This window comes from Mobula birostris, chromosome 7, assembly GCF_030028105.1.
Source record: "Mobula birostris isolate sMobBir1 chromosome 7, sMobBir1.hap1, whole genome shotgun sequence".
Lineage (NCBI taxonomy): Eukaryota > Metazoa > Chordata > Chondrichthyes > Myliobatiformes > Myliobatidae > Mobula > Mobula birostris.
In genome coordinates, this window is record NC_092376.1 from 129772644 (window position 1) to 129844732 (window position 72089).

At 41.3% G+C, this 72089-nt stretch overlaps 1 protein-coding gene across 3 annotated transcripts; it reads right to left on the minus strand.

Moving 5' to 3' along the window:
• Positions 1-12965: 12965 nt before the first annotated feature.
• Positions 12966-41144, minus strand: slc26a2 (solute carrier family 26 member 2). 3 transcript variants are annotated; one of them, XM_072263739.1, is made up of 4 exons: positions 41015-41144; positions 32877-33511; positions 21213-21830; positions 12966-14669 (listed from the first exon to the last, which is right to left on the minus strand). In XM_072263739.1, the coding sequence occupies exons 3-4, from the start codon at positions 21816-21818 to the stop codon at positions 13158-13160; spliced, it is 2118 nt and encodes a 705-aa protein (XP_072119840.1). In that variant the 5' UTR covers positions 21819-21830; positions 32877-33511; positions 41015-41144; the 3' UTR covers positions 12966-13157. The 3 variants fall into 3 exon arrangements, with proteins under 3 accessions (XP_072119840.1, XP_072119839.1, XP_072119841.1); XM_072263738.1 differs by lacking the exon at positions 32877-33511; XM_072263740.1 differs by lacking the exons at positions 32877-33511; positions 41015-41144 and adding an exon at positions 22680-24304.
• Positions 41145-72089: the final 30945 nt, after the last annotated feature.

A 72089-nucleotide genomic window follows, 5' to 3' on the forward strand; every position in this document is an offset into this window, starting at 1 on the left:
ATCTGCCATTTCTCAGCCCATATCCGCAACAGATGTATAAAATGCTGTATTCTTTGTTAGTCTTCTACACTATCCACAACTCCGCCAATCTTGGTAACATCTGCAAGCTTACTAACCCAACCATCTACATTTTTCGTTCAGGTTATTTATATACATCACAAACAGCAGAAGTCTCAGCACAAAAACACTACTAGTTACAGACCTCTAGCATGAATAAGACCCTTCAACCCCTACCCTCTGTATTCTACACACAAGTCAGTTCTGAATCCAAACAGCCAATTTGCTGCAGACCCCATGCATCTTAATCTTCTGGATTAGCCTCTCATGAGGGACTTTGTCAAATGCCTTAGTAAAATTGTTGTAGACAACATCCACTGCCCTACTCTCATTAATCTCTCTCATCACCTTGTCAAAACACTCAAATTAAGTTGATAAGACATGACCTGCCCAGCACAAAGCTATGTTGGCTCTCCCTAATTAGGTCATGGGTTTCCAAATGGTCATATATCCTATCCCTAAGAAAGATTTCCAGCAATTACCCCACAAGTGATGTAAGACTCACCAGTCTATAGTTCCTAGTATTTTTCCTTGTTCTCTTCTTTGATAGAGGTATAGAGGTACAGTATTAGCCACTCACCAGTCCTCTGGGACCTCACCTGTGGCTAGAGAGGACAAGAAGATACCCAGCAATTTTATCACTTGCCCTGTTCAATAACCTGGGGTAAATCCCATCAACTCCTGGGGACTTATCCACCTTAATACTCCTTAGGAGGCCCAAAATTTCCTCCTCCTCCTTGACCTCTAAACACAGTAATGTATTTATTCACTCAGCAATGACCTCTTGCTCCTCCATATCCTTTTCCTTGGTAAATACTGAAGCAAAGTACTCATTAGGAACCTCATTCATATATCCAAATGTTGTTCTCCCCTTTATTCTTGAGTGGTCCCACCCATTCCCTTGTTATCCCCTTGCTCTTGATGTATGCATAGAATTCCTTGGGATTCACTTTAATCCTACTTGCCAAGGACTTTTCATCACCCCTTCTGGCTTTCCTAATTCTCTTTAGTTCTTTTCTGGGTACTTTGTCTCCTCATGCACTTCGTTTGATCCAAACTTCCAAAGCTTTGCATACTTTTCGTTTTTCTTCTTGACCAAGTTCATCAACTCTCTGGATATGCAAGGTTCTCTTACCTTTCCATCCCTGTCCTTCCTACTAACAGGAACATACCTTTCCTGTACTCTGTGCAATTGATCTTTCAATACCCGTCACGTGTCTAACATGGACTTGCCAGAAGAAAGCTGTTCCAAATGGCCCACTCCTGGATCTACTTCCTCTTCCTCTCAGAGTCCCTCACAATCAGATCCACCGACGTCACACCGGTGTTCTTCTCTGACCCCTGCCTTCTGCGAGCCACCTGTCACTGACAGGAGGACCGGGAGGCAGGCAGGGGGACATGGAAGCTGAACGTAAAGCTGCTGACCCCAGAGAACACCGAGGAACTAGAGAGGGAGTACACAGGTTGGAGAACCTTGAAAGCCTTCTTTGATTTCCCTGCTCACTGGTGGGAAGACACCAAGGAGAACATCAAGAGGTTCTTCATTCGCAAGGGGATCCAGAAAGCAAGGCAGGAGCAGAGGGAACTGCATACGCTCCAGAGAGAGTTGCAGCAACTTCTCCTTCTGCAGTCAAAGGGGGTGGATGTCATGGAGGAATTGCGAGAGGTGAAGCGCCGGCAAGCCCAGCACCTCACCACCGAATCCTCCAAGATCATCTGCCGATCAAGGGTCCAAACCGTGGAGCAGGACGAGACGTGCTCATGCTTTTTCTTCCAGAACGTGCACAGGGGGAGCTCTGTGATCCACAACCTTAAGGAAGAGGACGGCTCAGTCGCGTCCTTGCAGACTGACATACTGAGGATCTGCAAGTCCTTCTATGCCGGTCTGTACGGCGAAAAGGCCACAGAATCCACAGCCTCCCACAACTTCCTGTCGTCTATCACACAGGTCTTATACGACGGCAAGCGGGAGAGTCTGGATCAGCCACTGACCTTGGACGAGCTGACAGGCTCCATCCGTTCCTTTGAGTCGAGTAAGACTCCCAGAAGCAATGGCTTACTAGCTGAGTTGTACTCGGCTCTGTGGAACTGGATGGGCCCTGACCTGCTGGAAGTGTACAACGCTATGCTTCTGGCCGGCTGCATGTCAGAGTCCATGAGGAAGGGCATCATCACCTTCATCTACAAGTGGAAGGGGGAAAGGGAGGACATTAGGAATTGGAGGCCCATCTCTATCCTGAATGTGGATTACAAGATCCTGTCCAAGGCTATCGCTAACAGGGTCAAGTCTGCTCTAGGACAGGTGATCCACCCGGACCAAACCTGTGTTGTACCGGGCAGGAAGATCTCAGACAGCCTCGTGCTGCTGAGGGACACCATCGCCTACGTGCAGGACGGGGGGGTGAACGCCTGCCTGGTCAGCTTGGACCAGGAGAAAGCCTTCGACAGGATATTGCACACGTACATGGCAGACGTACTCTCCAAAATGGGAATTGGGGAGGGAATCCGGAATTGGATCAGACTGCTCTACACAGACATCCGTAGTGCAGTCCAGGTCAACGGGTGGGAAACAGACAGCTTCCCCATCAGGTCTGGAGTCAGGCAGGGCTGTCCCCTCCCCCGTCTTGTTTGTCTGCTGCATTGAACCCTTTGCCGAAGCCATCAGGAGGGATGAGGGCATAAGAGGGGTGACACTGCCAGGCAGCGGAGGGACCCAAGTGAAAACCTCCTTGTACATGGACGATGTCACCATCTTCTGCTCTGATCCGAGGTCAGTTCGCAGTTTGATTAGCATCCGCGAACAGTTCAAGCTAGCGTCGGGGGTCAGGGTCAACCACACGAAGAGCGAAGCCATGCTCTTCAGCGACTGGCCAGACCGATCCAGCGTCCCCTTCACCATCAGGTCTGACCACGTGAAGGTGTTGGGGATCTGGTTCAGAGGGGCTGAGGCGTGCAACAAGAACTGGCAGGAGCAGACTGCCGAGGTGAAACAGAAACTGGGACTGTGGGGAGGGCGCTCCCTATCAATAACAGGCAAGAACCTGGTCATCAGGTGTGAGGTGCTCTCAGGACTGCCGTACTTGGCGCAGGTGTGGCCCATCCCCCACTCCTACAGCTCGGAAATCACCCGAGCTGTCTTCAGATTCGTCTGGGGATCCAAGATGGAGCGGGTCAGACGGACCGTCATGCACAAGTCCCTGGACAATGGGGGCAAGAACATCCCCAATGTCGCCCTCACCTTGATGGCCAGCTTCGTGTGTGGCTGCATCAGGTTGTGTGTAGAACCCAGGTATGTGGGCACCAAATACCACTATGTGTCCAGGTTCTACCTGTCACCCTGGCTACGAAGGATGGGTCTGGCCCCACTCCCATGCAATGCCCCAGTCAGCTGGTCATTGCCGTCATACCTGTCCTTCGTAGAAAAGTTCTTCCAGGAGAACGCCTTTGACCACAGGGCCATCAGGCAGTGGTCGGCACGTAATGTCCTGCAGACACTGCAGGAGAAGGACGAGATGGACACAGTGGGGTGGTTCCTTGAGCAGACTGTCCAGTTCATCTGGCAAAATGCCTCATCGCCAGACCTCACCAACAGGCACCAGGACCTCGCCTGGCTGGCGGTGAGAGGGGCCCTCCCAGTCAGATCCCTCCTGTACACCCGGAACATCGTCTCCACACCCCACTGCCCATGGGCGGACTGCAGTGGGGAAGAGTCTGTGACCCACCTCTTTGCACACTGTCAGTTCGCAGAGAGGGTGTGGAGGATGATGGACGGGCTAGTGTGATGTTTCATCCCCAGCAGCTGCATAACAGAGGACTCTCTGATCTATGGGCTGTTCCCGGGGATGCACACGGAGACCAACATCCGGTGCTGCTGGCAGATCATCAACTCAGTGAAAGACGCTCTTTGGTTGGCCCAAAACTTGATGATCTACCAGCACATGGAGATGTCCGTGGGAGAATGCTGCCGACTGGCGCATTCTCGGCTGCAGGAGTACGTGCTGAGGGACGCACTCTAACTTGGTGCAGCCACCACAAGGGCTCGGTGGGGAAGGACCACAGTTTAGAGTTCTTCTCCCACGGGAGTAGGAGGGGTCGGGTGGCAGGGAGTATACCCCTCAACAATGGTGTGGTAAGCTGAACCAACGGAGTGCCACATGGGTGGCCAAAAATATGGATATGTAGAGACCATAAGGGATTGAGAGTCATTGAATGGTTTATTGTATATAATGTTATTTCTGAATAAAGTATATTTTGAAATAAAAAAAATTGAAACTCTCCTACAAGGACCATACCTACCCTTATCTATAGCTATTCTGAAAGTTAAGGATTTGAGATCACTGTTCCCTAACTGCTCACCCACTGAAAAGTCAGTCACCTGGCCAGGCTCATTATCCAACACAAGGTCCAGTACAGCCCTTCCTTTCATTGGACAGTCTGATATTGATTTAAGAAGCCCTCCTGGATACACTTAACAAATTTTCTCCCATCTAAACCCCTTGCACTAAGAAGGTCTCATTTTATATTAGGCAAGTTGAAATCTCCCTTGAAAAAGACCCTATTATTTTTTACACATTTCCTTAATCTGATTACTTATCTGTTCCTCAGTGTTCCAATGGCTATTGGGGTGGTCTGTAAACAATCCCATCCATGTGATTGCACTTTTCCTATTCCAGAGTTCGACCCAAATGGAATCAGTGTCTGAATCCTCCTGAGTGGAGCTGTGATATTGTCCCTCATTAGTTGTGCAACTACCCCCACCCCCCACTTTTTTCTAAAGCTTCAAAAACCTGGTATATTAATCACCCATTCCCTCCCCTCTCTCAACCAAGTTTCAGTAATGGCCACAACGTCCTAGTTCCATGTACTGATCAATGCTCTAAGTTTATTACCATTACCCATAATACTCCTAGCATTAAAATACACACTTCAAACTATCCAACCCATAATACCTATTATTTCCATTTTGCCTTTCAATATCTTCCCTGACATCTACCTTCTGGTCTGATCCTTCCCTTACTGACCTGGTGCTCTGGTTCCCAGCCCCCTCTAATTCAGGTGCAACCCGTCCCTCTCATACAGGGCACCCCTTCCCCATAAAAGGATCCAATGATCCAAGAACTTGAAACCCAGTCCCCTGCACCATCTCCTCAGCCACTCATTAATCAATGCTATCACCCTATTACTAACTGCACTAAACCATGGCACTGGGAGTAATCCAGAGATCACTACCTTGGAGGTCCTTCTCTTCAGCCTCTTTCCTAACTCTATATACATACTGTGTAGGACTTCTTCCCCTTTTCTGTCTATGTTATTGGTCCCAATAAGCACCACAACCCCTGGCAACTCACTCTCCCCCTTGAGAATATCCTGCAGCAGCTGCAGTACATCCTGGACCCTAGCATTCAGAAGGCAACACAAGATGAGTCAGACTAAGAAGGTAGTGGGAAGGGAGGAAGAAACACAAGGTGATAGGTGAAAATAGGAGGGGAAGAGGGTTGAAGAACTGGGGGTGTCTATTTTGCGGCCACAGATTCTCCTTTCTGTCCCCCTATCGAGTCTCCAACAACTACCCCACTGCCTGAATTTACCCTTCCCTGCTGAACCTCAGAGCCAGTTACAATGTCAACGGACTGGCTGCTGCTGCCATATCCCAATGGGTCATTCCTCCCTGCAGTATCCAAAGAGGTATTTGTCGCTGAGAGGAATGGCCATAGGGGAACCCTGAACTGGCTTCTTAATCCCCTTACCTCTCCTGGTGGTCACCATCTACTGTACTAACCCTGTAGTTTGGGAGTGATTACCTCTTCAAGAGTCTCATCTCTAATATCTTCGGCCTCTTGAATGATCCTGAGTACATCCAACTCCAGCTCCAAGTATTGGACCTGGTCAGTCAGGTGCTGAAATTGAGTGTACTTCCTGCAGATGTAGTCATCATGGAAACCATCAGATATCCTGAATTCCCACATCCGATGTGATTGTAACAAAGGTAATCCACCCCTTGTTATCCTTCTGAAGGTGTCTTTAATACAGTTGACCATAACACCCTCTTCAAATGCCTCTTTTCTTTGTTCAGCTAAGTTGGTCAGTATCTATTCAGTAAAAGCCAGTCTATAGCTTTTCCCCTCCCCTACATGGACCAATTTAATACTGCAATAACAGTCATGTTCTTAATAGTGATCAAATTTGTAACTAAAAGCAGAAAGTGGGCAAGACATTTCTGAATTCATTCCACCCTTGAACATTGCCATAGAAGATTTACTGGCAGATTTCAAACTTCACGTAAACACTTAATGACAAGCTGAGATTGTATTGTGGTGAATGCTAAAGTTCAAAACACTATCTGTCAGAGATCCAATAGGGTCTTTTAAGCCAAAATGTTAAGCAACTAGAACTTTGTACCTGGACAGCTGGTGGCTGGCAAAAATGTCATTGGATGTCAGTGAATGAAAATGCTTTACTTTTAATTGAATGTTCCATAAAATTTGAGAAACAAAACTCCAAGGTGATAAGGTAATCAGAATTGAACTGCTGAAAAATTACTTTAAAATAATGCAAATTAAAAGTTTGTAAATATCATTTAATTAGCTTTATAAGCTAACAACAGAACTACTCTGTACATTGAACATCAATTTTACAAAGTAAAAATTTTAAATCTTGTTTCTGAAATATGAAAAGTCAAGACTCATATGAAATAATAAGATTTAATAAAGAATGATACAACATTTCAGATTTGACACAATGCCTTAATTATACAAATCCTGCCCTCCAAGGTCAGTAAAAAAAATAGTTGCATTCAGAAAAAATTGAAACCTGTGGATGTCTGGATTTACATTTTGGCAGCTTTTCATTCATTGTTTTATCAGATATTCTATTAAATGACAAATGGTAAGCAAAGCAATTCATAAGTGGTGGAGGTATCTATAACTAGGTCAGTTTCATAATAAGGATTCACCATATCAAATGGAGATGAAGAAGGGTGTCTTATCTCAGAGGGGTGTAAATCTTTGAAATTCTTTACCCTATAGAGTTGTGTAGATGGAGTCACTGAATATAGTATATTCAAAGCAGTAAACAGCAGCCATTTAAAATACAAAAGAATAAAGGGGTATGGAGCGTGAGAGCGAGAGATAAAGCTTGGGGGTGGGGAGAGACTGGTGGCCAGCCCATTCCTGCTCCGTATGTTCTTTTATCTTCAGATGAATGAACACATTCAGTTGTACAACAAGGCCTAAATAGTTTAAAATGTTTGTCCCATTGTCAGCTAAAGATTGCTGCATCACTGTGCCATCAACTAATTAACTAAAATTAAAGAAACAATACCTTTGTAGAACTCTGAAACTGCTATAACAGGTTTGGTGCATTACTTAACAACATAAGCTATACATAAGGTAATGAAACCAAAGTGTTAGGGGAAAGAATCTTATATCAATAGAGGAGGCCATTTGGCCCACTGAGTCCATGATAACTGCAATGGAAGCAATCCATTAGTCCCATTACTCCCTCTCCCCTTTATCCTGCAAAATACTTACCCATCTACTCACCTTTGATTTCTCTTTTGGCATTGATGACACAAAAGGGATAATATACAGTGACCAATTAACCTACCAGCCATCTTCTGGGTGTGGGAGAAAACTACATGGCCAGGAAGAAACTCACAGTTACAGAGAGGATGAGCAGACTACACGAAGAGAGCTCAAGGTCAGGATTAAACCAGAGTTTCTGAAGTTACAAATCAATAGCATAAATTAGTTGATGGCACGATGCAGCAATCTTTAGCTGACGATGGGACAAACGTTTTAGATCAAATACACTTGATATAATGAAACAGCAAGAGGGAGAATAAAACTATCACACATTCCATAGGCTAACAACCTGATCTAACCAAAATCAAAACAAAAATTACTGACATTGAAAATTCTTATAAAGGATACATCAAAGGTGATAAATAATACTTCATAAAAACAATGCAAACATGAACTATTACTAACTTTAGTTATTTAGTTCAATTTTAGATTTGAAGAGATTCCATGGATTATCAAATTAAAATTAACCATATGAAGTTCAACATCAGTAGAAATATTTGTGACTCAGGCCCAGGAGAGATTTAATAGGTCACAACACAACACTGATAGCTGGGGAATTTCATAGTTAGAAGTATTTAGGTTAAGACTGCATTAGCCATTATCTTATTGAACAGCACAGAAGGTTCTATGGTAACAGTATGAACACGGTGTTCACATAGAATACAGTGTTTCTGTGCTCACAGGTGGCATGTTTCATCGCTGGTACCAAGGTCAACGATATCATAAGGCCGCAGAACATTTCTAAGGGAGGGTGAGTAGACAGTCCTTATCAGTATGAAGAGCAGATCTAGAGAAAAGGTTCTGTCCTGCAGGCTAAGTAAACAGACAAATAAACAGCACCTTAAAGAGGTAACTATCTCTGGATAACATCAAGCACCATTTATCAGATAGGATATGCAAATGAGTGGTGAGAGATGATGAGGAGGATGGGGGTGGGAAGAGGGTTTCTACATCGATAGTGTTGGGACCAATATCTTCTCAGGCAGATTTACTAGTGTTTTTTTTAAAAAGTGGGACAGGAATATCGATTACATATTCTTGATTACAGGTTCTCAGGTGAGATAAGGAGATGAGAGATCTGGTTTAAAAAAAGATTAGTGCCACAATTACAGCTGTGAGAAAGAGTGATAACGTTAGCCTTCAATGAATAGTCCTGCAAAGGTCAAAAACAGCCATGCTGCCACTGAACAAGCACTAAACTGCACCAAAGTGTGAGGATATAGAAGTGCAAATTTGTGGGATAACTTCAGTTACTGTAATACAAATGGAATATTATCATCAAAAGATGTTGACAATGCAGAGCTCCTGAAGTGTACTTCATAGCACTTTCATAGCTAGACTGAAGCAAGCACAAGAGCAAGGGCTAATAATAGATGTAGGCTCTTTTCAATTCATGCCTGTACATTGTCTTGGTTTTGTTTAAATTGCCAAGGAATTGAACATTGCTCAAGTATCAGTAAATGTCTCTACTTCTGGCCTTACAATGGCAGGAAGGCCAGTACTGAAGGAGGGGAAGTAGCTTTTCTTGCTCTTAAGACAATGCCTGAGGGACTCCTGTAGGTATATCCTGGGGATGTGATTTTAACAACTATCCTGTTTCTCTTTTAAGAGAAATTAATTTTGGTTTTACCAGGAGTTCCTTAACTCTACATTTGGTCAAAGTTGCTTTGCTGTCAAGGGCAGTTACGCTCGCTGTACCTCTGGCATTAAACTCTTTCAGCCATATTTGTATGGAGAATGAGATCTCAGGACCCAAATGGGACACTGGTGAGTAAGCTAATGGCGACAAGGGGAATTCTGCAGATGCTGGAAATTCAAGCAACACACTTTATCAAAGTTACTGGTGAACGCAGCAGGCTAGGCAGCATCTCTATGAAGAGGTACAGTCGACGTTTCAGGCCGAGACCCTTCATCAGACCCTGACGAAGGGTCTCAGCCTGAAACGTCGACTGTACCTCTTCCTAGAGATGCTGCCTGGCCTGCTGCGTTCACCAGCAACTTTGATAAACTTAATGGTGAGTTGCCCAGTTCAACAGCTCTGTTGACACCTTCCATTACTTTGTCAATGACTGAAAGTAGATTGATTGGGCAAACACAAAGGGCTTTCAGTAAGGAAAATGACCTTTTTGGGAATCATAAAGTTAATCTGTATAGGGAGCATGTGATATAGTTAAAAATTTTAACAAACCCTGTATTAGAGTAAGCCCACTAGCTGGACACAAGCTTGCACACTATATACAATTCTGTGTCAACATTATAGGAAAAATGTGACTGCACAGAGAGAGTGCACAAATGATTTATTCTACTAGGAAAAGTTCTCAGGCCAATCCCATTTTCTCTGGAATGTCAGACTAGGGAAAGCAGTTAAAGTGTATAAAATTATGAAGTGACTAAATAGAGTTTACCCTGCAGGCAGTTTAGAAACTTTGAGCTATAAATTTAATGCAATTGGTAGAAGCATTAATAAGTAAGATGATAAAAAACTTAACTTCACTCAGATAGTGATAAGGGTCAGGAAACTGCTGCCTAAATATAGGTGGTACAGGCAGTATAATTCACCATATTTGAAAAGTCATTGGATGTGTACATGAAGCATCATGAACTACAGAGGGCTACAGATATAGCACTGAAAAGGATTAAGAGGGGTAGCACACTCCCACCACCCACATATTGCTGCTGTTATGATAGGCCAAATGGCCTCTTCTGAAATATATAATTTGCTAACTTACAAAAAGGTGCAGCAGAATTTTATAAGTTTGAAACTGTAAGTTTTCATAAAGTACCCCGGAGCTGTAACATGGAAAGTTGAAACCAGAATTTGTATCCTGAAGCTGAATGGTAAATTTGTTAAAATGGTTATAAACCTTTTTGTAATTGCACCAACCTGTTTGCCAATATAAAAATATCATGTTGCATATTTAAAATTTCATCATCACAATATATCGTCTTATGGTCTTATATAATTTCAATTGTTTAGATCTTCCCTTCAAAAGAAAGTTACAATAGACCGATTAAGGCTGAAGAAGCAACGTTTTCTGCTTTGCTTTAATTTGTGAAGTTTTCTTCTGTAGTTAATACGTATGGATAGGCATTCTGAAAGTACCAACAAATACTTTCAATTTGTCAGTACTTTAAAATTTGGCATTTACTTTTAATTGCTTACATAAATTTTCATGTTTCTCTTTGTGCATTTACACATAAACAGAACAATTCCAAAGACACTTCCATTAAGTAATAATATTTTCAACTGTTGAAAAATTTATCAAAGTATATTTCATTACTGTACTCTTTAAATTCTCTTGGATAATGATCTTATTTTCATAATTGGCAGTACAACATAATTTTCAGCGGCTCCACAGTGGAGAGAGTGGAAAACATCAAGTTCCTTGGGGTGCAGATCTCGGACAATCTCACCTGGTCCAGGAACACCACTGGGATTGTGAAATGGGCCCAGCAGAGATTGCACTTTCTGAGGAAGCTTATACAAGCATCACTCCCCACTAACATCTGAACTACATTCTAGAGGCGTGGTTGAGAGTGTGCTGACCTTTTGCATCACAACCTGGTACTCCAGCTGCAGTGCTGTCGACAAAAAAGCCTTGCAGAGGGTGGTTAGGGGAGCAGAGAAGGTTATTGGGATCTCCCTACCTTCTGTCCAAGACCTCTTTCAGAGTCGATGCCTCCAGAAGACATGGTACATCATTAAAGACCCCTCACACCCTCTCGATTAACTGTTTGTTCTTCTGCCATCAGGCAAACGTCACAGGAGCATCAAAACTAAAACCACAAGGCTAATAAACAGCTTCCTCCCACAGGCAGTCAGACTGCTAAATAGCTGCTCCATCTGATTCTGCTTTGGACACTTTTAACTTGCACTGGACACTTATAACTTGATTTTAACTGACGTGGCTGTTGTGTTTTACTATTTATTGTTATATTTATTATTTAGTGTTGCGTTTGTTATGTTATGATTGCACTGCTCCTGGGAAATAATTGGACTGAGTAAACAGATATTTTTGATTTAAACTTGAGGGAAATATTGGTTTGTATTAAGGGAAAACACTTTCTAATGATAGATATAAATGAAGTTGTGCCACCATATTTAAATTTAAGTTTCCCTTGGAGAAAAAAAATACAACTTAATACTTTTGGCAAATACCACTACTATTGCAATAACCTGCCAGCATATCTTAGTGCAACTACTAGTAAATTGAAATGCCCTTGTGTGCAAGCGCACGCACGCGCGCACACACACACAATCAAATTTACTAGCAAAACTTTGCCATCTATTTCCTGACTACTTCCTTGCTGGACTCTTCATTTAAAGCAATATGTATAGGACCGTGGGGAATAATAAGCTCAGTTACTTAATTAAAACTACAGTTGCTTTATCAGTAGTTTGACAGCTTTGGTTGATTTTTAATTTGTAAATAACAATTGTTTTTATAAACAAAAAAATAATTTTGAAGTCTGTAAAATGTCATTAGCTTCAGAGCTGTGTTGCCTATGAAAATACATCAGAAGAATTTCATGGATAGGACTACTTTACTAAATCATCATGCTGTCAGAGTAATTCAGGATCACATTAAGCAAGTTTGGGAGAGGGATGATTTACAAATAATATCTGGGCCTTTTTGGGAATTAAGCAAGTTAGGTGGTCTAGTAGTTTAGTTTTGTTATTTTCTGCATAACTCAGAAATAAACTTAGTTTTAAGTGGTTTGTCAGTCAGCTAAGCCAAGGTCCTTTCTATATGTTCAAAGGCATTTTCCAGCGCATTTTTTGGGGTATCTTTTTCGGAAAATCCCCATCCCAAAGGTTTTATCTGAGCAAGACCCAGCTGCCAGAGAAAGTCTAAACATGAGAACAGCAATTGGCACTTAGTTACAAGTTGATAATTGTGGAAAAGCAAAAAGTAGGCTCAAGCTTACCATGCAGATTACCAGCAACGTAAGTGGCTCATCACTGGCAAATTTTGGTTAGTTTTAGATTTACAATCCAGAATTTACTGATTTAATAAAACCCAAATATCATTAATCCAATTTTTCTATTCACAAATAAAAGACACCATTTTAACAGGCAAAATACTAAATTAAGTTCTCTAGTTGTACCTGGTCAAAAAGACAGTTCAGTAAAATCTACTGAAGCATTTTTGATGAAACATCTTTTATAAAATCTACTCGAACCAATATCCTACAAAGAAAATATTTCTAAAAATACTAAACTTTTGATATTAGGTGTTTAAAAGTCATGAGTATCATTCATCAGCCGACAATAACACCCAAATTATGGTTAATTTGAACACAATCCTAGTAACGTTGCTGATATATCTTCACAATTTTTAATTCCACTTTTAAAAAAGATATCCATGATTAAGAATGTACAAATACTCATATAAAAACATTCTATGAATTTACAAAAACTTATCTGATAAAATACAGAATAGTTTCAGATTGTTTCTCAAGCCACTAATATTGTGCTGTTTTCTTATATTTTAATCAAAGGAACATAAGTAAATATTAACATAAAGTGTTTACCTCATGGTCACCATTTTTCTGGTGTACATTTGAAGCAAACTTGACAGCATCGTGAATGTTGTAAAAAAACAACCCATTGATGTAACCTTTATCAAAACACTCCACATTGCAAAGACTATCAATGACAGAAGCATTACAGTTTGAGAGAAGAACCAAGATTCCAATCTCCTTGTAATCTTTAAAAACCTCCTTTATTGTAGCTATCCCTGCAGTATCCAAGAATTGAATAACTGAGCAATCAATGATAATGGTATGGATATCAAACTCCTGGTAGGACAGTCGCAGTGTAACCTCAGACCTAGCTGTCGGTTGTTGTTCCAATTCCTGATTGGTTTTCTTTTCAGCTTTTTTCCTGGCTAATATTACCAACGTAGGATTAATTCCTGTCTGTTTATATAGGGACCTCTTGAAAAATTCCTTGTTTGCATAGTATAGTGGAGCTTCAAATCTAAAAATCTTGATACCTGGTAAATTTTGCAGATTTTTATACTTCCTCAAGTCTTCATATATTTCTGTCCCCTTCAAATTTCCAAGTACAATGGCTCTTGGCACCTGGGTTCGTGCAATTACGCAAATCACAGAGAAACAAACCCCAAACAACAGACCCAACTCTGTGCTGATAAGGGCTGTCGCTAGCATTGTAACAAACCACACGATGGTATCTACCTTGCTCACCTTCCACATTTTAGGCAAGTCAATAAATTTTCTTAAAGCACCCCTTAGATTTACAATGATTATGACAGCCAACACACATTTCTGAAGGGAGTAGAAAAGTGGAGCAATCACAAGCAGCACAAGGAGAAGTACCAGTGCAGTGATTACACTTGATAATTGAGTCTTGCAACCTGTGGACTCTTTAACAAGAGATTTTGCCAGGGCTGCACTTGACGTAAAGCAATGAAAGAAGGCAGGGATTACATTACAGGCACCAATAGCAAACATTTCTTGATTTGCTTTCACAGTGTATCCATGTTTCTTGGCAAACATTTCTGACAGAGTAACAGTGATTGCAAAGCCAATGATAGCAATTGGAATGGCATCGATAGCAACTCGAGGTACAAGACTCCAGTCTGGAGGGCTGGGAACCATGAATCCAGTGGGTATGTGTCCAGCAACAGTAGAATTAAACTTTGCATTCAATTGGCCATAATGCGAGATCAAGGTAGCAACAACTACTACCAGAAGTTCACCTGGAATTGGTGCTTTTAACTTTGATTTATAGCATTCGTTTATCTCCTTCATCGGCACCAAAACCAGAAGACACAATATGCTGGTTACAAGATCACAAATATTAGTCTCACGGATATTTTTAAAAATGGATACCCAAGTTTTCACAAGGCCACCAGGAGCATTGGCACGAGGAATACGGATCCCAAGGAGGTACTTAATTTGTGAGGTGATTATGGTGAATGAGGCTCCGGTGGCAAATCCACTAAGCAAGGAATCAGACAGATACACTGATATGAATCCGACTTGCAAGATGCCCATGGCCACCTGGAAATAGTTTAAAAAAAACACAAAAGTCAGAGGTAGGGAAAAGTGTGGTCTCTTTCTTCTGCATGATTAATGTTTAAATCCTTTTAATGTGCAACATTGCATCTTCCAATTCTAGTCTGAAAACTATCAATTTTTTACATTCAATATTTGGTCAAGTGCCAAAAGCAATACTTGCTTTTCAGATAAAGGGCAATAAAAATCAAAAAATGCAAATGAAGTGAAGACAGAAAATACTGCTTAGCATGCAGTAAACGTCCATATTTTTCAGAAAAGGACCTTTCACCAGTAATTAATGAAACCTGCTGCTTTTCCTGTTGTGACAAATGGATATTGCTTAGTGCTTAGTTTTTCCAAGAACATGAAAATCATTAGGTCATCTTCTAAACCTGTATCCAACCTGTATCTAAACCTGTAAATACCCATTTATTTCCCATGCAGCATTTAATTCCATCCAGCATACTGATTCTTTTAATAACATAAAAGCAAAGCTTTTGGGTGATGGAAAAGTAAAAGAAGAATGCAGAAAATCAGCCAGCTCTTGTTGAGGAAGTAACAGATTTAATGTTTCAACGCCAATGGCCTTTTAACTAAAAACAACTGGAAAGTGATGCACAATTTCAAGATGCAGTGAAAGTAGGGAGAGGGGGAGTAAACAAAAGTCTAAGGTAGGGGTGAAGACAGTTAAATTAAAAAAAAAATAAAGTGGCAGATATCAATGCCAAGCAATTATCTGAAGTTACCAAACTGAAGAGAATGCTGGAAATCCAGAGTGAAAATGTAAATATGCTCATTATCTGATGGAGGATCCCAACTCAAAATGACAGTTTAAACGCAAACAACAGGAATTCTGCAGATGCTGGAAATTCAAGCAACACACATCAAAGTTGCTGGTGAACGCAGCAGGCCAGGCAGCATCTGTAGGAAGAGGTGCAGTCGACGTTTCAGGCCGAGACCTTTCGTCAGGACTAACTGAAGGAAGAGTGAGTAAGGGATTTGAAAGTTGGAGGGGGAGGGGGAGATCCAAAATGATAGGAGAAGACAGGAGGGGGAGGGATAGAGCCAAGAGCTGGACAGGTGATATTATAATTTTAATTCCACATCCCATTCCCATTCTGACATGTCTATCCACGGCCTCCTCTACTGGAAAGATGAAGCCACACTCAGGTTGGAGGAACAACACCTTATATTCCGTCTGGGTAGCCTCCAACCTGATGGCATGAACATCGACTTCTCTAACTTATGCTAAGGCCCCACCTCCCCCTCGTACCCCATCTGTTACTTATTTTTATGCACACATTCTTTCTCTCACTCTCCTTTTTCTCCCTCTGTCCCTCTGAATATACCTCTTGCCCATCCTCTGGGTCCATCCCCCCCCCCCGTCTTTCTTCCCGTACCTCCTGTCCCATGATCCTCTCGTATCCCCTTTTGCCTATCACCTGTCCAGCTCTTGGCTCTATCCCTCCCCCTCCTGTCTTCTCCTATCATTTTGGATCTCCCCCACCCCCTCCAACTTTCAAATCCCTTACTCACTCTTCCTTCAGTTAGTCCTGACAAAGGGTCTCGGCCTGAAACGTCGACTGCACCTCTTCCTACAGATGCTGCCTGGCCTGCTGCGTTCACCAGCAACTTTGATGTGTGTTGCTCAAAATGACAGTAGCTCCTTTCCCCACCCAACTGATTTCATCACCTACTGTCTCTTCAGTCATCGTTATATGATTTTGTCCAGTAGGCTCATGTGTTGGAAGCAGAATTGCTGTCCCTTAATCTTAAATAGCCTTTGATGTAGTGGATGAGGCCAAGTTCAACGAAGTTGGAATGGGAGAGGCTAAGCATTAACGCGACAGGCCTCAAGAAGTTTTGAGGTACATATACAGATTGAGTGGAAGTGTGCTCCAAAGCAGCACCCCAAATAGTCTACCTGGTACAGAGGAATCCAAACAGTGGATGAGATACTAGTAAATCAGTTTTGGAGTGAAAGAGTTAAAGATCTTGGATGATGAAAAGAGGAACTAATGATTGTTGTTGCATGGGAAGCTGCCATAAATCAAATGATTATTCCTGAAGATAAAAGCTTGAACCATGTCCTGGAAGGTACTATCCCTTCACAATGCAGAAGGGAAAAGAGTTATGGAAAGTGGCAACATATTGAAGATGTGAATATTATTGAGGTCCAGCAAATGCAAAATATTTGAGGAAGAGGACTTTTCAAATCACTGCTCTATGCATTCATGCTATGCAGCTCCTTAACAAGACTGAATCAATAAAAAAATGGCCTTGGCAGTCTGTCAATAGCCAAATTGAAATTAAAGTCCAGTACATGCTGTTTGCAATTTATATTCCCTGTGATCGATAAACTATTGATCATATCTTTCAAATAATATTGTTCAAAATGTTATCAATTAACCGCTTCAAAATAACCTCTGGAAATTCCTTCAGGTACTTCAGGTGACAGTTGAGATGTGGTGTACAGGAAAATGCTAGCATTTATATTCCAATGTTCTTCTTGGAGTCCTACTGATTCATTAGACCCAGTTGTTTTGGATAAGAGTACCATCAATTCTCTTGTGTAAATGAGGTCTCCGTTACATAGCAGTAGATATGGATCCTCCAAAGTATATCCCACACTTAGATTACATACTTTGTCTGCAACCAAGCTCAAGGTAATCAGCCTCTCTACTCTTCAATCTTCCCCCACTACTAGATTGGCCTAGACCATGACTCTTTTCCACCCACAGGAACTCATAATGCACTAATTTTCTCCCCATTGCCTGCATCCCTAATCACTGAAAGTCTCCAATAGAAACACTAACCTCCTAACAAATCTCAGTTTATTGATTGCCTACCCATCCTGGTCTAAATTGGGCCTCCACTAATCCCTTCCCACCAACAGCCTTTATCTCCAGCTCAGTCACCCCGCTCATCCCAGATAAAGTCTATGAGCATCTGTTTTCTCTACACCACCTACCATCCTGATTTCAGTCGAGGATGACATTGGCAGTGAAGTTCAAAGCACATTAGGATACAACTGAATTTATGGCAAAATAGATGGTTTCCTGTAATTGATGGATCTAGCACCAACTAAGAGAGGCACAAGTTTGGATTCAAAACATTTAGGAGAGAGATCTTTCTATAAAATATTTTTAAAATGTTCTCTAATTGGTGTACATTACCAAAAGTTAGCAAATATCACATTTTAGTAAAATTGAGCCGTCAATTTTTATATAATGATTTTCATTGATAAGCAAATGTTACTGGATGAGATCTTCATTCTCCCTCTTTGACTGCTAAAGAACCTCATTTCCTTTACCTGGATCAGGCAAATTTTAGTTTTCATTTTCATAGTGATATCAGACTTAAAATAAATGTTTCCATTGTCAGATCCCAGAATTCTCAATCAGGAGTTGTCAATCTAGGGGTATGACAAACTGCCATGTAAGTGGTTGTTGGTCATTGAGGGTGTGCTGAAGGGCCTGTTTCCATGCTGTATGTCTCTATATATCATTGTGTGGAATCTGAGATTGTGGTACCATGGCCCATGGTCATTTTTCACTGCCATGCTCCATTTAACCCCATTCTCCCCTACCCAGCTAAAAACCATATTAAAGCACTACTGCCATATCTTGCCCATTTTATACTTAACATACACAAAAACATTTTAATAAAAAATGAAAGAGGATTAAAAAATTGTTGATTTAAAATTTCAAAGAATAATTTCACAGACTGATCTATACGATATTGAATGCCATGCAATGGAATTTGGCATTGAGTCAGGTAAAGCAATGAACCGTTTGTAATTGCCCTCATGACATAACTGTGCTCAGTGTTGTAAAACGGTTTATCTGCTGACTCACATTAGGTAACTTCCTAGAAAATAGGGCATAAATGTGTATCATAACCTCTAGCTTTAACCTCTTGTAGCATCTTCATCAGAACATTAAAATTAAATGGGCTGAGTATTTTACTATTAGACTTTTTTCTGAAAACAGATCTTTTAAAATTAGCAAATACAATCCAAAATCATTAAACAAGTGCAAAAAGTACACCAGCATAAAGCAATGCAAGCAAATGGCTAATTGCTTAAAAATAATTAAGGTATGGGTGACAGAGAGGATGTGCATCTTCTGAGCCATCTCTTGCATAAAATGGCTTGGTATTTGGTCTCATTAAAGTAATGCATCACCTCAGGTAGTCTTAATTATTCATGAAAGATGAATTAACTACACAAAGGTTCCACGTAATTTCTTATTTGTTTGGGATTCAGGGACTGGAGAGAAAAAAAAATAAGTTAAATGTGTAGGATTGTTTCTTATTAACTTGAACAGACAAAGGGGAGCCAGAATAGATCTGCTATGCACAGTCAAACAGGTCATCCTGGGGCACAATTAGTCGGATCGTTCTGCCTCAAGGTTCCACGTGAAGACCAGCTGCGGATCATACTCTTGCTGAGATTCTCAGCATTATTGCAAAACTGCACCTTTGATCTTGTGGCAGGAGAGATTCACACAAGTTTCAAGACTCATTGACTTTAATGGTGCTTATTGGGTCACTGGTTAGGAGGCAAAGGTAAGATTACTTACTTTTAAACTACTTTGCTTTACAAGCATTAGTGGACATTTTTAAGTCATATAAAAGGGAAAACTTCTTTACTGCCTTAACTCTTACTCCAATTTTAATAGTTTACCCTTGTAATTTTATTAAACTGACAAATCTGGTGTAAGGATTTATTTATGCAAACGGAATCCGTACCAAGATCCAGACTCCATTGCAGGATCCTACAATGTTCTAGGTCCACAAGAAACTATTTTACTTTTCCTACCTTTTATGGGTATTGTTGTGGGGAAATAATAAGTGGTGATCCCAGACACGATGCAAGGCCGACAAGACAGCCTACAGTTGCATACCTAAAGGGCTCTGCACCCCCATATTCTCGAAGATCTACTTAAATCCTCAGTTGAAACATTCTAATACAAGTGTCAGAATTTCACCCAACTTAAGGTCCAGAGAAATGTTAACCTAAGGCACCAACAAATAATGTATGCAAAGTGTTCTCCATACCTCTGCTGCTATTATGATTTCTTATATATAAAATAATATGATTTGTCTAATCAATATGTAGCATAAAACATCCTGTAACTACTGTATTAACCCTGTTAAGTGCATCTCTAATTTTTCATTTATTCTGCCACTACACTTTGTGAGGCTATAGTCAATATCCATGAAGGTTTCATGCCCTTTGCTCTATTTAATTGAAATGATTCTAACCCAAACTAGTTCAATTCCCAATTTTCTGAGCTATGATCTTTGTTCCTGTTCTGCCTTTATCATTAAGACTATGAGGCTTTTCCTTTATCTTTTCAAAAGACTAATTATCCTAGAATATTTAAATCCCTACTTTGGTCTCCTTGCAACCACATGTCTGCAATGTTTATAAGCTCGTACTCTTTTGCTGACACACTCAGTGACCACTTTATTAAGTACACCTGCTCGTTAATGCAAATATCTAATCAGTCAATTATATGACGGCAACTCAGTGCATGCAGACATGATGAAGAGGTCCAGTTGTTCAGACCAAACATCGGAATGGGGAAGAAATGTGACTTAGACCGTGGAATGATTGTTGGTGCCAGATGGGCTGGTTTGAGCATCTCAGAAACTGGTGATCTGGGATTTTCACACAAAACATTCTCTGGAGCAGGGGTTCCGATCTTTTTTTATGCAATGGAGTCTTACCATTTATCAAGGGGTCTGTGGACCCCAGGTTGGGAACCCTTGCTCTAGAGTTTACAGATAATGATGCAGAAAAAAAAAATCCAGTCAGTGGCAGTTCTGTGGGCAAAAGTGCCTTGTTAATGAGAGCAGACAAAAAAGAACGGCCAAACTGGTTCAATCTGACAGGGAGGCGGCAGTAACTCAAATAACCATGTGTTACAAGAGTGATGTGCAAAGGAGCATCTCTGAATGGACAAAACATCAAACCTTGAAGTGGATGGGCTACAGCAGCAGAAGATCACACCAGATTCCACTCCTGTACCTAACAAAGTCGCCACTTGAGTGTATTTGTGTCATTAATTCACCTGATGGCAAAATTCAGATAAAATTATTTTCATTGTGGCTTTTTACATATATTCCCTGTTCATATCACCAGTTGGAAGTTAATTCATATTTTGTGTTCTGTTCCTTCCTGACCATCACTGGCCATCATTATCCGTTTTGCTACTGCCTGATATATCTTGTCCTGCCCAGATGTTTGGAAGTTTTCTTATGATGAGCACCCTCTCTATCCACTATTTATTTGTAAGCCTTACCTATACTCCTGTAGTAAGGAATTAATTAACATATTTGGGGCAATAAACAAATTGCTAGAGGAATGCAGCAGGTCAGGCAGCATTTGTGGGAGAAGGGAAAAAGCAATGTTGTTTTGGGACAAAATATACATTTTTGTCTAACTTCCTGGTTGTGTCAGAGCAACTTCAAGTTCAGAACTGTATTTTCGTATCATTTATTTAATGTTCATAAAAGGTAACCTAATTATCAGCTTACCTGGTACACGCCAGCCATGAAGGTCAAAGTTGAGCCAATACGAATGGCAAAACAACTTCTGTCACATATATTCACTGAATGGTTGAATAGATCAGTGCTATTAGAGTCACTGAAGAGGTCATAACCAGCAATCTGCAGCTCCCGTTCCACTACCTGGCCAATCATTAAGCACAGCACACCAAAGATACCAACTGAGATGTGCCTTGATGTTCCCATCAGAAAGTAAATGATGCAGGCAAAGAACGAGGTATAAAGCCCATATACTGGTTCCTGCCCAGCAAGCAATGAATAGGCTATTGACTGAGGAACCAGCAGGATACCTACAATCAGCCCAGACATGATATCGCCCAGAATCCATTTCTTCCATTTATATTTTGGAAGCCATCTTACTACAGGAAATAAGTCAAAAAAGAAGTCTTTTGTTTTTGCTGGGGTGCAAGAGAAATACTTCTTCAGCCTTTTTGCTGCAAACTTCTTCACATCTAATGGTTCCTTTTCTTGCTCTTCTAAAACAATGGGAGAATATTTATTGTTCTTCATGTCACACGAATTCAAATTATTGAACACTACCATACATTCACCATTATTAGAGTCTGCTGAAGTCATCTTGCAAGATGCCTAAATAAAAGAAAAAGATGTTTAGATCTCGACATACTGCATGACAGTTTGTCAAAATGTTTAAAAATTCTGAACAATCAAAATGGTATGATAAGCAATACTGTAACTTAGCATCTTGAAGACTTGAATTAATTCCATCCTGAAGGTTCTTCCTTAGATCTTTTTCAAGGCAGCATTGTTCTATGGTAATTTTTTTTTTTACCTTTGTTTATTCCCAAAGCCAAAAGAAAACATTTCAAACAGATGCTCAATTGTGATACAGAGCACGCTTACATCTTGTGAAAGAATCTTTTCCTGTTCTTTATTTGAAAAATGTACTTCAAAAGGTATCAAAAACAGTAACTTGGATAATTTTTTAAAGTAATTTGAATTAATAATTTCAGAATAGTCGGCAAAGACATACTTTTCCTAATGAAGATTTTGAGAATATTAAATTATTTATCATAAAAGTAAAACAGTCAAGCTACATAAATTATTGAATATAAATAGTTTAGTGTTTTCTAATAAGAGTAACATTCACTCAAACATTACAAAATATTCCATATATAGTAGAGTATAATATAGAACAGTGTTACATCATTTAACATTACTGGGGTTATCAAAAATATACATCCCTTTACCTTTAACAAAGGTGCATTCGGTGCAAAGTATATAACCAGTTATCTAAAATTTATGACAATTCCTCAGTCATTACCACTGCTCAGTGCTATCCTTGACTTTACAACATCTTCTTATTACAGCCCTAGCTCAGTGCCTGAAATAATCATTAAACTCATGAAGTCTTGCTGAATAATTAAAAATCTAGTATATGGCTTTAACTAATAAGTAAATATAAATCTCTCTACTTACTTAGTTCCGAATCTGTCTCACATTGTAAGAGAAAAAAAAGACTTCCTGCTTGATAGTTACACTGTGCAAAACATTTATCTAATCTAGAAATAAGAATGCAGTCCTACTTTCCTGTCACTGACTGCTTCAAGGGTCTTTAAATATTGCAGCACTCCATTCCGGGAAATGAATTACTGTGTCTTTTGCAATAATGTACCATTTCAAACAAAAACAAATGAAAGTTGCAGTCAAGGTACTATGACGACAAGCACTAGAGATTCAAACCATGCTTTTGTGCATCAAGTAAAAAGTTCTTAGGTTGCGTTTGGATTGGCAGTGGTCTAGGTCAGATTAGGTCAGATATTTGGCAATTGCTATCATTTCAGATCTTCAAGTGTATGAGGGTATTCATAAGAACCATAAAAATGAATCTGAACATACGTCCTTTTAATTTAATCCATAATAAATCCAACTCTTTTCTCCTACAGAGCCCATAAATCTCCATTTTTTCTTTCATCCATGTGCCTATCTCTCTTAAATGTCTCTCATGAAAGCAGCCTCTACCACCTCCCTCAGCAGTACATTCAAGGCATTGTCTGTATAAAAGGCCAATCTCTGACATCGCCTCTGAATTTTCCTCCACTCATAATAAAAGGATGTCTTGTAGTATAAGCCTTTGCTGCTTTGGGAAAAAGATGCTGGCTGTTCACTCTGTCTACGTGTCTTATAGTCTTATGCACCTCTATTCAACTCAACACTCATCTTCCTTGATTCCAAAGAGAAAAGCCTTGGCCCGTTCAACCTTCTCTTGTAAGACATGTCCTCTCATCCAGCTTTCCGGTAAATCACCTCTGCAGCCACTAAAGCTTTCACATTCATCCTATATTGATGTGACCAGAACTGAGTACAATAGTGTGGTTTAACCAAAGTTTTATAGAACTGCAACATTATCTTGTGGCTGTTGAACTCAATACCCTGATGAATGAAGGCCAACACACCATATGCCTCCTAAACCACCCTATCAACTTGCATTAATGACCCGGAAGAAGAAACAGCATGCAAGATTTCCTAATTTGCCAGTAATACAAAAGTAGGTAGAAGGGCATGTTGTGATAAGGGGGTGTTGCAAGTTTAGAGATCCATAAAGATGGATAAGTCTCTGGAGCCTGACCAAGTACATGTCCTGGTTCCATCTGGTCAAGGAGGCTGTTGGCTTGCTTTTATTGTTTGCACGGTGTGTGTGTTTTCTTTTCCTCTTTCTTTCTCTGCAGTGTTTTTTGGTCTTTTTTTTAAACTGATTTACTTGAGTTTCTTGCTTTGTGGCTGCCTGTAAGCAGACAAATTTCAAGGTGTATAGTTTATAAGATCTTTGATAATAAATGTGCTTTGAATCTTTAAATCATTATGGGAATCAAGAAAAGAAAAATGTAGGGGCGCTGGCAGAGATTTATGCATCTTTGATAGCCACAGGTGAGGTACCAGAAAACTGGAAGATGATTAATACTGTCTCCTTATACATGGGCTGCAAGATCAAATTCAGGGACTATCGATCAGTGAATTTAAGATCAGCAGTGGGAAGTTTACTGGGAGAATTCAGAGACATTATCCATCTGTATCTGGAAAGCCAAGGACTTATTGTGGATAGTCAGCCTGGTTTTTTACATGGAATGTCACGTCTCACAAATATGATTGAGATTTTGATGGTGACAAAGAAGACTGATGAGGGAAACAGCAGATACTGTTTACGCAAACTTCAGCAGAACATTTCACCTGCATGTTTGGCTGGTAGATCACACAAAACTGGCTTGGAGAAAGTTGTCAGAGGGTGGTATTGGGGGTTTGTTTTTCCAGACAAGAACCTCGTGATCAGTGGTGGTATAAAGATATGGATGAGAACATAGGTGGCAGGATTAGTAAATTGAAAATGTCACCAAAATGAGTGCAGTGGAAAGTGAAAAAGATTTTCTCATGGTACAACAGAATTCAGATCAACTGGGGAAAAACAGTAATGACTGGGTAAAGAGTAAAGGAAAGGATGGAATGGAACTCAGACAAGTGCAAAGTGATGTATTTTGGGAATGTAAATCAGGGCAGGACATACGTTTCAATGGCAAAGCTCAAAGGAATGTATATAGTTCCCTAAAAGTAGCAACACAGGTAGATGGGGTAAAGAAGGCATATGACACACTTATCTTTATTGCTTGGGGCATTGATTACACTGGTTTGGATTTTGGGTTACAACTGTACCGGATGTTGGTTAGTCAGCACTTGGAAGTATTGTTCACAGTGCTGATTGTCGTATTATAAGAAGTAATGACACTGCCAGGGCTGGAAAGCTTGAATTATTATTGAGAGACTGGGTAGGCTGAGACTGCTTTCCTAGACTTGAGGCTGAGGGGTGACCATGATTTTATACATCTCCATAAAGTCACCCTCAATCATCAACATTACAAGGATCAAAGTACTAAGCTGTTTATTCTCTCCCTATAGCTTAGGTCCTTGAGTCCTAGCAACATCCTTATAAATCATCTTTCTACTCTTTTCAGGAACAAAGTAAGTATATAAACATTTATCCAAAATTTATGACAATTCCTCAGTCATTACCACTGCTCAGTGCTATCCTTGACTTTACAACATCTTCTTATTACAGCCCTAGCTCGGTGCCTGAAATAATCATTAAACTCATGAAGTCTTGCTGAATAATTAAAAATCTAGCATATGGCTTTAACCAATAAATAAATATAAATCTCTCTACTTACTTAGTTCCGAATCTGTCTCACATTATAAGAGGAAAAAAACAATGATTTCCTGCTTGATAGTTACACTGTGCAAAACATTTATCTAATCTAGAAATAAGAATGCAGTCCTACTTTCCTGTCACTGACTGGTTCAAGGGTCTTTAAATATTGCAGCACTCCATTCCGGGAAATGAATTACTGTGTCTTTTGCAATAATGTACCATTTCAAACAAAAACAAATAAAAGTTGCAGTCAAGGTACTATGACGACAAGCACTAGAGATTCAAACCATGCTTTCGTGCATCAAGTAGAAAGTTTTAGGTTGGGTTTGGATTGGCAGTGGTCTAGGTCAGACTAGGTCAGATCTTTGGCAATTGCTATCATTTCAGAACTTCAAATGTATAAGGGTATTCATAAGAACTATAAAAATGAATTTGATCATAAATCAGTGCAACACAATAGTCTTCAGCCCATGACATTGGACTGTCCTTTTAATTTAATCCATAATAAATCCCAACTCTTTTCTCCTACAGAGCCCATATATCTCCATTTTTTCTTTCATCCATGTGCCTATCTCTCTTAAATGTCTCTCATGAAAGCAGCCTCTACCACCTCCCTCAGCAGTACATTCAAGGCATTGTCTGTATAAAAGGCCAATCTCTGACATCGCCTCTGAATTTTCCTCCACTCATAATAAAAGGATGTCTTGTAGTATAAGCCTTTGCTGCTCTGGGAAAAAGATGCTGGCTGTTCACTCTATCTACGTGTCTTATAGTCTTATACACCTCTATTCAACTCAACACTCATCTTCCTTGATTCCAAAGAGAAAAGCCTTGGCCCGTTCAACCTTCTCTCGTAAGACATGTCCTCTCATCCAGCTTTCCGGTAAATCTCCTCTGCAGCCACTAAAGCTTTCACATTCATCCTATATTGATGTGACCAGAACTGAGTACAATACTCTTAGTGTGGTTTAACCAAAGTTTTATAGAACTGCAACATTATCTTGTGGCTGTTGAACTCAATACCCTGATGAATGAAGGCCAACACACCATATGCCTCCTAAACCACCCTATCAACTTGCATTAATGACCCGGAAGAAGAAACAGCATGCAAGATTTCCTAATTTGCCAGTAATACAAAAGTAGGTAGAAGGGCATGTTGTGATAAGGGGGTGTTGCAAGTTTAGAGATCCATAAAGATGGATAAGTCTCTGGAGCCTGACCAAGTACATGTCCTGGTTCCATCTGGTCAAGGAGGCTGTTGGCTTGCTTTTATTGTTTGCACGGTGTGTGTGTTTTCTTTTCCTCTTTCTTTCTCTGCAGTGTTTTTTGGTCTTTTTTTTAAACTGATTTACTTGAGTTTCTTGCTTTGTGGCTGCCTGTAAGCAGACAAATTTCAAGGTGTATAGTTTATAAGATCTTTGATAATAAATGTGCTTTGAATCTTTAAATCATTATGGGAATCAAGAAAAGAAAAATGTAGGGGCGCTGGCAGAGATTTATGCATCTTTGATAGCCACAGGTGAGGTACCAGAAAACTGGAAGATGATTAATACTGTCTCCTTATACATGGGCTGCAAGATCAAATTCAGGGACTATCGATCAGTGAATTTAAGATCAGCAGTGGGAAGTTTACTGGGAGAATTCAGAGACATTATCCATCTGTATCTGGAAAGCCAAGGACTTATTGTGGATAGTCAGCCTGGTTTTTTACATGGAATGTCACGTCTCACAAATATGATTGAGATTTTGATGGTGACAAAGAAGATTGATGAGGGAAACAGTAGATACTGTTTACGCAAACTTCAGCAGAACTTTTCACCTGTATGATTGGCTGGTATAGAAGGTTAGATCACACAAAACTGGCTTGGAGAAAGACGTCAGAGGGTGGTATTGGGGGTTTGTTTTTCCAGACAAGAACCTCGTGATCAGTGGTGGTATAAAGATGTGGATGAGAACATAGGTGGCAGGATTAGTAAATTGAAAATGTCACCAAAATGAGTGCAGTGGAAAGTGAAAAAGATTCTCTCATGGTACAACAGAATTCAGATCAACTGGGAAAAAGGGTAAAGGAATGACTGGGTAAAGAGTAAAGGAAAGGATGGAATGAAACTCAGACAAGTGCAAAGTGATGTATTTTGGGAATGTAAATCAGGGCAGGACATACGTTTCAATGGCAAAGCTCAAAGGAATGTATATAGTTCCCTAAAAGCAGCAACACAGGTAGATGGGATAAAGAAGGCATATGACACACATATCTTTATTGCTTGGGGCATTGATTACACAGGTTGGGATTTTGGGTTACAACTGTACCGGATGTTGGTTAGTCAGCACTTGGGAGTATTGTTCACAGTGCTGATTGTCGTATTATAAGAAGTAATGACACTGCCAGGGCTGGAAAGCTTGAGTTATTATTGAGAGACTGGGTAGGCTGAGACTGCTTTCCTAGACTGGAGGCTGAGGGGTGACCGTGATTTTATACATCTCCATAAAGTCACCCTCAATCATCAACATTACAAGGATCAAAGTACTAAGCTGTTTATTCTCTCCCTATAACTTAGGTCCTTGAGTCCTAGCAACATCCTTATAAATCGTCTCGCTACTATTTTCAGGTACAAAGTACACACACAAAATGTTGGATGAACTCAGCAGGTCAGGCAGCATCTCTGGAAATGAATAAACAGTTGACGTTTTGGGCCAAGGCCCCTCCACCGGACAAGGTAAGGGGAAGACACCAGAACAAAAACGTAAGGGGAAGGGAAGAAGGACAGCTAGAAAGTGACAGGTTGAGCCAGGTTGATAGGAAAGATAAAAGGCTGGTGAGGAAGGAATCTGATAGCAGAATGGGAAGGAGGAGGGGACTCAGGAGGGAGGTGAAAGCGAAAAAAAGAGGATAGAGGCCAGAATGGCAAAAAGAAGAGGGGAGGGGAAGGAATTTTTTTTTTTATGCACACCAGAAAGAGAAATTGATATTCATGCCATCATGTTGGAAGCGATCCAGATGGAATACAAGGTACTGCTCCTCTACCCTGAGGATGGGCTCATCTTGGCACAAAACATCGTAACGTATATGAGTCTGCTCTGCCATTTCATCATGGCTGATCCATTTCCTTCTCCTGCCCCTTCTGCCCTGACTAATCAAGAACCTGTCAACCTCTGCCTCAAATATACCCAATGACATGGCTTCCACACCCCCCTTTAGCAACAAATTCCACAGATTCACCACTCTCTGGCTAAAGAAATTCCTTCTAATCTCCATTCTAAACAGACGATTCTCTATTCTGAGACTGTGCCCTCTAGTCTTAAACTCCCCCACCATAGGAAACATCCCCTCCACATCCACTCTATTCAGGCCTTACAGCATTCGATAGGTTTCAATGAGATCTCCCCTCAGTCTTCTGAATTCTAGTGAGCACAGGCCCACAGCCATCAAATGATCCTCATGTGGTAACCCTTTTCTTTCCAAGAACCATTCTCGTGAGCCCTTCAGAACCCTACCCAATGTCAGCACATCCTTTCTTAGATAAGGGGTCCAAAACTGCTCGCAATCCTCCAAGTGAGGCCTTACCAGTGCCTTATAAAGCCTCAACATTACATCCTTGCTTTGATATTCTAAACCTCTCAAAATGAATGCCAACATTGATTTCGTCTTCCTCACCACTGACTCAACCTATAGATTAACCTTTAGGGAATCTTGCATGAGGACTTCCAAGTTCCCTTTGAATTTTCCCTCCATTTAGAAAAAAGTCTACGCCTTTGTTTCTTCTACCAAAATGCATGACCACACACTTCCTGGCACTGTATTCCATCTGTCACTTCTTTATACGTTCTCCAAATCCGTCTAAGTCCTTCTGCAGCTTTCGCTTCTTAAACACTACCTGCCCCTCCACCTACCTTCATATTATCCACAAACTTGGCCACAATACCATTAATTCCTTCATCCAAATTATTGCCGTATAATATTAAAAGAATGAGTCCTAATACAGATCCCTGTTGAATACCATTAGTCACCAACGGCCAACTACTCTCTGCTCTATCCATGCTAGTATCTTTCCTTCTGAAAGTCCAAGTACACAAAATATACCGGTTCTCCTTTGTCTGTCCTACTTGTTATTTCTTCAAAGAATTCCAACAGATTTGTCAGGCAAATTTTCCCTTAAAGAAACCATACTGACTACGGGCTATTTTATCATGTGCCTCCAAGTACAATCAACTCCAACATCTTCCCAACCAATGAGGTCAGATTAACTGGCTTATAATTTCCTCCTGCCTCTTTCCCTGCTTGAAGAATGGAGTACCATTTGCAATTTGCCAGTCATCTGTAACCATGCGGAATCTACTGATTTATTGAAAGATCATTACTAATGCCTCCACAAACCCTTCAGCAACCTCTTTCAGAACCCTGGGGTGTAGACCATGTGGTCCAGGTGACTTACTTACGTTCGGACCCTTCAGTTTCCTAAGCGCCTTCTCCGTAGTAATGGCAACTTCACTCATTTCTGCCCCCTGACAGTCTCAAACTTCCAGCAAACTGCTAGTACCTTCCACAGTTAAAACTGATGCAAAATATTTATTCTGCCATTTCCTTGACCCCTACTTCTATCTCTCTAGCATAATTTTCCAGCAGTTCAATATCTACTCTCACCTCTCTTTGACTCGTTAGATATCTGAAGAAATTTTTGGTATCCTATCTAATATTATTGGCTAGATAACCTTTGTATTCCATCTTTTTCCTCTTTATGTCTTCTTTAGTTGCCTTCCACTAGTTTTTAAAAGCTTCCCAATTCTCTAACTTCCCACTAATTTTGTTCTATTATATGGCCTCTTTTTGGTTGTTTCATCCTGCCTTTAGAATTCTTCTTCTTTGGGATGTATCCTACACCTTTTGAATTGCTCCCAGGAATAACCGCCATTGCTCTCTGTCATTATGTCTGCTAGTGTCCCTTTTCAATCACCTTTGGTCAGCTCCTCTCTCATGCCTCTGTAAATCCTTTTACTCCACTGTAATACTGATACATCTGACTTTAGCTTCTCCCTCTCCAATCGTAGGGTGAATTCTATCATATTAGCATCACTGTGCTCCTAAGGGTTCCTTTATCTTTAGCTTTCTAATCAATTCCGGGTCACTGCACAACACCCAGTCCTGAATAACTAATCCCCTAGTGGGCTTAACCACGAGCTGCTCTGAAAAGCCATCTTGCAGGCATTCTACAAATTCCTGCTCTTCGGATCCAAAGCCAACCTAGTTTTCCCAATGTACCTGTCTATTGAAGTTCCCCATGAGTATTGTAACAATGTCCTTTTGACATGCCTTTTCTATATCCTGTTGTAATTTACAGTTCACATCTTGTTTATTGTTCAGAGGCCTGTATATACAGCAACTCCCATCAGGATCTTTTAACTTTTGTAGTTTGCTTGCTCTATGCACAAGGATTCTACACCTTCTGATTCTACACCACCTCTTTCTAAGGAGTTGATTTCATTTTTTACCAACAGAGCCATCCTACCACCTCTGCATGCCTGTCTTTTCTTTTGATACAATGTGTAATCCTGGGTGTTAAACTCATAGCTATAATCTTCCCTCAGCCATGACACAGTGATGCCCACAACATCAAACCTGTCAATCTCAATTTGTGGTACGTTCATCTACTGTAAGAGGACATGGACCGGCATGTTGGAATGGGAAAGGAAATTAAAATGTTAGGCCACTGGGTAGTTCCATTTTTGGCCGATGGAGTGGAGTGCTTAATGAAGCAATCCCCCAATTTATGACAGGTCTCACTAATGTAGAAAAGGCCGCATTGGGAGCTCTGAACTGAATAGATGATCCCAGCAGATCTGCAGGTGAAGTGCTGCCTCACTTGGAAGGACTGCTTGGGACCCTGAATGGAGGTGAGGGAGGAGGTGAATCAGCAGGTGTAGCACTGTGGCTGCTTGCAGGGATAAGTGCCGGGAGGGAGAGGAGTGGGGAAGGATGAATAGACAAGGGAATCACAGAGGGACTGATCCCTGCAGAAAGCAGAGAGAGAGATAGGTGAGGTAAAGACATGCTTGGTGGTAGGATCCCTTTGGAGACGTTGGAATTTGCTGATGATGGTGCATTAGATGGGGAGGCTTATGGGGTGGTAGCTTAAGACAAGGGGAACTCAAGGCAGCGGTTGTATTACAGGTGACCAAAAATGTAGATAAAACTTCTAGTGTGGTATCACCAACGTTTTGTGCAACTGCAACATAATGTCCCAAATCTATCCTCAATGCCTTGACTAATGAAGGTCAATGTGTCAAAGGCCCACTTTACCACCCTGTGTATTGTGACGCTTTCAGTGAAGTACTAATACTCTATGTCCCCCATTCTACGATGGGACCTAGGAGTATTAGTGCATAGGACTGAAGGGCCTAATGGCCACTGTCTTGTGTTCTTACATTCTTGTGAAATACCCAAAAGAGACAAAGGACATAAAACAATGGAACTATTGGCACCTGCCCACATTACCAAGTGTTTCTGGCAGCCAATAAAATTTCAATACAATCCAATAATACTTTGTAATATTTTGACCAAGAACATTTAACACTGTTTGCTGAATTTTGGACCTATACCAACATACTACATGGTCACTGGATCTTGATTGCTGTACAATGATTACTCTTTTAAAGTAGTTGTGATTATCCTAATACTTCCATGCAAATTTCATGGTTTAGGTGCCAAGTTCACAGTCACTTAATACAGAGTAGTTACAGTTTTAATATCCAACTTCAATGTTTTTTTACATAATGAATCTGAGCCAATTAGTAAGCCAGATTTCCATGCAGATTTAACAATGTATCAAACAGGCAGTAGCATTATGGAACACAGGTGATAAAAGTAATACGGGAATTACTATTCATCACAAAACATATTATACCAAATATCATAATGGGATACTTTCAGTAACAATAAGGTACACATACAGCATATAGTAGACAAGAATTTCTGCCAGTAGTCAGTAGTTTGAGCTTGCCAATGATCTGAAGTATAAATTTATTTTCTGCCCATTCCATCTTGCTGAAAAATACTACCCTGATTCTTCAGCAAAGGATCAAACCCTGCAGACGTAATATTGTCACACCAGGGGTAGTGAGAGGATCTAGATACCTCACTCATGCGACAGCTATAAAATAAAACCTCACCATCAGCTGCTTACATCATACCCACTAGTTTGCCCAATTGTCAAACTAGCCAAAAACATCAAACATTTCTAAATGTTATTCTAAATAACATACAAAATCTTTAAAAGATACTAACTAGAAAAAAAACAAAAAATAAAACCTTTAAAGAAAACACATCACATTTAAGACTATATCATTAATTTCAGTTTAAATAACAAATCTTTACTCATCTCAGTCTCAAATGGCTTATTTGAGACTGTGACCCCATGTCATAAAAGCTATAGGCAGGTTATTCAACCTGTGGAGATGTATGTTTCAATAGGATTATGTCTCACCCTTCCAAACTGTGGAGACCATGGGCCTAGTGTATTCAGTCTTTTCTCATACAGCAAACCCTCAAGCCATGGCGTCCTCTACTGCCGCAATGAGGCCACACGCAGGTTGGAGGAGCAACACCTTATCTTCTGTCTGGGTAGCCCCCAACATGATGGCATGAACATCAATTTCCCGAACTTCCGGTAATTGCATCCCCACCTTCACCATTCCCCCATTCCTGTTTCCCTCTCTCCTTATCTGCCCATGAACTCCCTCTGGTGCTCCTTTCCCATCCCTTTTTTCCAAGGTCTTCTGTGTCCATCAGATTCTTCCTTCTCCAGCCCTTTATCTCTTCCATCAATCAACTTCCCAGCTCTTTATTTACCCCTTCCCCACTCCCGGTTTCACCTGCCACCTTGTACTTCTTCCTCCCCTCCCCCCAACATTCTTGCTCTGACTTCTCTTTTTTTTTCCAGTCCTGATGAAGGGTCTTGGGGCGAAACGTTGACTGTTTATTCTTTTCCATAGATGCTGCCTGGCCTGCTGGGTTCCCCAGCATTTTGAGTGTGTTGCTTGGAGTTCCAGCATCCGCAGACTTTCTCGTGCTTGTGATCCCAGGAACTAATCCGGCACTCTGTCCATTACAAGATCTTTGCTTTTAAGACAAAGAGATCAAAATCATACACAATACTCCAGGTTTCTTCTTACCAAGATCCCAAATAATAGAAAAAAGACAGTTTTATTCCTGTACTCAAATCCACTCAGTGTTACTGTACTATTCACCCTCTTAACCAAAACGTTAACAGTTTATTCCCTCCTAAAATGCTGCCTGATGGGCTGTGTTCCTCCAGCATTTTGTGTGTTGCTTTGGGTTTCCAGCATCTGTAGAACCTCCTGTGCTTGCAGCTTTCAGTGTCTTGTGGAAGAACTGGATCTCTGAATATTAGTACTTCATAATCCGTTACTATTTTAAAATAAGCAGCTTTTCTGCTTTATGCAATGACGTGGAGGCCCTCATATTTTCACATTACATTCTACCACACCTTGTCCTTATATCATATCTCCACTACCTTTGGATTTTCTCTGTAACGATCTTGGCATTTAGCCAATATACTACCAGTGCTGCTACTACTCTTTATTTCTTGGCATTTTGACAGTCATAATGGCATTGAGTTAGATTGTTCTTGTGTAGCTTTTAAGCTACTGGCCAATTATCACCCATGCCTGAATGTTGTCCTGGTCTTGCCATCTTTGCTTTATAGGCATCGATCTTCACTCAGATTAAATATGTTTTTCTCTTGGGATGTGGAGTTTGTTGTCCAGGGCTGAATTTATCTTCCAGTCCTACTTTGAGTTGTTTGTTGAGCCACTTCAGAAAGTAAAACACATGAAGAAATAATCACATTGAACTACCGACCTTCCAGTTTCCAATATTACGTTGCTAACATGTTCTTCTGAAAATACAGGATACCTGAAAGGATTGGAAAACTAAGTGATTGTAAAGGATGCTTTTCACATTACTACAGGTAATGCAGGAGGCTCACAACTCCAGCAAACTAGGTTCAATTCTAACCTCTAGTAACCTTTACGATACCCCTGAACACTAAGATAAAATAAAAGGGTATTGAAACAGGAACCATATGGAATATGCACTCGTGAATGTCCCATGGGTGCATTACTGTTTCCTTCCACATCCCACTAATTAGGTTAATTTTTCTATAAACTACACTAATTCTTCAAATTTTAATTACCCTAATTAAGAAGGTATGAAAGGGCATGTGTGAGAGAGTGTGGGTTGCAGAGAAATGAGTGAGGGAATGGGATGCTATGGGAGATGACATATGAGGAGTGATTGATAAGTTTGTGGCCTAAGGTAGAAGGAGTCACTTTCAGAAAACCTAGCACATTTATTTTTCAACATAGTCCCCTCCCAAATTTACACACTTAGTCCAGTGGTTGTGGAACATACAGATCCCTTCTTTATTGAAGTCGGTGTCTTGGACCTCCAGAAAGTGGTCCACAGCTGGGGTGATTGATATGTCTGTGGCCTAAGGCAGAAGGAGATGAGTTATTGACTTCAAACTTTCTGAATAATCACTCAAAGAGTTGAACTGCACGTGCATGTAACGAACACTGTATAACAGCGGTGGCTGCATCACACTGTGGGGATGCTTCATTGCTGGAAGGCTCGTGAAGGTAGAGGGTAAAATAAATACAGCAAAATACAGGGAAATTCTGGAGGAAAACCTGATGCAGTCTGCAAAAGAATTGTGACTTGGCAAAAAATTAGTTTTCCAGTAAGACAATGACCCCAAACATAAAACCAAAGTTACACAGGAATGGCTTAAAAACAACAAAGTTAATGTCCTGAAGAGGCCAAGTCAGAGTCCACACCTCAATCCAATTAAGAATTTGAGGCTGGAATTGAAAACTGCTGTTCACTCATGATCACCGTGCAATCTGACAGAGCTTGAGCAGTTTTGTACAGAAGAATGAGGAAAAATTGCAGTGTTTGGATGTGCAAAACTGATATAGACCTATCCACATAGACTCAAGGCTGCAATTGCTGCCAAAGGTGTATTTACTAAATACTGACTTGAAGGAGGTGAGTGTAAGGGGGTTTCGTCTTTTATGTTACTGCGTAGGCTAATTAAAATGGCTTCTTTGTTATGTTATACTTGGGAATGCTTCTTTGTTATGTTAAATGCTGAGAAAGTTCTTGCGCTAGCAGCTTGTTTTAGGTTAGGGTGTGATAAGAATATGTTACGAATCAATTGGGATAGTTGTTATGTTTTTGGTGTATTTGAAGATATTGTATGCACGGGGTTTTGGGGGAGAAAGCAGGAGAGACAGAGACAGAGGATGGACCAGGTGCTGTGAGTCCGCTAATGGGGTCGGACCCCGAGCGGGGCATTCGGCGAGGAGAAGAAACGGAGATGGACTCATGTGGAGCGTCTGGTCAACCACTGATGTTGGTCCCAGGCGGCCGGTCGAGGTGGTCCGAGGGGTCGCAGGGTGAAGAAGAAGGGTCCTGAGCGCCAACTGTTTGTGCACGAAGAGATTGAACTTTCATAAGTGTGGCGTCTTTGATTTTCCTATTATATTTTATTCTCTATTAATTATATAGTTCCAGTAATATCTATAAACTGTATATAATTTAATCGGATCTTGTGTATTGTCTGTTATTTGGGCGGGGTGGCGTATATCACACAGCATCCACATAAACTAATTACCCAGTTTGCCGGGGCCGAGGGCTGTTTCCCTAGATGACAGCGAGCCGAGCGACCCTGAGGCGGGCCGGGGAGGCTACATGAGTAATTATGCAATCAATTATTTTATGTTTAATAATTGTAATAAATTTAGACCAATTCATAGAAATATTTTTATAACTTCGACACCAGTCTTTTTCTGTTGATCAGTGTCAAAAAAGCCAAATTAAGTGCTGTGTGATTTAATGCTGTAAAACAATGAAATATGAAAACTCCCGGGGGGGGGAGGGGAGTGAATACTTTTTAATAGGCATTGTATTCTTTTGCTAACCTTGAAAGGTCATAAACTCTGAAATGTTACTTCTACCTCCACCGATTTTGCCTGAACTGTCGAGAATTCTTCTATCTTGTTTTTCTTACATAAACAAATTATACACTTTAAAAGTCCCTACTAATTACAAAAGAGTGACATTGTGCAGGCTTGATTCAATATAACTTTCTCCTTTACCATCCTGCACAGTCTAAGTACACAAATTTTGTTTATCAATCTATATATGTGGTAGATATATTAACCATAGCTTGAAGAACTGTCTGTTATTTAGTAACATTATAGACATTTGCAATTGTAATGAGGGCTGAAATACAAATGTTAGCATCGTTAAAATACAAAACCTCTGGAGTATGAACATGCATGGTTTAAGATTGAAGTGTGGAATTTGTTGTTGATAATCCACAGCCTTTCTACAGAGGTAGGTTGTTGAAGGCTTCAATAGAAATATCTTTTGAAAACATCAAATTAACAAGAACTTTAATTTATATCCTTAGAGAAATCCAAATGTAAACAGTAACAGGAGTAGGCCTCTGAGCCTCCTCTGCTATTCGAGCTCAGTGCCATCTTTTTGTATCCTTTTCTGCACTAATCCCATTCTTATCCATTCCTTTAACATACAGATATTGAACTGTTTTTCTTTTTCAACAAACTTTGCTATTGGGAATGAAGGACAGGGAATTCCAAAAATCCATCACCATCTGATTGAAGAGATTTCTCTTCATCTCAGCTTGACCACTATTTCGACAACCGCAGCCAAGGAAAACATCTACGAATTCATTGCGTTTAACCTGTAAGAGTCCACCAAACTCCAAAGAATTCAACCTAATCTGCTCAAATTGATCCTCATATAGCAAACCTGCCTTCCTCAGTGAACCAATCTGATGAATCTTCACTGAGCTCTCTCTCTATGGCAAGGAGGGAGGTTAACATCATCAGAATACTAGGCAAGTACTTCAAACAAATTGGAGCATATAATGACTGGCTGAGGCCTAAACATGGAATCTCACAATACTCAGCATAATACAACTTGGCAAACTGCAAAAGAAAATGTTCAATCTCAAAATCCAAATGCACTGCATTCATTGGTTCCTCCAGATCTTGATCTAGATCATATTTAGAGAATTAATTCCAGCATTCTCCCTACTCCTTACATTAGGCCAACAGATCAATGGTTCCACCCATTTCACTTCCTTCTTTCTAACTTTGTGTGGTCACATTAGCTACTTCCAATCGGCAATCACTATTCAAGAATCTACAGAATATCAAAAGACATTACCCACACAACCACCATCTCTTTCTAAGCTCTTGCACATTGGAGGAATGCCCTTTAATCTCATCACTATGATAGTACTATCAATACTAATTCCTTTCAGTTCATCTTTCTCACTAGACACTTGGCTCTCTGGAAAGGTTTTATGTCTTCTATAAATTGAGTTTATTAGAAGAGGGCTTAAAATTAATGGTAAGGAAATCTAACTGCAATTGTATGGGGCCTTGGGAAGACTAGTCCTAGTACATGTCATGTACAATTTTGTTTATCTTGCCAAAGAAAGCACATGCTTACCAAAGGAGGGCAGTAAACACTCATCAGATGCAATCCACAGTCAGTGTGTTTGCATACAAAAAGCATTGAGTACATTGATACTATATTCAAGAGTTTGGCAGAATAAAGGGATGGATCCCATTGAAATTTACACAATTCTTTAAGGACCTGACAGATTAGATACAGTGAAATTATTTTCCCTGACTGTGAGAAATAGTAGGAAGGGCACCAATTCACGGTAAGCAGGAGGTTATTGAAGACTGCGAGACAGGGAAAGTTCTGGATCACGAGCGCAATGAACATTTGCAGTTCTCTATCCCAACAGCTGCATAGGCTCAGTCATGGTGTTCATTCAAAAGTGAGATTGATAGATCCCAGCAATACACAGAAAATGCTGGAGGAACTCAGCAGGCCAGGCAGCATCTGACAGTCGAAATTTTGGGCCAACTTAAATTTTGTGTGTGTTGCTTGGATTTCCAGCATCTGCAGATTTTCTCATGTTGATAGATCACAAAACTTAAAGAGAATCAAAGTGCAAGACAATGAAGCTGAGGTAGAACAGCCATGATCTTAATGAATGGTGCACACATGAAGGTCCAAATTATCCAGTAATACACCTATTTCTTATCTTCTTAAACACAAAATACTCCTTCTTCCCTCCATTATAACTTTTCCTGAGTCTGAATATCAGACTCACACTTTCCTTTGGTATTCTTTACCTTTTACCTATCTATAAAACATCTTATTACTATTATTATATTTATTGCCAATCTATTCTTGTAGTCCATCAGCTTTTTGTCTAAATCAATTCTTTGGCATTCATTTGGCAAGTTCTAAAATGCTCTAATTCTCAGGCTGACTGCTAATTTTGGCAATTTAAAACATCTTGCTTTGGTTTAATAGTTACTTCGATTTCTCCTGTCAACACTGCCCCAGCCACTTTTCCTGTCAGTTTTCTGTGTGGCTTCAGGGATCTTTCTGTTTAAAACTTGTATTGTTTTTAAAATGTTAACTATTGCAAGCAAATCACAACAGTCTTTAAGCAGTATATTAACCCGATATGTCAATGTGCAGAATATTACTCCAGCCTCAATAGTTGTTGGTATACGGTGTCTAATTGCCATGAGCAATGACCTTGATAGTTTTACTCAAAGTTAAATATATTCAGCTTCTATTGTGAATATCCCAATTTTACTTTGATCTCTACAAAATTTTAAAAAACTTATTCAAAGAAGCTGTCATCTTTAAGAGTTCCAGGTTTCCAGTGTGGGATTACTTCACTTGGTTGGCTTCTAATGCCATCACAAAGGCAAGCTCAGAAAGACTCCCGTAGCTTACTAGAACCTCCGGAGTTCTGTATCCAGACAGCTGTATAGACTCAGTCACGGAATTAATTCCAGTGAAAATCATATCAAGAAAGAGGACAGTCACACCACCTTGATGTTGCATCTTTCTTTGACATACATCAATCTGCTACCAGCAACATGATCCAGCCCATTATATAGAATAGCAACAAATTCTTTAATTCATAAAAACTTTACAAACACATAACTCTGATCTATTTTCCAACCTTATTCTTGCTCTCAGCCATCAGTAATCAAACTAAATGTCATTTTTACTTTAAATGCATAGTACAATAGTATAGATTTATTTCCTGTTACTTACAAGTATTCATACAAAACTAGGTTTTCTTCTGAGGGTATCTAATTGGAGGTAATTAAAATAACTTAAAGTGTGTAACTACTTGAGAGAAACTCTCCCAGTGGCAGAGCAATCTAAACTAGACGATGGACTATACCCTTGTACGGAAAAGCCTACAGTCAGCCCAATTCATCATGGGTACAACCATCTCCTGCTCTGAGCATCTCCTACACGGAGCGCTTTATAGGAAAGCAGCATCCATCATCAAGGATGCCCACCATCTAGGCCACTCTCTTTTCACTGCTGCCTTCAGGACGACTGTACAGCTGCGTCAAAACTTGCACCACCAGGTTCAGGAACAGTTATTACCCCTCAGCTATCAGGCTCTTGAACCAGTGGGGACAACTTCACTCGCCATATCACTTATTCCCACAACCTATGGACTCACTTTCAAGGACTCATCAAGTTCTCAACATTTATTGCCTGCTTGCTTGCTTGTTTATTTATTTATTATTTTCTCTTTCTTTATAAAATTGCAGTTTGTCTTTTGCACATTGGTTGCTGTCCGTCCTGATGGTTTATTGATTATATTGTATTTTTTGTATTTACTGTGATTTCCCACAAGAAAAATGAATCTCATGGCTGTATATGGTGACATATGTACTTTGTTAATAAATTTACTTTGAACTTTTAATAATGCTGATTGGCACTTTGGGCCTGATGATCTCTTTCCCTGCTGTGGTAATGTTATGTTTCTCTGATAGCAGTTTATATTATTAAAAATACTCATGTAATCACGGAAAATAAAATATTTGCATTCAATCCATTAAAGATTATAAAGTTACTAATCCTTATGTCCATATACCATATAATGCATGTGGCAACAATACTACCCGAGATCAACAAATGTTTTTATACTATGTGTATACAGTTCTCTAGTTTACCCCGTTGCTTTCATTCGAGAGTTCCCGTAACCTGCAAAACTGGTTTGAACTAATCACAAAGGATTCTGCCACCCACCGCTCAGCACCGCTGAAAGTCCATCCACCAAAAGTATCAACTGATCTGCTCTCACGTCATAATCTTAAATTAAACTTAAAAAAAATGTTTGGGTTCCTGGAGCAAGCATTAATGTTCCACGACCCTCCCCCACCCCAGATATTTACCTACCATCTCCAAGAGTAATCTACTGTTAAATGTCATTTCACCAAGTCGGCTAAGAGAATACAGGAAAGCATCAGCAATCCAAATTACCCTCCTCTAGCAAAGGAACAATATCTGTAAGCACTATTATTTGTGGCAATTAATCATTTTAAAGCCCTTTAGGTTACGAGAATAAAGACACAATTTAAAAACTTTTAAGGTAATAACGTGAAAACAATCGATGAAGGAAGCGCTAATTAAAACGCTCTTCGCTGCAGAACGCTCACTCACCTGCTAAAGATTCCTGTAGGAAATGATTACAATGTAACTAACCACTGAAGCGCTGAAATGAAATATTGAGCTGAATATTTCACGCCCTGCAGAACCACGGGTGTCATTGGCCACGTACCCCGGCAAAGCCAGACGCCGCGAAATGTCATCACAGCAAGCCTCCAAGCGTAGTTCAAAGAGCGACGGCTGTTCAAGTCCCCGCCCACTTTCGGCCAGGCGACGTCGCTACGGAGCACTGTGATTGGTCAGACCTCTGCCAGGTGCTGTGATTGGTCAGAACCTGGCGGAGCGCTGTGACTGGTCAGAACCTGGAGGAGCGCTGTGATTGGTCAGAACCCTGCCAAGGGCTGCGACTTCAATTACGACCCGGGCACAGCGGCGGTAAGGACGTGTGATCTGAATTAACTCTTGCGATTGGTTAGTGTTGCAACTCTTAATGCAAATACACTCTGCGGACCTGTGTGAGGATGCCTCTATTTAAGATTACTGGAGGAGCTCAGTTTATTTATTAAAAAGAAACGTTATTCATAACGGAACAGTATAGATAAAGGAAGAAGGAGTGCAATGAGATCTCTCATTCATGGCTGTCGATGGTGTTTTGTTTTCAAAGTCAAACAGACAGTGCACATTAATGGTATAGAAAGAATGCAGAAGAACCAGAAAAGCTGTGGTTTAACGTTACAAGCAACACACACCAAAGTTGCTGGTGAACGCAGCAGCAACTTTGAAGTGTGTCGCTTGAATTTCCAGCATCTGCAGAATTCCTCGTGTTTGTGGTTTAACGTTAATTCATTTCCATAAAGAGCAGATCGGACAGATAAGACGTGGAGGAGAGGGACTGAGATGGAAGGAATAAAATAGTAACATTTTTATAACCAGAAGAGATTCTGTAGATGCTGGAAGCCCAGAGCAATACGCGCCAAAATGCTAGAGGAACTCAGCAGGTCAGGCAGCATCAGTGAAATGAAGTCGACGTGTCTGAGTCTACTAAGCAAGTGGTGCTGCTGGAGCTGACAGTCCCATGGGAAGATAGCTTGGAAGAGGCCTTTGAAAGGAAGCTCTCCAAGTACGCAGGACTGGTCAGCAACTGTCAGCAGGCTGGATGTAGAGCGAGGTATCTCCCAGTGGAGGTTGGTTGTAGGGGATTCGTAGCCCGTTCCTTAGTTAGAGCCTTCAGCATTTTGAGCATCGAGGGAGGGAGGAAGAGGAGAGCCATCCGCAGTACCACCGATGCGGTAGAGAGGACCTCAAGATGGCTGTGGCTCAAAAGAGTGGAGCCATGGTGTCATAAGTAGCTAGCCATCTGGACACAAGCTGGGGTCTGATCAGCCGCGGCTGGGTCACCTGGAGGAGGGTGTATGATGTTGAAACACCCGATGATTCCAGGAACATCACTGAATGTGTGTCCAGAAGCATCAGTAGATGTATGTAGACAGCTAGATGCTGGAAGCCCAGAGCAACACGCGCCAAAATGCTAGAGGAACTCAGCAGGTCAGGCAGCATCAGTGAAATGAAGTCGACGTTTCGTGCCGTTCTTCAGGAACTTTTATTATTGCCATTTTTAAAGATCTCTGACAATATGCCGCAAGTAGGAATGCAATAACCTTATTGTTTTCTCACTCAGAGATTAGTCAAATTGCCTTAAAACACAAGCACCTTTTTAAATAACAGCCAAAACTTATTTCTGCAAATAGAACTAATGTTGAAATCCAGCCGGTTCTTAAAAATGAAATTGAGATTAAAACTGAGATGCCATTCTACAAAGGAAACTGTAGCTGGGTGTAGGTCAGTCATTAGGTTCTGTAGATGCACAGCTCTCAGTGCCTTAATCCCCTGAATTTGACTTGAGTGTATGTACTATTCCTCCAAGAGGATCACAGCCTTGCGGTTTGGAGGCCTGCGTGCCTCAATGACCCGCAGAGCTATGTTGGCTGGAGTCAGGGCTTTATGATTAGGCACTTGGTAGGGTCTCCCATGCCAAACAAGTCAAATGGTAAAGGTCAGACTAAGAGTGATCCACTAGTCCTCCAGGTTTCGGGGGTTCAGCTCAGGGCTAACAACCCTGACTGGCAAGATAAAACTGTTACAGAAACAATGATGAAGAATCCTTCTACATCTAAATGTGACAGTGTTCTTGAGTCTCTACCCAGGATTTGTATGATTGACAGTAACGAAAACCGAGAGAAAGCTACTGACCTGAGAAAGGAAGCCCTGAACACTGCTAGAGATGCCCTAAAGGCCAGTGGCGTAACAGGCAGTAGGTAAGTATATGTCTTTATATTTCCAGTAAGCTCCAGTGTAATTATACAATATACAGCAGCTGTTCAAGTAAACATGGCCTTAGACAGGACACCTGTACAGCAACAGTGCTACTGAGGATTTATTGAAAAGAGGGGAGCCATGGAGTCATAAGTAGCTAGCCATCTGGACACAAGCTGGGGTCTGATCAGCCCCGGCTGGGTCACCTGGAGGAGGTTGTATGATGTTGAAAGACCTGAAACACCCGATGATTCCAGGAACATCACTGAAGATGTGTCCAGAAGCATCAATAGATGTATGTACACAGTTAGAGCACAGTAGTAAGGCAAACCTAGATCCGCTTTATTTGTTGATGTCTCATTGCCTCAAAAACCGTTGACTAAAATAAAGCATTGTTCCAACTATTTTCCACTCTCTAACTATCCAAAGCAACTTCACAAAGAGACAGAGGTCAAGAAGTTTGATGTTACACCCTCCGAATAACTAATACGTTATTACACATAAAATGTTCAGTTCGTCATATGCAAGAAATTTAAAGCACTATTCAAACCATAACATAAATTACACACAAAGTGTACTCATCAGCTTATTTCACGTCTGCAGCTTGATTCATCACAAAATGTTTCAAACTGTTACTCGGCCAGATAACACTTACCTCATACTCAGGCCCAAATTGCCCTGTGATGCTCTTGGACGTTTTCCAGCGAAAGGGAATTCCTTCCAAGAACAGGTTCCTTCGGGCTCCTCAGTCAAGATGGACCAGTTGGGCCGAAAGGCCTTTGTACTTGGACTGACATCAGCACTGCTCCATTGCTGTGGCCACCTAAGATCAGCAGTCTTCTCTGCTTCCATGTAGAGTGGCAGAAGGGGCCTATACTGTCATCCTTCCATTGAGTGCACCCCTCAGCAGATACTCTGCGGCTTAGGCAGAACCTGTCTCCGCGACTACTTGCATCTACTTGGTCAGCATTCAACTGTATTTGCATATTGCATGATTGATTAGTATCTCATTACTGATTTACCCCTAAACTGCCAGACAGTTGCTTACTTTGGTTTTATTTTTTAATGTATTCATGGAAATCATGCATTTTGAAGTATTGTCTCAGAATAAGCAGTTGAGGCGAGCAGTTACTTCACCCAGTGAATAGCAGATCAGATGCTGGAGGACAGTGGACTCTTGGTCACTCATTATATTCTAAACAAAGGTAAATAGATATTTAGATATTGAAGCAATCAAGGTCTAATAGAGAAATATCGGAGCCGAAATACAATATCAGCCATGATTTTGATGGATGCTAAAGGAGACATGAGGGCCATATGGTTTACCGCTGCTCCTCATTGTGTAGTTACTAAGTGCCAACATGGATCATGCATATTTGTCAATTACCTGAATTTTAGGGCAAAATAAATGCTCAGAAACCTAACCTATATTACAGCAACCAGTGTAAATCATTGGGGACTGTGATCAGTTGGAAGCACTACATTTATCTGATGGTGTACAATGTAGGCTCATTAAATTCAACAATCATCCTTTCCAGTTTATATCAGAAGAAGCCATCAAACTGGATCATTTATTCTGTTTTTCTCCCTCCAGGATGCTAACTAACCTGAGTATTTCAAATATTTTATTATTTTAGATTTTCCATATCCATATTGTTGTGTGTCTCACAAGTCCGGTATTTTTCCTTCTTCCTTTATTCTCTCTCATCCGCTTCTACTTACTTTTCCCCCAGAACAATCGTCCTTCATCATATTTTCTGACAACATCAATGTCTATGTCACCCAGCTTCTCTTGATCGCCACACTATCACAGATGTTCCCTTAATTTTCTCTGAACCCCCCCCCCCTTCTCTGCAACTTAAAACTTTATACTTTGTACTTTATTGTCGCCAAACAATTGATACTAGAATGTACAATCATTGCTTCCTGCTCCCTGGATTACAAATCGATAGTAAATATTAAAAATTTAAATTATAAATCATAAATAGAAAATAGAAAAGTGGAAAGTAAGGTAGTGCAAAAAAACCGAGAGGCAGGTCCGGATAGTTGGAGGGTACGGCCCAGATTCGGGTCAGGATCTGTTCAGCAGTCTTATCACAGTTGGAAAGAAGCTATTCCCCAATCTGGCTTATTTTCTAGAATTGTCTCATTCAGGTGAAAGAAAATTGGACGGCCACATTAACTTTATATCTCTTTTTACAGTTGCTATGTGACCGGATAACTACTTCAGGCACTTTGTTTTTTTTTAAATCTAGGGGCTCTGCTTCTACCAGCCTTTCTGTCCTGAGTTTCAGACACCTACCATTTTATGGTAAAAGTTAGTTTCCACATCCTCCCTCTGATCGTTCCATCAATTATTTTAAGCCAATGAGCATGGATTATTGCCCCTTTGCTAGACAATATTTCCTAGCTATAAATTCCAACTCAGTACCCCATAACAACACACACAAAATGCTCGAGGAACTTAGCAGGCCAGGCGGCATTTATGGAAAAGAATAGAGAGTCAATGTTTCAGACCAAGACCCTTCTTCAGGACTGAGAAGGAAGGGGCAAAATGCCAGAATAAGAAGGTTGGGGGAGAGGGAGGAAGCTAGCTAGAAGGTGATAAGTGAAGTCAGGTGGGTGATTACACCATAATTTTATTCACCACATTTACCTCTTCTGTTTCAAAGAAAATTAAATGAACTTGACTAACCTTTTCTATTAGCTACATTTTTTCAGCTTCCAGTCCGGCAATAAATTTTTTCTGCACCTCCTCCAATCTGACATGGTTTTTCATATAATCTGATGAACAAAACTGCACTCAGTTTTCATACAACAGTCCAACTGGTATCATATACTGTTTTAGAATTATCTGGTAAATGTAATATACTGTGTATCTCTTTATGTATACATGTCACTAACCAGGAAATGTAGATCTCAATATGTTTAAGTGAGTTCACAAACAGAGCAGACTAACTGAAATTCAGAATGACAAAGAATGGTTTAGAACAAACATGAAAAAATCTGCAGATGCTGGAAATTCAAAACAACACCCACAAAATGCTGCAAGAGCTCAGCACAGACATCCCACCTCTCCTGAAAGTTCTGGAAGTCTCTCACATATCGATAGTGGCTCCCTGATGCCCAGAAATTATATACAATATCCCAGAAATAGCTTTTTTTGAGAGGGAGAGCGAGCATCCTGATTGATCTCTCTTCGTGCTAAGAGTGGTCCCCAACCACCGAGAAAACAATATGATTTGGCGATATGAAACGATATGAGTCAGCTGCACCTTTCCTCATTCCCTGTCACACACTGTTGAATTTTAACGCATGCAAGGTCATCAGTGACCCAAGACGTGCAAAGGAATGGGTTCGTGACCCATTTGTGAATGGCCCTGGTGAATCATCCATGTCAGCGCGGAAAGGAGATCAACTTCTCCAGCTTGCAAATGACAGCGAACTGAAAAGTATGTTTGACATAACATCTCTGCCGTCATTCTGGATCAAAGTCAAGGCTGAATATCCTGAGATAGCCACGAAAGCAGTGAAAACGTTGCTTCCATTTCCAACATATTTCTGCGAAGCGGAGTTTTCTGCAATGAATGCAACGAAAATTGCGGAATAGACTGGACATAAGGAACCCCCTTCGAGTGCCGCTGTTTCCCATCACCCCTCGATCGGACGGTGTTGTTGCAGGAAAACAAGCCCAGGGCTCCCACTGATTCAGCGATATTGGTGTGTTGCAATGATTTTATATATTCATACGAGGAAAATATGCGCTGTGTGTTTAATATTCAAACGTTACTTAAAATGTTATGATGCTATTGACTTATAATTCAGTGGTCCCCAACCTCTGGGGCGCGAAGGCGATTGCGTCATCTCTGATCTGGGCCGACATTTATGTGCCGGGCAGCACCTAATCAATTAGCTTGTTTATTTCGGCTTTTTTCTTAAAGATGTGCTGGGTGTGTTCTGGCTACTGCTGTACCGCTGCATTCTTCGCGGCCCGGAGGTTTGGGACCACTGTTATAATTGACTTATCACTACATTCATGCGAGGAAAATATGCGCTGTGTGTTTAATATTAAATTTGTTAGATAAACCCCTTTAGAAATGAAATTGAGTGTATTAGCCACTTACAAGTGACTTACAGTTGACTTCTCACCTATATTCCAGTCGAGCTTAACAACCCCGCCCCCCCCGCCCTCCAGTCCACAGTGCACAAAAGGTTGGGGACCCCTGATTTAAACTAGCTGGCTGGCTGCCAAGGAGCTACACTATTGATGTCCTACGTGATGAGGCCAAACTCCCTGTAGACTTGCTTAAAATTGTAATAGAATAAACATGATAATATAATGTAAGTACATATTTTAATGTCACATATGCTGCATATACCCAACTTGGTTTACAGATTAGACAAAATCACGAAACATACACCCTTGGAGGTCGACCAGGTGTGGTGGATATGGGGTTGCGGGGGACAATGGCGATACCTCCCTGAAGTGAGTTTTTGCAGGGTGGGATGTCTGTCAGCAGGTCAGGCAGCATCCATGGAAAAGATTACAGTCAATATTTCAGGCCAAGACCCTTCATCAGGACTGGAAAAGAAGCAGAAAAATCAGAATAAAAAGGTGGGGGGAGGGGAGGACGAAGTACATGGTGATAGGTGAAACTGGGAAAGTGGGCAGGGTGAAGTAAAGAGCTGAGAATTTGTTTGGTGAAAGCGGGGAAGGGCTGGAGAAGGGGGAATCTGATAGGAGAGGACAGACGACTGTGGAAGAAGGAGAAAGGGAGGAGCACCAGAGGAAGGTGATGGACAGGTAAGAAGGTATGAGATGGAAACAGAAATGGGGAATGGTGAAGGAGACGCTAGACGGGGTATCGCTGGAATTTCAAGAAATTGATGTTCATGCCATCAGTTTGGAAGCTACCTAGATGTAAATGTTCAAGGTGTAGCAAGTTGTAAGTACAAATAAAAGTGCAAATATGATAAGAGATTGGGACCAGTCAATAGAGTGTGACTAATGGGTTGTCTTTTTCCTCTTCCTCCTACTCCTCACACTAACATGGCACATAAGTTCCCTCACGACGTCTGCTGTCTTTTTCTTGCCATGTTTCCAGAGGCAATGGCCTCTTCTAATGGACTGATTCTTCAGTCAGCAGAAACTGCACAATGAATGAGATATTGGCTGGTGACCATAGAATGTCCTAGACTTATGTAGACAAGCCTGATTGTGAGCTGCTCTTTCATAGCTTCCAATAAACTCCCAGACAAGCATTGCACTTATTAGATTTTACTTGGCTGCTGTCTGAAAAACTCTGAGAAAAATGAATAGCCTTTTGAGGAGTGGAAAGTCTTGTTCTAAGAAATTCAGCCAAGGCACAATTGCTTAGTTATTTAACTCATCTAAATTCCAACACCACATAGATCCAAAATCACTTGCTTGTAATGCAAAAATAAGTTAAAGAACAGATCAAGATTTTTATGAACACTAACGAAGTTTAATAAGAATTAAAAAGGTCCAAATATAAATTGACAGATGTTTTAGAAATACACTGAAAATTTCAGTAATGTTTGTTATCCTTTTAAAATTCCATTTGAAGATCAGTGAAATACTGCACCATTCCCTGTTTCATTGTGGTTGCTGCAAATTCCCTCATATTGAAGAGATTTCCAGCTATAGACAATCTTCAAGGGAAATAAGCCTGAGACTGAAAGTAGTTAAGGATTATGCTTAATATGGTTTCAAAAGAATCAATTTATTTCAAGTAAAGGCAAAAGAAAAGCAATCATCGTTGGCTATAGCAGAGCCTGTGAGGTAATTTATAAGGAAATGACTGATATGCGTCGTGTGATTAAAGCATGTGTAATGTGTCCAAATTGTTATCTGTGTGTGTGTTACTTTGTGTATACTGCTTCATCCTGCTATTCTACTGCTTTTTTAATGTTATTTGTTATCATCCAGTTATACTGAATCCATTAATGAAATTCTGCCTATCCTTGTTACCTGACATGCTTACTTCCTGTTTATGTCATAATGTTGACGGAAAAAGGGGAACTCTTCTAACTTAAGAAAGATCCAATCATTGTAACCAAGATTAAATTATTTTGTCTCTTTCTCAAATTCTTCACAGTGATTTCATTAGTTCCACATAAAATGAGTAACAAGATTATTTGTAGAGTGTATTCTCAGTTTTAACATCAGATAAAATGTAGAATGGGAGATAAAATAAAATGCAAATTTAAATCTGCTGTTTTTTTTAACAGACCTGTTTTCATATTAGCTACCACTGTGGAGGTAAGATCAATTTATAATGATTATACAGAAATAGTGCACTGAATTCATTCAAATGTCCATGATATAAAATTATAAGAGATCGCCTTTAGAAAGTAGATAGAAACACAGAAAAATAGGAGTAGGTCATGGAGTCACAAGACATGGAAACAGGCCCTTTGCGCCTGCTGGTTCTTGCTGACTTTGTTGTCCAGAGCCACACAAATTTAAGTGAAGTGTTTCCATGAATCGGCTATGGTTACACGTGCCTCTCTGAGTTAAAAGGCAATGCAGCCTCGAGGTAGTGAACAGCCTAATCTTAGTCCAAATTCATGTAATCCCTGAGTGCTCAGTGTTCCTTCACCATTGCTGTATGCACTTGCCATCCCCATCTGCCCTTTCAGCTTTGAGCAGTGATTTCATTGTATTATTTGAAGAAGAGCAAAAGAAATGTCCTAAGCATAACAGGCACAAAATGCTGGAGGAGTTCAGCAGACCAGGCAGCCTCTGTGGAAAGGAATAAGCAGTCAACGTTTACTCGGTCTGGAATAGGAGGGAAGCCAGAGTGAGTGGCCTCACCGTGATAGTAGAGGAGGCCATGGAGCGACATGTTGGAATGGGAATGGGAAGTCCCAAATGGAAATGAGTGGCCACCGGGAGAAATCCCGCCTTTTGTGGCAGATAGAGCGAAGGTGATGAACGAAACATTCCTCCGATCTATGTCAGGTCACAAAGGGAGCACCAGATACAGTAGATGGCCCCGACAGGCTCACAGGTGAAATATTGCCTTGCCTTGAAAGAACTGTCTGGAATCCTGAAAGATCATTGGGGGAAGGTGTAGGGGCAAGTGTAGCTCAGCTTTACCCCCCTTCCCACCCCACTCACTGCTTTTGACAGAGATTGCTATCTGCAGGACTCCCTTGACAACTGTCACAATGAGGCCTCTCTCAGGTTGGAAGAGCAACACCTCATATTCCATATGAGTAGCCTTCAACTTGATGGTATAAGCATCGATTTCACTAATTTCTCCCCATCCCCCTTCTCTATTTTACATTCCCCGCTTCCCCTTCTCTTCCCCTTGCCTCTCTCTGGTGTCCCTCCTCTTTCCCTTTCTTCCATGCTACACTGTCCTCTCCTATCAGATTCCTTCTTCAGCCCTTTATCTCTTCCACCTTTACCTCCCTGCTTATCACTTTATCCTCCCTCCTGCAACCACACACCACTCAGTTGTTCTTGTACCAGCCTGTCCATGCTCTGACTTCTCCAGATGAGGCAGTGAGAAACAATGCAAAGCATGGGAGCAATGCTTCATATTCTGGTAAGACATGGTAAGAACATGGAATCACATTAGGTAATCTTGGGCTCTGGTGCGTTCCACCTCACCACCCCCACCCGACTCCCATTTTTTGTCCCCTTTCCCATAATACACCTCCAGTTGCCTGCTAATGTTTTCCCTTCCGCTTTCCCTCCTGCTCTGTCCATCTACTAATCACACATTTCACTCGCTTGCTTCTGTCTGCTTCCTCATCTGGTTCTGTTTCCATCTGCCAATGCTCTCTTCCAATGGCACCCGTTATCACCTTCCTTATTCATCAGGTTCCAGCACTGTTAGCATCTGTGTCCCTTCTTAACACCCACCAGGCTGTCCCCACCTTCACCTCCCCTTGCCCAACCCGGCTCCGTTTGCCCTTTTTCAATCAGCCATCATCTATCATCCACTTGCCTCTGTCTCCAAACTTCACTCCTCCCCTACTTGACTTGATCTGCCCATCATCCTTTACCCCTCCTTGGTTCACCAGTCACCATCTGGCCCCTGTCTCAAAACTCTCTTTATTCTGGCTATCTCCCTTCTCCACTCTTCTTTCTGATGCAAGATGTTGACCTGAACCTTGCAAGTCAGTCCCCAGTCCACCCCACCTAGGCTGCTCCCTCACTGAATTCATCCAGCAGATTGTTTGTCACCACACATTGTTCTTCCTCCTTGAGGAAGCCATTGGAATTAGCCTTTCTCATGATGAAGGCAAGCTCAAACGGTTTTATCAAAGGAGCATTTTCTTTGTTTAGCTTATTAAATGTGGTCAGGAATTCTTCAGAGGCTCTGATCTAAAACAAAGCGGCCTTAGTGGTCAATTTGAACTTGGCATTTTGAATATGGGATGATGGCTATTACACACATGTCTAATTCCGTGCTGTTGTTACAAAGTTACAATCTAATCACCGTTGGAGAAAAAAAAATAACGAAAATTTCAAAAATGTCTTTCTGAGTGGGAGTGCCGAGAAAGACATTTTTGAAATTTTCGTTATTTTTTTCTCCAACGGCGTTCTGAGAGGCGGGACTGCGCAGGCGTGTGACGTTGGGCAGTGCAGCGCGGCAGATTTAAAGGAACAGAGCCTCATAGAGCGGGCAGCGTAGTTTGCGGGCAGTGGAGTGAGCCGGGAGCAGAGTGAAGACTTAAGGGCTTCGGCTCAACGGGCTTAGGCGGAAACGGGTGAGGCGAGGAAGGTTTGACATTCATTTTCTGCTGTTATTTGAGGAGAGGGGCAGTATGAGTGTGAGGGCAGTTTGCTGTTCTCGGTGTTGGATGTGGGAGGCCCTGGAGTCTCCAAGCCTCCCGGATGTCTACATCTGCACTAAGTTCATCGAGATGCAGCTCCTAAGGGACCGTGTTACGGAACTGGAGCTGCAGCTCGATGACCTTCGTCTGGTCAGGGAGAGTGAGGAGTTGATAGAGAGGAGTTGCAGGCAGGTGGTCACGCCGGGGCCACGGGAGGCAGACAAGTGGGTCACAGTTAGGAGGGGGAAGGGGAAGAGTCAGGTAATAGGGAGTACCCCGGTGGCTGTGCTCCTTAACAATAGGTACTCCTGTTTGAGTACTGTTGGGGGGGACAGCTTACCCGAGGGAAGCAACAGTGGCCGTGCCTCCGGCACAGAGTCCGGCCCTGTAGCTCAGAAGGGTAGGGCAAGGAAGAGGAGGGCAGTTGTGATAGGGGACTCGATAGTAAGGGGGTCAGTTAGGCGATTCTGTGGACGCAGTCCAGAGACCCGGATGGTAGTTTGCCTCCCTGGTGCCAGGGTCCGGGATATTTCTGATCGTGTCCAAGATATCCTGAAGTGGGAGGGTGAGGAGCCAGAGGTCGTGGTACATATAGGTACCAATGACATAGGTAGGAAAAGGGATGAGGTCCTGAAAGGAGAATATAGGGAGCTAGGAAGGGAGTTGAGAAAAAGGACCGCAAAGGTAGTAATCTCGGGATTACTGCCTGTGCCACGTGACAGTGAGAGTAGGAATGCGATGAGGTGGAGGATAAATGCGTGGCTGAGGGATTGGAGCAGGGGGCAGGGATTCAAGTTTTTGGATCATTGGGACCTCTTTTGGCGCAGGTGTGACCTGTACAAAAAGGACGGGTTACACTTGAATCCTAGGGGGACCAATATCCTGGGAGGGAGATTAGCGAGGGCTACTGAGGTGACTTTAAACTAGAATGGTTGGTGGGTGGGAATCAAATTAAAGAGGCTAGGCGTGAGGAGGTTAGTTCACAACAGGGGGATGGGAACCAGTGCAGAGAGACAGAGGGGTGTAAAGTGAGGGTAGAAGCAAAAAGTACTAAGGAGAAAAGTAAAAGTGACAGGCCGACAAATCCAGGGCAAGCATTAAAAAGGGCCAGTTTTCAGCATAATTGTATAAGGGCTAAGAGAGTTGTACAAGAGCGCCTGAAGGCTTTGTGTGTCAATGCAAGGAGCATTCGTAATAAGGTGGATGAATTGAAAGTGCAGATTGTTATTAATGATTATGATATAGTTGGGATCACAGAGATATGGCTCCAGGGTGACCAAGGATGGGAGCTCAACGTTCAGGGATATTCAATATTCAGGAGGGATAGACATGAAGGAAGGGGAGGTGGGGTGGCGTTGCTGGTTAAAGAAGAGATTAACGCAATAGAAAGGAAGGATATAAGCCGGGAAGATGTGGAATCGATATGGGTAGAGCTGAGTAACACTAAGGGGCAGAAGACGCTGGTGGGAGTTGTGTACAGGCCATCTAACAGTAGTAGTGAGGTCGGAGATGGTATTAAACAGGAAATTAGAAATGTGTGCAATAAAGGTACAGCAGTTATGATGGGTGACTTCAATCTACATGTAGGTTGGGTGAACCAAATTGGTAAAGGTGCTGAGGAAGAGGATTTCTTGGAATGTATGCGGGATGGTTTTTTGAACCAACATGTCGAGGAACCAACTAGAGAGCAGGCTATTCTGGACTGGGTTTTGAGCAATGAGGAAGGGTTAATTAACAATCTTGTTGTGAGAGGCCCCTTGGGTAAGAGTGACCATAATATGGTGGAATTCTTCATTAAGATGGAGAGTGACATAGTTAATTCAGAAACAAAGGTTCTGAACTTAAAGAGGGGTAACTTTGAAGGTATGAGACGTGAATTAGCTAAGATAGACTGGCAAATGACACTTAAAGGATTGACGGTGGATATGCAATGGCAAGCATTTAAAGGTTGCATGGATGAACTACAACAATTGTTCATCCCAGTTTGGCAAAAGAATAAATCAAGTAAGGTAGTGCACCCGTGGCTGACAAGAGAAATTAGGGATAGTATCAATTCCAAAGAAGAAGCATACAAATTAGCCAGAGAAAGTAGCTCACCTGAGGACTGGGAGAAATTCAGAGTTCAACAGAGGAGGACAAAGGGCTTAATTAGGAAGGGGAAAAAAGATTATGAGAGAAAACTGGCAGGGAACATAAAAACTGACTGTAAAAGCTTTTATAGATATGTAAAAAGGAAAAGACTGGTAAAGACAAGTGTAGGTCCCCTACAGACAGAAACAGGTGAATTGCTTATGGGGAGCAAGGACATGGCAGACCAATTGAATAATTACTTTGGTTCTGTCTTCACTAAGGAGGACATAAATAATCTTCCAGAAATAGTAGGGGACAGTGGGTCCAGTGAGATGGAGGAACTGAGCGAAATACATGTTAGTAGGGAAGTGGTGTTAGGTAAATTGAAGGGATTGAAGGCAGATAAATCCCCAGGGCCAGATGGTCTGCATCCTAGAGTGCTTAAGGAAGTAGCCCAAGAAATAGTGGATGCATTAGTGATAATTTTTCAAAACTCGTTAGATTCTGGACTAGTTCCTGAGGATTGGAGGGTGGCTAATGTAACCCCACTTTTTAAAAAAAGAGGGAGAGAGAAACCGGGGAATTATAGACCGGTTAGCCTAATGTCGGTGGTGGGGAAACTGCTGGAGTCAGTTATCAAAGATGTGATAACAGCACATTTGGAAAGCGGTGAAATCATCGGACAAAGTCAGCATGGATTTGTGAAAGGAAAATCATGTCTGACGAATCTCATAGAAGTTTTTGAGGATGTAACTAGTAGAGTAGATAGGGGAGAACCAGTGGATGTGGTATATTTGGATTTTCAAAAGGCTTTTGACAAGGTCCCACACAGGAGATTAGTGTGCAAACTTAAAGCACACGGTATTGGGGGTAAGGTATTGATGTGGATAGAGAATTGGTTGGCAGACAGGAAGCAAAGAGTGGGAATAAACGGGACCTTTTCAGAATGGCAGGCGGTGACTAGTGGGGTACCGCAAGGCTCAGTGCTGGGACCCCAGTTGTTTACAATATATATTAATGACTTGGATGAGGGAATTAAATGCAGCATCTCCAAGTTTGCGGATGACACGAAGCTGGGTGGCAGTGTTAGCTGTGAGGAGGATGCTAAGAGGATGCAGGGTGACTTGGATAGGTTGGGTGAATGGGCAAATTCATGGCAGATGCAATTTAATGTGGATAAATGTGAAGTTATCCACTTTGGTGGCAAAAATAGGAAAACAGATTATTATCTGAATGGTGGCCGATTAGGAAAAGGGGAGGTGCAACGAGACCTGGGTGTCATTATACACCAGTCATTGAAAGTGGGCATGCAGGTACAGCAGGCGGTGAAAAAGACGAATGGTATGCTGGCATTTATAGCGAGGGGATTCGAGTACAGGAGCAGGGAGGTACTACTGCAGTTGTACAAGGCCTTGGTGAGACCACACCTGGAGTATTGTGTGCAGTTTTGGTCCCCTAATCTGAGGAAAGACATCCTTGCCATAGAGGGAGTACAAAGAAGGTTCACCAGATTGATTCCTGGGATGGCGGGACTTTCATATGAAGAAAGACTGGATGAACTGGGCTTGTACTCAATGGAATTTAGAAGATTGAGGGGGGATCTGATTGAAACGTATAGAATCCTAAAGGGATTGGACAGGCTAGATGCAGGAAGATTGTTCCCAATGTTGGGGAAGTCCAGAACAAGGGGCCACAGTTTGAGGATAAACGGGAAGCCTTTTAGGACCGAGTTTAGGAAAAACTTCTTCACACAGAGAGTGGTGAATCTGTGGAACTCTCTACCACAGGAAACAGTTGAGGCCAGTTCATTGGCTATATTTAAGAGGGAGTTAGATATGGCCCTTGTGGCTATGGGGATCAGGGGGTATGGAGGGAAGGCTGGGGTGGGGTTCTGAGTTGGATTATCAGCCATGATCATAATAAATGGCGGTGCAGGCTCGAAGGGCCGAATGGCCTACTCCTGCACCTATTTTCTATGTTTCTATGTTTCTATATATTGGATATTACACTAGGATCAGGTTGAGAATTGTTGAGTCAATTTAAAGTTAGCAGATCAAGTCAAATCAAGTCGCTTTTATTGTCATTTCAACTGTAACTGCTGGTACAGTACACAGTAAAAATGAAACAACGATCCTCCAGGACCATGATGCTACATGAAACAACACAAAACTACAGTAAACTATGTGAGACAACACAAAACTACATTAAACTTCAGGCCTACACGGGACTACATAAAGTGCACAAAACAGTGCAAGACAGTACAATAATTAATAAACAAGACAATAGGCACAGTAAAGGACAAATTACAATATAATAATAAATGATGTAAATGTAAACAACGTTTTAGCAGGAATTGAGAAAGAAATGAGCAAAAATTGCAAAGGGAGTGGAATGGTGTTCAGTTGAGTGTGAGAGAGAGAGAGAGTGTGTGTGTGTGTGTGTGTGTGTGTATATGTGTGTAGGTTGGTGTCAGATTGGACTCTGGGAATTGAGGAGTCTGATGGCTTGGGGGAAGAAACTGTTACATGGTCTGGTCGTGAGAGCCCGAATACTTCGGTGCTTTTTGCCAGATGGCAAGAGGGAGAAGACTTTGTATGAGGTGTGCGTGGGGTCCTTCACAATACTGTTAGCTTTGCAGATACAGCGTCTGGTGTAAATGTTTGTAATGGCGGGAAGAGAGACCCCGATGATCCCTTCAGCTGACCTCACTATCCGCTGCAGGGTCTTGCGATCCGAGACGGTGCAATTTCAGGCAGTAATGCAGCTGCTCAGGATGCTCTCAATACAACCTCTGTAGAATGTGGTGAGGATGGGGGGTGGGGGGGTGGACTTTTTTTTAGCCTTTGCAGAAAGTAGAGACGCTTTCTGGACTTTCTTGGCTATGGAGCTGGTGTTGAGGGACCAGGTGAGATTCTCCGCCAGGTGAACACCAGGAAATTTGATGCTCTTAAGGATCTCTACGGAGGAGCCATCGATGTCCAGTGGAGAGTGGTCGCTTTGAGTCTTCCCGAAGTCAACAACCATCTCTTTTGTTTTGTTCACATTCAGATACAGGTTGTTGGCTCTGCAGCAGTCCGCTAGCCACTGCACCTCCTCTCTGTATGCTGACCTGTCGATAAAAGTAAGTGCCAACATAAATTTGAGATCTGTAATTACGTATGTATACATACCAATGTTCCCATATTGTAATCCACTGGACTTCAGTCTGCAACATCTTCTGTTTAATTGCTCTTGAAAAGTAATGAAAATTATTTTTCCCTTTGTCAAGTAGAACACACTGACAGCCAGCTGTTTTCAAAATGTTTTTGGTGCAGCAGCAGTTTTGCAGGAATATATTCACCCCAGGAGATCTGAGCATTCCTGATGAAGGGTCTCAGTCCAAAATGTCAACTGTTTATTCATTTGCATATTTGCTGCCTGGCCTGCTGAGTTCCTCTAGCATTTTGTGTGTTTTGCCTTGGATTTTCTTGTATTTGTAACACAGACATATCAATGGCTTACAACAAGGAATAATAGCTCATCCTGTATCACAAGTCCAGAATTATTAACAGGGCCAGCTAGTGAAAGTGACTGCATTTCTGGGTTACTGTCTAACTGGGGTATCATGGAGCCATAGAGTCACAGAGTAACAGAGCATGGCCCAGCGAGTCCACGCTCATGCTCACCTCCATGTATCTATCTAAGTGTTCTTTGAATTATACTATTGTACCTGTTTCAACTTTCAGTGGCAGCTCACAATGTATACTCCCCACGCTCCCCGTGAAAAAGTTTTCCCTCAAGACCCTTATAATTCTTTTTCTGACACAAACAATGATTACTGGATAATGGTATGCCTTAATATTTTTTGTTGAGTGAGCAGGAGTAACTATAAAAAAAAATCACATTAATACTGTCAAAATGATTCTGCTTTGATCCATTTACTTTCTTATTAGTTACATTTGCTTTTGAATTTTGAGTCCTGAAGAAGGGTCTCGGCTCAAAATGTTGGCTGTCTACTCTTTTCCATAGATACTGTCTGACCCGTTAAGTTCCTCCAGCATTTTGTGTGTGTTGCTTTTGAATTTTGTAACTTAATAGATGATAAGAGAAAATCTGAGATGCAAGGGGACTTGAGAGTCCTTGTGCAGAACACCCTAAAGTTTAAATTGCAGGTTGAGTCAGTGGTGAGGAAGGCAACAACAATATTAGCATTTATTTCAAGAGGTCTTGAATACAAGAACAGGGATGCGATGCTGAGGCTTTAGAAGGCACTGGTGAGGCCTCACCTTGAGTATTGTGAACAGTTTTGGGCTTCTCGTCTAAGAAAAGATGTGCTGGCATTAGAGAGGGTCCAGAGGTGGTTCACAGGGATAATTCCAAGAATGAAAGAGTTATCATACGAGGAACATTTGATGGCTCTGGGTTTGTCCTCGCTGGAATTTAAAGGATGGGGGATCTCAGTGAAAGCTTTCAAATGTTGAAAGGCTTAGGCAGAGTAGATGTGGAAAGGATGTTTCCCATGGTGGGGGAGTCTAGGACAAGGGGGCACCGCCTCAGGATAGAGGGCCGTCCATTTAAAACAGCGATGCAGAGAAATTTCTTTAGCTTAGAGGGTGGTGAATTTGTGGAATTTGTTACCACAGACATCTGTGGAGGTCAGGTCATTGGATATATTTAAGGTAGAGATTGATCGGTTCTTGATTGGACACTGCATTAAAGGTTTCGTGGACAAGGCCAAGAAATGGGGTTGAGGAGTGGAAAAAAGGATGAGCCATGATTGAATGCCAGAGCGGAGCCAATAGGCCAAATGGCCTAATTCTGCTACTAGGTCTTATGGTCTTATAACATGAACATGGTACTGCATGCAATGATGGTTTTGAACCATCAGCATAGCCTACTTACTGTATATAGCAATATTTTCTCTGTTGCCACTAAGCATTAGAAGTGACCTGTTCTACACCTGTATCAACTACCTTCATTTATTCATGATAGTGCTGATTTACTCCAGATTAAGCTTAGATAGCACACATAATTTTATTACATTGTTCAGTTTTACTGTAGCAATTGCCTTCAAAATGGCATTTTTTTTTTACTCTCGTACTTTAATATTTGGATCCATTGACTTGGAAATGGAACAGGGTGTGCACATTTTGGGTTTTAAACATTCCATGAGTAATTGGTTCTGAAACTCGATCCGGAGATTGAGATGGTTGACAGTTAGAGGCACAATTGAGCCTAAGTTGTGACCAGTGTTTTTTTGGATGGGAGCGGCTAGATATTTGAGTGTTGAGAAACTGATAAAGTATTGGTTCTTTGTGCCTTCACTCGGGTTGTGGGGAAGGGCAACCTACTCCTGTGATATGGTTAGAAACAAGAAGCATCAGGTTTATTGTTCCGAGAACTATTTTGGGGAAAGAATCAGGAAACTAGTTGTTAAAGTCAGGAATTCTGTGAGGGGTATTGCAGTTGGAATCAGACTGATAATTGGGCTGGGTTACAAGGTGAGATGTGTGGGAGGTATGTGTGCAGGCCATTCCGGGGTATTGAATGGGTTCATTTTTACAGATGTCCATTAGTTGATTTCATCCATGTCAGAAAAAACACAAAAAAAAGTCATTTCAAGCTGTAAACATGTCTCTGCAGCATTGTAATGAATGGCATCAAAAGCCATCGATAAGAAAGAACAATGACTAAAAGTGGACAGAGAGAGAGAGAGGAACATAAGAGTTTCTGCAGATGCTGGAAATCCAGCGCAGCATGCACAAAATGCTGGAGGAACCCAGAAAGTTAGGCAACATCTATAGAAAGCAGTCGATACTTTGGGCTGAGACCCTTCTTCAGGATGGGAAAAGACACTAGAATAAAAAGGTGGTGGGGGGCGGTGGTGGAGGAGGATAGCTAGAAGGTGATAGGTGAAGCCAGGTGGGTGGGAAAGATAAAGGGCTGGAGAAGACGGAATCTAAGAGAAGAGGGCAGTGGACAATGGGAGAGAGGGAAGAAGGAGGGGCACCAGGAGGAGGGGATAGGCAGGTGAGGAGCAAAGGTAAGAGACCAGAGTGGAGAATAGAAGCAGAGGGGAGGGGGAGGGAAAAATACCGGAAGGAGAAATCAATGTTAATGCCATCACAATCAAATTGTGATTGTTTTAAACTGCAGTGAGTACACGTCAGTCTTCCTTGTTGTCACTTCATAGCACAACAGCATCATCTCAGGAATTAGGAGGCTACCTAAACATAACTTGAGGTATTGCTTTTTCATAATGGTAAAAGAGGAGGCAATGGACCAACATATCAGAAAGGGAATAGGGATTGGAATTAAAATTGTTGGCCACTGGGAAATTCTGCTCTTGGCAGATGGAGCAGAGGTGCTCAACAAAGCAGTCCCCCAACTTATGTTGGATCTCACCAACATAAAGGAGGCTGCACTGGGAACACCACATACAATAGATGACCCTAATAGATTTGCATATGAAGTGTTGCCTCACCTGGAAGGATTTGGGCCCGTAATGGAGAAAATGAATGAGCAGGTGTAGCATGTCTGTCACTTGCAGGGATATGTGCCAGGAGGAAGATTAGTGGTTAGGGACGAATAGACAAGACAATCCTGAAGGAAAGATCCCTACAGAAGGAGGAGATTGAAGGGGAGGTAAAGCTGTGTTTGGTGGTAGTATCCTGTTGAAGATGGCAGAACTTGAGGAGAATGATGTGTTGGATCCAGTGGTAAGGAAGGACACAAACTCTATTCCTGTTAAGGTAACAGGAAGATGGGGTGGGCATGGACGTCCAGGAAATGGAAGAGATGCAGGTGAGGGCAGCATTAATTGTGGAGGAAAGGGAACCCCATTCCTTCAAGAAGAAGACATCATGGAAAGGAAAGCCTCATCCAGGGGACAGATGAAGCACAGGCAAAGGGACTGAGAAAAACGAAAACCATTTTTACAGGAGACAAGGTGGGAAGAAGTATAATCAAGTTGGCTATGGGAATCGGTAGGTTTATAAAAGATGTTGGTAGACAACTTGTCTTCAGAGATGGAGACAGAGAGATTGAGAAAGGGGAGAGCAGTGTCAGAAATAGATCAAGTAAATTTAACTAGTTTTACCAATTGTAGGAATGAATAAGTATATCTACATCAGAGTTTTAGATTTAATGATACTATGGGAACTTGTCTCTATGTCGTGGTGTCTGTAAGTTGGGCATTCAGAGCCTGAATTTAATTTAAGATTGAGCTCTCCTTAGTGTGCCTCAATGGATTGCAGGGTAGAAGATCATGGGTTTGGAAGATCGGGGATTTAGGGGCTGGTTCTCAGGAGGTCAAGGGGTCAACAGTGTAGCTGCAACTGGTGTGTGGAGGGTATCTATTTAGAAGTGACCAGAATAAGTGAATGGTAATCAAGGGACTAACTAACATGATAATCCAGCTTTGCATTAGGTGACTGACTGGGTTCCCTCAGGAATGTCTAAAATTGGGTACTCCCAGGACAACGTGGAGCAAGTCTCCCAGAAGTGCTCTGGAATAACAGCAATTTTCATTGACATATGCCAGGGAAAACCAGCATTTTCTGATTTGAATCTCTGGGATCATCATTCTTTTTCTAGGGTGTGACACGGATTGAAAGAGTAATCTCAAGTGTTTTTATATGTTTTTAGTCTTGCGTATATGTTTAATTTAAGTGCATAAAAAGAAAAGTAGAAACAGTACTGGACCAAAAGCCTTGAGATCTGTTTAGAGGTGATCTAGTACCTTCAAGCCATTTAGGGCCCAGTCAGCATATTCTCTGATATCTTTCAGTTGTCCAAAAATCTATTTATCTTTACCTAGAATTTATCCAGTGGATCCACAGCCATCGAAAAATGGCTATGGATGCCATTGAATAAAAAAAAAATGAAACGTTTGCACTCCTCTGTATGAAGAAATTCTTCCAATTTCTTGAGTAATGAATCCCTTCTCCTGACAATATATCCCCTAGTTCTAGACATTCCTGCTGGAAAATCTAGCTTTTTGAGATATTGTATTGTACAATATGTATCAATCAAATTGTGATTGCTTTAAACTGCAGTGAGTACACGTCAGTCTTCCTTGTTGTCACTTCATAGCACAACAGCATCATCTCAGGAATCCATGCGTCCTGTATTGACTCAAGGTACGTGTCTTTCTCTAGCTACAGGGAACAAAATTGTGCTATGTCTTGAGATGTAGCCCCAGTCCTTTTACCTTCTCCTTTCTCTTTATAGAGGTAACTAAAAAGTTCTTCCAGTTAAAGCAACAATTCACTTGCTTTTTTTCCCTACTTAGTGCATTGCAGAGTAGTACAGACAGAATGCTGGAGGAACCCAACAGGTAAAGCAGCATCTGTGGACAGGGATAAAGAGACAATGTATTGGGTTGTGTCCTTTCATCAGGATTGGAAAAGAAGAGGGAAGAAGCCAGAATAAGAAGGTAGGGGGAGAGGGAAAGGAGTACAAGATACACTGATGATAGGTGAAGCCATATGATGGGAATGTGGGAGAGTGGGGACGTAGTAATGAAATGAAAAGCTGGGAGGTGATAGGTGGAAAAGGTAAAGGGATAAAGAAGAAGAAATCTGTGAGAGGAGAGGGGAATGGACCATGGGAGAAAGGAAATGATGTGGGGCACCAGAGGGAGTGATAGGCAGGTGAGGGAAAAAGAACAGGTAAGAATGGAGCCAGTTGGGGAATGGTAAAGGAGAGAAGGGGAAGGAGAAGAATTTACCAGAAGTTGGAGAAATCGATGTTCATATTGTCAGGTTAGAGGCTACCCAGATGGAATATGAGATGTTGCTCCTCCAACCTAATAGTGGCCTCATCGTGGCAGTAGAGGAGGCCATGGACCGATATATTGGACTCTGAATGGGTAGTGGAATTAAAATGGTTGTCCACCAGGAAATCCTTCCTGTTGAAGACAGGGAAAGTGCTTAACAACAGAGTCCCACAATCTACACTGGCATCTCAAGGTTATAGAGGAGACCACATCAGGTGCATTAGGTGACCTAGACAGGTTTGCAGGTGAAGTTTACCTCACCAGGAAGGATTTTCGGGGCACTGAATAGTGGTGAGGGAGGTGGTGAATTGATAGATGTAGCAATTGTGCCTCTTATGTTAGTATTTAGTTGTGCTTATGCTAGTCCATTGTATTTGGGATTCATTATACAATCTCCTCTTCATCAGAGAAATCAAGCACAGATGAATTCGACACTTTCCAGAATATTTCCAATCCATTTGCAAAGGTGACCCAGTCGTCTGTTACTTTAGTTCTCCATCCCAGTCCCACTCTGGTCGCTGTCACTTGCACTGTCCTAATACAGCTCAGTGTAAGCCCAGGGAACCCACATCTGCCTGGGCAGATCACAACTGTCAGGACTCAAATTTGGGGAATTACAAAACAAAATCAACCTTTACTTTGTGTCTAAATAAAATTAAATAAGTATCCGTTAGTCTCGTGAGACCATGGATTTGCGCCTTGGAAGGTTTTTCAGGGCGCAGGCCTGGGCAAGTTTGTATGGAAGACCGGCAGTTGCCCATGCGGCAAGTCTCCCCTCTCCACGCCACTGATGTTGTCCAAGGGAAGGGCAGTAGGGCCGATACAGCTTGGCACTGGTGTCGTCGCAGAACAACGTGTGGTTAAGTGCCTTGCTCAAGGACGCAACACGCTGCCTCAACTGAGGCTCAAACTAGCGACCTTCAGATCACTAGACCGACACCTTAACCACTTGACCCCGCGCCAACACTTTATGTGTTTATCTCTGTCAACCAATCATTATGACTGTTGAATGTTTCTAGCATTTTCTGTTATCTGTTTTCCAGAAGCGATGGTTTATATCTCCTAGTTCCAGCAGTTTTTTTTTCTCTCTCTTACTAACTGCCCTCATTCTTCTGTTGATGAAATGGCACTAAAAGGACTTGGCCTCCATCCCACCCTAAATATTCCCTTTATTCTCTCTACCCCTCCAACTCTCTACAACTTTATTTTTTATTTAAATTATTAAAAAGGATTAAAAATACAGAAAGCATTAGATGAAAAAACTATCTGCCCAGATACTGTAACAACTTTCTCTTCAGCTTTACCTAATTGATTATTGATATTAGCTGGAGTACAATGAGATTATGACCACTTCCATGTCATTTTACATCACTGTAAATTCAACCGGGCACTTCTTGTGTTTACATATCTTTGCACTCCTGATTATAATTTCTACATAAGTTTTATATAAGATGTTGTTGTTTCACAAGCATTGCTCCATTTGGAGTATTTTGAGTGAACATAATTGTCGCATAAGCAACATTCTTGAATGTGGGCAGGTGAACTAGGTTCTAATTCCATGTTCACCTTCAATCCTCCAAGCTGCCCTCTCATATATAACGCCTAACTTGCTCTGTACACACTGGTCCCTTCCGCTTGATCTTCTGTCCCCTGACCTTCTAAGGTCTCACTGAGTCCCTCACCCTAACACTAAACCCCAATCCTCAGCCAGTTATCATTCTGTCTAATATCCTGCACCCTGATCTTTCTGCCTAACACCAGAGAATCCCAGCCACTAATCTCCATCAATGACTTGATTGTGAACTCTTCTTGAATCCAGCTTGTATAATCAGCTCACAAACAAGAGAAAATCTGCAGGTGCAGGAAAGCCAAGCAACACACACAAAATGCTGGAGGAACTCAGCAGGTCCCTGACCCTAACACTAGACCCCAATTCTCAACCAGTTACAGTATCATCCTGTCTAATGATAATGTGGAATCTCACAGAAGGGTCTGGGCCCAAAACGTCGACTGTATTTCTTTCCTTAGACGCTGCCTGGCTTGCTGAGTTCCTCCAGCATTTTGTGTGTGTTGCACTTTGTGTATGTAGTCAGCTTATGGTTGTTAACACTTGCCCTGCCCACATCTTGCTGGAATTTCTTGGTTGCTGTTGGCAATATTTTCACCTGTATTTGAAAAAATGTACAATGACTCATCAATAGCATGTGAGGTCTGAGGCCCCTCAAAGAGCAGCAACATGCCCACAGCTGGAAGCACTGCTACCCCCAGCAAACCTTGGGTGAAGTAGAATCTTTCTACTATTTTCATTTCTAGTCTTTGTATTGGTTTCAGTATCTAATTTGACACTGATGTAGAGAACATGAGTGAGATACAATAGTACCAGATAAAGCTACTCAAAAGCTTTCTCTTATCTATTGTGAACACACATAATGTATCACCAATTTATTGTCATTTACATAAGTGCATGTATGCAGAAGAGCAATGGAAAGCTTGCTAGCAGCAGTGTATTATGTACACAAGCAGCATTCACAATCATGTTTAATCATACACAATGTTTACAAGAAAACACAATTAGAACAAAAGAACAACGAAGTCCATTTTACTGCAAAGTGGTCATAGAGTTGCTAAACTATATCAATTAGGATTTTGTTGGTTGGTTCAAGAACCAAGCAGTTGAAGGAAAATACAGCAACTGTTATTGAACCTGGTGGCATGGGACTCCATGCTTCTGTACCTCATGCCTGATGGTAGCTGTGAAAAGATGGCATGACCTGGCTGGTGAGGATCTTTGATATTGCTGTTTTGAGTAGTGCCGCCTTTAGCTCGTCGTGGTTTCCATGCCACTGGAATTAGTTGGTTAATTTGTGAAGTATCGTGTGCTTCTTGGAGTGCAACATCAAGTACACGTTAAACAAATACACGCACAGGTGCCTTCGCTCTGTGGGCCACTTCTTCAGAACGAAGACCATCATCCTCGACCTCGAGGGATAGCCTTTAGATATTGCCAATAGTTAGGAAAGATGTTCAGCTTTTTCTATTCCTGCACATTTAAATTGTCGTCTTAGACCACGATGCAGCCAGTCAGGATACTTCCAACAAGGCACCTTTGAAGATGGTTGGAGAGACCAATAATATGCCAAAGCACCTTAACCTCCTAAGAAAGTAGAGACACTGGTGTGCTTTCCTTATGATTGATGCTGAGATACATCCTAGGATGCGTTGGGACACATCAGTGATGTAACGTGGGGTCATTGGATGTTTCGGGTCTTCCAACATCAGACACTCTTGCCCAGGCAACCAAGGTTGCTCAGGATCTGGCTTGTGTTCCAGTAGCATTGGTCCAAGGGTCCATAGCCATCTTGATCCATAGACATCTGGAGGCTCACGCAGCAGCCTCTGTGATGGTCCTAATAGCTGTTTTCCTTGCAGCCCCTGTAATACCAAGCAGAGAGTAGCTTGTATCTATATGCTGGGCTCAGTCCAGGTGTTCTGATATATTAACACTGAGGAATTTAAAGCTGCTGACTCTCTCCACCATTGATCCCGCATTTTATATTGGTACAGGTTCACCCTCCTTCCCCTTCCTGAAGTCATCAATCAGCTGGTTAGTTTTGTTGACATGAGGCAAGAAGTAAATGGGTAGCTTAAGGAAATTATTTTTTGTGGAAGGAGAATTGAATTTGTTGTTCAATTCTGAGGTGAAGTGTAGAATATGCATGGAGTGGGATTTGCAAAATCCCTCTATTGTTTTGTAGCATTGGGTAGAATATAGATACAGACAAGGAGAAATATTCAAGCCTCTTTTGATACCTTCTCAGATCGTGGCTGGGCTGTAGCAGTATTCTATCTGCTTGCCTTGGTACTTTTACACATTACCAAACAGTTTAGTGGTATAATGATCTCAGTTTTTGACCTTATCAATTTGACTGGTCTCAATATTTTATTACTGATGAATCACAGATTTCCATCACTTTGATTAAAACAAACACTTACTGGTATTAACTCAAAATAATTATTACTAGCTTTAAGCTATGGATACTGCATGCATGAGATATTGCATGATGCTGTCACCAAACAAGAAAGAGTCCACCATGAATGTAGTCAGGGATTTCAATCAGGCTTATTTGAAGATAACTCTGTTCAATTACAATCGGCATATAACCTGTAGCACCAGATGTTCCAACACACTAGACTACTGCTATACTGAGATAGGGAATGTCCACCGTTCCATGCCCAGACCACATTTTGGGAAATCTGAAATCTGATCACTTAGCTGTCCTTCTCCTACCTCCATACAGGCAGTGACTAAAGAACAAGGCTCCAGAGATTATGGCACCAAAGAGGTGGTTGCGGAACACAGAGGAGCGGCTACAGGATTGTTTCGAGTTAGTGGAATGAGTTGTGTTCAAGGACTCATCTGTGGATTTGAATGAATACACCATGTTGTTAAGGACTTCATCAAAATTGTTGCAGATGAGTGTGTCTACACATAATCATACAGAGTTCTACCCAACTAGAAGCCTTGGATGAACCATGTGATCTGCAATCTGCTCAGGGCTAGATCAGAAGCATTCAAGTCTGATGAGCAAGAAAGTTACAAGAGGGCCAGGTACAATCTCCGGAAAGCCATCTCATGGGCCAAGTGGCAACTCTGGACTAAACTTGAATCAATGACGGATGCTCGACAGTTGTGGCAGGGCTTGAATACTATCACCTCTTATAAAGTGAAAACAGTGACGTTGGTGACTACAGGGCTTCACTCCTCCATGAGCTCAATGCCTCTATTCTCACTTTGACTGTCAAAGACATGGAAAAACTGTTATAAAAGCCCACAGCACCTGAAGAGCCTGTGATTTCGGACTCTGACACTGATATTCGAGCTGCTTTTGGGGGGTGAACACATGGAAAGCATCCAGCTCAGGTGTGGTACCTGGCCGAGTATTAAGGACCTGTGTTGATCAATCTGCTGGAGTGTTCACTGAGTTCTGTAACCTCTCTTTTCGGGAGTCTGAGGTACCCACCTGCTTCAAGCAGGATTCAGTTATGCCAAGAAGAACGTGGTAATCTGCCTCAATGACTATCATCTAGTAGCACTTACATCCACAGTGATTAAGTGTTTTGAGAGGTTGGTGATGAAACATAGCAACTAGAAAAGCTCCAATTTGCCTACCAGCGCATCAGGTCCACCGCAGATGCCACTTCATTGGCTCTTCACTCTACCCTGAAACTTCTAGTCAGCAAAGATGCATATATCAGGATGTTCTTTATTGACTATAGCTCAGCAATCAATGCTATCATTCCCTCAGACATAGTCAATAAGCTTTAAGACATTGGCCTAAATACCTCCTTGTGCAATTGGATCCTCAATTCCCTCACTTTCAGACCCTAGTCATTTCAGATTGGCAACATCTCCTCCACATTCTCCATCAGCACAAGTGCAGCAGAAGGCTGTCTGCTGAGCACCCTGCTCTACTCGCTTTATACTTGTGACTGTGTGGCTCGGCACACCTCCAATGCCGTAATTAAGTACTGTGTGCTGACGACACTGCTGTCGTAAATCTACTCAAAAGTGGTGGCAAATCAGCATATAGGTGGGAAAGTGAAAATCTAGCTAAGTGGTGCCACAACAACAATGTCATTGAGTAATGACCAAGGAGCTGATTATTGATTTCAGGAGGAGGAATCTGGAGATTCATGAGCCAATTCTCATCAAGGATCAGAGATGAAGAGGGTCAGCAACTTTAAATTCCTCAGTGTTATCATTTCAGAGGACCATCCTGGGCCCAGCACATACGTGCAATTACAAACAAATTATGGCAGCGCCTTTATGAAGTTTACGAAGATCAGGCATGACATCTAAAACTTTGACTAACTTCTATAGATATGTGGTGGAGAGTATATTGACTGGCTGCATCATCAGCTGGTATGGAAATACCTATGCCCTTGAATGGAAAATCTTATAAAACATAGTGGATACAGCTCAGTCCATCACACCCCACCATTGAGCACATCTACACGGCACGTTGTAACAGGAAAGCAACATCCATCAACAAGGACCCCCATCATCTAGGTCGTGCTCCCTTCTCACTGCTGCCATCAGGAAGAAGGTAGGGGAGCTTCTGGACCTGCCCCAACAGGTTCAAGAACAGTCATTCACCCTCAACCATCAGGCTCTTGAACCAAATGGGATAACTACACTCAACTTCACTTGCCCCGTCACTGAACTGTCCCCACAACCTATGGGCTCATTTTCAAGAACTCAATCTCATGTTCACAATCTCTCTCTTTCTTTCTTTCTTATAATAGAAAAATTAATCATATTTTTTCTCAGTTCCTGCTGGTAAAACCTAAGGTTTGGGTGTAGTCAAGCATACTCATTTCTCAATTGCTACAAACTTTTGGACTACTCTAGTGGTGTTTAGTATTGTGGCTCTCTGAAGATTCACGTAGATATTGCTGTGTAGCCCTAATTGGTTAATGCTGTTACGTGTGTTTGGAATGGCTATATCTGTTAAGTAAGTTGTTCTTACTTGTTTATCCTGCATTAATATTTCTGGACAGTTATTACTACTAATATTTCTTTTTTCTTTCTTTTTGTTTGCACAGTTTATCATCTTTTGCTCATTGGTTGTCTGCTCTGTTAGCGTGGTCTTTCATTGATTCTAATGTGATTATTTGACGTTTTGTGTGTGCCTGCAAGAAAATGAATCCTAAGGTTGTATATGGTGGCATATATGTACTTTGATAATAAATTTACTTTGAACTTTGTATCACTGTCTCATTTGTTTACATCTATGGAAGTCAATTTTTCAGGCTTTCCCATACTCATTGTTTTCCAAAGTTAGTAATTTATTCAAGTTATGAATTATTCTTTTACCCACCTCATACTTTTCAGTGATTACTTTATCTGAACTCCTAACTTCCTCATATTTTTCCATTGTTGGCTCTGCTTGTTGTAGAAAATAATGTGATTTCTAAGAAACTATGTGATTTCGCATTTTCTTACATTGATATCTGGTACCATTAGCTTTTCCCCAGCTCACTTAATTAACAAATTCCTCTTTTATCACTTGCCATCAATGCAATTTAATTAGTACCATCAGTCAACTTAGATATTCCTTCATCTAATTTACAGCCCCATGAGTATCTGGTAGAGATTCTTGGAAAATGTGAATGGTCAGTTTCTGTCAGTTTAACTATTTTTGCTAACAGGCACATTTTATTCAATAAATATGAAAAAGTCTGCAGATGCTGGAATTCCAAAGGAACACACACAAAATTCTGAAGGAACTCAGCAGGTCAGGCAACATCTATGAAAATGAATAAACAGTCAATGTTTCTGGCTGAGACCCTTCTTCAGGACTGAGAAGAATGAGTAGACATCTGAGTAAAAAAGGGGAAGGGGAAGGAAGCTAGCTAGAAGGTACTGGGTGAAGTGAGGTGGGTGGGAAAGGTAAAGGGCTGGAGAGGAAGGAATCTAATAGAGGAGAGTGGACCATAAGAGAATGGGGAAGGAGGAAGGGACCCAGGAGAAAGTGATAGGTGAGAAGGCCAGAGTGAGGAACAGAAGAAGAGGGGAGGAAGGGGGAAAGAAGAAGTCAATATTCATGTCATTCAGTGGCCTCTGGATGTCTATATAAAGAGCATGCATAGACAATCGCTTACCTACAACATTATATAACTTTTCAATGCAAGTGTCTTGACTGACACTTGCCAATCCATTCCGGATATCACTGATCAGCTTATGTTTATCCAAATTCTCAGTCACTCTGTACTAATAATGAATGTCACTTACCAATGAAATCACAGTTGTAGGCCTATAATTTACTTATTTATCTTTCTCACACGTCATTGACATGTTTTTATTCCTGTAAATAACCTGAATTTAAAGCTCTGGCAGATCATGACAAATAAATCAGAAATTTCTTCACCTAATATTTCTTATGCCTTGGCTGGAAACTATTAAGGACTTGCTTGTTTGTAAAATTAATTTCTATGTAAGGTTTCGTTTTCATATATTGAATCTAATTCCAGTTCTTTCTCGGATTTCTTTTTAATTCTCCTTTATCTCTGTTCTTTTATCTTCAATCTCTTCTGCAAAGACAAATACAAAGTAGCAATTTATTGCAGTTCCTTGATTTTAAATTGCAAACAGTGTTAGTCATTAAAGGGTCTGCATTACTTTTATCTTCTTGAACTTTTAAGAACTTTAACATCTTTCTTGATAACTTCTGTAAACTTACTCTTTTATTTCTGTGATTTTTACTAAATTCTTTGCAGTCCTCTGATGTTTTTTTTCTGCCAATCCATGGGATTTCTATCCATTTTTATTGATTTTACTCCATCTTTTGTTTCTCTTGTGACCAAACTTGTTTAAATAAACGAACAAAATACTTTCATTTTAGAGGTTTCCATGGGTTCTGATTAAATGAATACATCTATGAGCATTGTCTGTTGTTTTCTGCTTTTATATCAGGCCTGTCACAAATGTACTGTACTAAACAATTTGCTGCCCTTGCAGAAATAGTTCTTACATCTGATAAATATTGAAATTACACCTTTTAAGCAGGTCACATTTGTTCCGAACAGCTATATTTCCAGTTCAGGGCATCCTGCCATTTTATCAATTGGTAACTCCCACCAAAATATGTATCATATATATCTTCAGCATTCTTAGGGCATTGTCATGCTTTAATATAACTTAATAATTTCCTTAATCTTCCCTCTTTCATAATCATACTTTCTAATCTGAAATATATTTCTCCCAATTGAACCTATCTTCGAGTGATCATTGAATGTTGGCCACGACATCATACTCCTTGAATTTGTACTCTTGTTTATTTCTTATCAGTGTGTAGGATTCCCAATGAGCCAGTCCTGCTTTATGCCTTAATATTTTGAACATGCGTTGTTGTATTCCTCATTGATATCATTTGTATTCTGATCAGTTATTTTGTTTTCATTTCTTATACTCTTTGTTTTTTTTTAATATTGAGTCTGTTCTCACATTGTTGGCTGGTTTTCACTGGGATTTTGCCATTTGTGCTATGACCTTTGATCATCATAGAGTTAGTGATGGAGCACAAACTTGCAATTCCCTATAAGGCTTACTAGAAATATATGTGAAGATCATCAATTAGACAATAAATATTCCTTTGAATGTATTGCTTTTGA

Excerpts from the sequence above, each read along its gene's own strand:
- slc26a2 (XM_072263738.1), bottom strand. The coding sequence starts at position 21,818 with ATGACTTCAGCAGACTCTAATAATGGTGAATGTATGGTAGTGTTCAAT. Across the intron at positions 14,670-21,212 it reads TCATGGCTGGCGTGTACCAG|GTGGCCATGGGCATCTTGCA; the intron begins GTAAGCTGATAA and ends AACTATTTCCAG.